Consider the following 50680-nt stretch of genomic DNA (forward strand, 5'->3'; position numbering starts at 1 on the left):
CCATGCTAAAGCCATCCAAGGATCTATGTGGGCAGGCACAGAAAGAAAGATAACCCTCATTCCTTCCAGGAGACCGAACCATGTATCCTGGACATATCTTTTCCAATCTCTTTCCTGGTTCTTCTCTTGATATGTGTGTTGCTTTTCTTCTTTTTGTGACCTCCATGATGGCTTCAGCCACAGCTGCACAGTCCAAACAACACAGCCACCCTTTCTGCTGTACTATCTGTGTGCCTGCCCACACAGATCCTTGGATGGCTTTAGCATGGCCATGAGAGTTACAAGACAGAGGTCAGATGCCCAACTCCTGTCTCTCTCCTGGGCAGAGGAAATATGGTCAGCCTGGCACTGCATCTTTGTCCTTCAAGTTGTCCTTACCTCTCACACCCCAGTCCCTGATTGATATAGGGGCTGCAGGGCTTCCCCTGACCAGTGCAAACAAGCTTCATTGGTTAGGGACACATTTTAGACTTTGTCCCAAGTAAGACGGGAGCCATTTTAGGAAGAGAGTGAGGGTAACGGGGCATGAACACATTGCCAAAGCATCCTCCTGTAGTCCTAGAGGATTCAAGTCACGGAGGACTGGAGAGAAGCAGGGGAGGCCACCTGGAGACTGTCCCAGCCATTCTGGAAGGAGATGATAAGGCTTGGGATAGGGAAATCACCTTAGAGGTGCAGAGACATGACGTGATTTAGGGCCCACAGAAACTGCGCAGGATTAGATACGAGAGCAAGAGGCGTTAAGCTGACGTCAAGCTCACTGCCTCGAGGAGCCAAAATGAGGGTGACAGTGTAACCTAGACTGAGGACAACTGTGGAACAGCAGCTTATGTATAAGCCAGGTTTGGGTGCCAGGAGCTTTGATTTGCTTGTGGCCAGTTTCAAGTGCTCATTGCCTCTGTTTCATGTGGAGAGGCCCAGAGTGTAGCTGAATCTACAGTGCTGGAACCCAGAGCAGATGATTTAAATGTGGAGGTCAACGAGGGACCAATGGCTGCTCTCCAATGCCAGTGCATGCAGAGGGCCAACTGGGCTTGGAACTCGACAGAGAAGACACCAAAGACTGAGCCACAACGTTCTGGGCAAGAAGCTTTAAGAACCCCAAGGGGTTTTAGTGGGAAGTGGTTGGAGACAGATTTTTAACTCATGAAGGTTTTATATTGGGGAAGGGGGGGGAGACTTGTTAATTCTACTTGTATTTAGAACACAGCTTAAACCAATGATCAATAACCCTGGGCAGACTAGCTTCAGTGAAAGATATTTAATAGTCTAATGGAAAGAGAAGAAAAGATGGGGAGGAAGGGAAAGGAAGGGGGAGAGTGAGGTAGAGCGAGAGAAGGAGGAAGAGAGGGAAGGAGAGAGGAAGCAGGGCAGAGGGGAGAGAGAGAGAGAGCTCTCATACAGGTATGTTCTTTCTCTCCTGCTTTAATTTCTCCTATGATGCCTTAAACATAAAGACTGTTAAAGCACCTCCAGGACTCAGGCCCTTGGATTCTAGATGCACCTCAGCCTAAGCTCTGTTTGTCAAGGCCTGGTGTCTGCAGGAAGATGACCAAAGATGGACTAACAGCCCCAGCGATTGCCTTGCATCCCATGGCCTGTGTCACCAAGTGCCACGGTAAGTGGAAATGACGCCTCCCCAGAGACCATGTTAGCTCTGATAATATTGTAGCCTCTTGCCCACTACTTGCCCTCGGGCCACCTGGTGGGCAGGGCACAGAGCTCGAGAGAAGCCACATGGCCCCAATGGCCCTTAGAACCATGGGCAGGGAGTCTGGGCCGGAGATGGAGGAGACATCTTCTCCTTCGGCTCAGCCCCAGCCTGGTGTCCTTACTGAGTTCCCCAGATGTCTTGGAAGCCACAGGGGGAAGTCTGAGGATTTGCCAATCAGCCTTCTGCTAATATCCATGGAGTAGGGGGATGCTTCTCTTCATCCTGTAACAGACACTTCCAGGACCTGGGCTCTGCTCAGACTCTTCTCTGGCAGCAGACACATACACATCCTAGGTCAGACGGAAAACACTGGGAGAGTCGATCACTGGGAACAAATTTCATGGGTGAGCCTTTTAGCTTTCTCCTCCGTGGGCCAGCTCCAAGGCATATGCTGTGCCCCTGAGGTCCTTACAGGATGACACCAGTTGCTGATTTCACGAGATACTCTTTAACCCACCTTCTCCTGGTCTCACGTCCTTTCCTGTCCTGCTTGCTCAACTCTCTCAAGTCTTCCCAGAAGTTCCCTCCCTCACACATTCTGACCTTTGTTTCAAGTTCTGTGTCTGGATGACTCCAACACTAACTATCCCAGGCAAGGAACATGCTCCCAGTCCCTTCTGTTTTATATGAGTTTGTGCAGTCCCAGCCATGTAGGAGGTTAGATCAGATAGCATCCTTATCCGGCATAGAGGAACTGCACACATAACTAGACCAGGCAAACACACAGAGCCCCATAAAAAGTAGGATCTGACTCTGATGAGCATTGCTTGCTGGGGAAGGTTTCGCCCTGGCCTTGGAGGTTTGAGAGGATGAGCAGGGATTCCTCAGCCAAAAGGATGAGAAAAGCGTATTAAAACCTCAGCAGGACATACGACCATAATATTAATTCTTAAGTATAACTAACCCATGTGCTAAAGAAGAAAGTATATTTTGAAGACTTCTTTTCTTTTATTTTTGTGTATGAATGTTTCGTCTGTATGGATGTCTAAGCACCACATCCATGCCTGTATCTGTGGAAGTCAGAAGAGGAAATGGTAGTTACAGACAGATGTGAGGTGCCATGTGGGTGCTGGGAACCAAATCTGAGTCTCCTCCTCCAAGAGCGGCAAGTACTTATAAGCACTGAGCAATCTTGAAGGAGGAGAAAAGACTTGGGGAAAGCAAGGAGAAAATTAATGGTGATAAAATTAATAGTAATCAAATTAATGGCAATCAATGGACAAACAAAATTTTGTCTGCACTGCTGACCCTGTGTGTGTATTGTCTTGGAGAGTCAGGGGCATCATTTGAAACTGGGAGTTATCTTTTTCCGACAGCCCAAGTATCAAATGCTCATGGTAGAAAAGTGACAGATAAACACCAAGCGTCCTAAAGGAGAAAAGGAGACTATTCTGCATCTATGGTTCATTTAGCCATGCTGTAACATCTGTGGGATTTCAGGTAATGATCTTGGGCTTGAGTTTCAAGAATTTCTTTGGCAACTGGGGATGATTGTGTGGCTGGAAAGATCGGGGAAATGAGGTGAGCAGGAAGGGTAATTGGAGGTCCTCTGGGGTTGCAGAGGGATTGGGGGGCTTTGTAGGCATTTAGGAATAAGATTCCCAGAGATCAAATACCAGCTGAACAGGCATGAAACAGAGCAGGGCACAACAGGTTAGCCAGAGGGATTCTGGTGTCTTTATCCATAATAGGTGGAGGGACCAGAAACTGGGGAACCAGGAGAACTCAGCATCCCTTTCAGCTCTGCTCTGACACCTCCCACATATCAGGCCACTTGAACCTCACAGAGGTCCTGAGATGACCACTCTTGATGAGCGGGAACCTATGGTCTTCAGTTCTCATCCTGAATCTTCAGGTCCACCCTTGGCCTAATCTCCTGTTTCCTGTCATCAGTCCCTAAGAGGTCAGGGTGAACCTCCCATCCTCTCTGTCCCCTCCTCTCCTCTCTGTATCTTCTCCATGGGATACCTGTGTTGCTGGCCCTGTCTGTGAAAATTCTTTAAATACCACCCTGTATCATCTATACATTTAGTCACATGTTCATTTTATATAGTGTTTAGTGAGTTCTACTGCCAGAGACACACAGCTAGAAAAGATAGGCAATGCTTTTGTTCTTCTGGGGTTCAACTGCCATTAAAGGGGAGATGGGGGTTAATTAATAATTAAGTAATAATTAATTGATGAGTTAATTAAGTCAGTGATCTGATAGAGAATGGGGGTGAACTTTAAATGCATGAGTCTGAGAAGGAATATCTTCACTAAGACCTGAGCAACTTTAGACAGAAGCAAGAGCTAATAAGTGCCCCGGGGGGGGGGTAGCTTTGAGCTTGGAATGTTGCAAGTGTGGAGTGACACTGTGGCTAGGCTTTACCTGTCTTCCCATACTGCTTTTGTGTCTTCCCTACATTCCTGCCTGCTGACCTTACTGATTTGGCTTCCCCCAATTTCCTCTTCTGAGGTCACTAAGCTCTCTGCACATGGGAATGAGAACACCTGGGAACTGTCTCCATGGCTCTCCTTGCGGGGTGGATTCAGACACAAGAAGAACTCTCAAGTCCACGCTTAAACACTATAGAACGTACTGTTAAAAATCTGCAGCCCTGCTTTTCCCATCCATTTCCTTACTTTGCTTTACCTGCCTTCGGCCCATACCGCACCAATCTTCTCGCCCAGAATAAGTATTTATTTATGTGTTTCCTGTCTTGCTCCTGTTTCCGGAACCAAACAACGGGCTCTTTGAAGATGTTGTCCACTTGTGGGAAGCTGTAAAGGCGTGATTTGGCGTTAGGGAGGTATTTTTGAGAATGATTATTTATCAGTTCTCAGCCTTATAGATCAGGGTCACAGACTCCAAGAACAGGGTCACAGTCTGGCCGCAAATAGAGCCAGGAATAAAATCTCGGGCTATGACCTTTCCATCAGCAGAGTCCGCCAAACAACACTGCCCCAAAGGCCCAGCCTGCAGGCCACCAGTCACAATCCTTATCTGAAGCACCAAGTTTCCCTGTTGCTGGTGGAGAAAACTCTCACCAAGTAGGTTAAGTGGTCTGGGTGTATGACAACGCTGGTGTCACTGGGGTGGTGGGTACTTCCCCTATCCTTACAACCCCCCTTTGACAGACTTAACCCGAATTCTGGGAATCTGTCCCTCTCTTCATCTGTCCAGAGGTCAGAGCCAGGTGTTTGGGGGAGCTGCCTGCGCTACTTTTGCCAAAAAAGAAAAAAAAAAAAAGTCAGAGATGGTGCTAAGCCAGGTCCCCGCGAGTCCCTGGGAGTCCGGCTCCCGCCACCCCGGAGCCCATGGGAGCTGCGCCCCCGCCTCTGCCAGTCCCGGCCACGCTGTCAGTCTGCATTAGCGCTAACAGGCTCCAGACCGAGCGGGCTGGGCGCGGGGCTAATGCAATAGGCGCGTTACCTGGGGCACAGGCTACATTACCAGGTCGGCCTCCTCCTGGCGCGGCCAGAGCCATCCAGCCCGCGTCCTGCCGGCCACCCCGTGCCCGCAGCGCTCCCAGGGCCCCGCCTGAGTGCCACGCGGCGGAGCCCAGCCGGGGCTGGAGCCCGGGATCCCCGTGCTGTCCGCCACGTGAGTGCGCTCTGCGCGCGGGACCGGTAAGTGTGCGGACCGGCTCCGAGGCACATCGTGAGTGGCTGCACCCTCTAGAGTGTCCCTGAAGGTTCCTAGTGCTGTCGGAGGGCGCCCCCCGGAGCTGGGAGGGCCCTTGAGTCAACTCTGGTCCCTCAGGGCCCGCAGGAAACTTGGCATTTAGGGGAGGGGAGAAAGTGAATGATCCAGGTAGACCTCGGTGGGCTCTTTAGCCCGACCCACAGGGCGGCCCGAGGAGGTCCCCACCTATAAATTCTGTCCCAGTCGGACGCGCGTCACAACTCAGTCTCCAAAAATTCCCAACTCAGGCGCTCCTTTTCTTGGAAGCTGGGAGTCCGCTCAGCCCTAAGATCCTGACGTCTGGGCTCCCCTGGGTGGTCTCAGTTTGTGCAAACGGGCGGCAAGCCTTGTTGACTGCTTTTTCTCCTTTCATACAAGCAGAACTTTGGTGTGTCCCCAGAACCTCCGAAGTCCCTCTCTCCAGCCGCACCCATGCTTCTGGCGCGAATGAATCCGCAGGTGCAGCCGGAGCTCGGCGGGGCGGACCCGCTGCCTGAGCAGCCCCTGAGGCCCTGCAAAACCGCCGATCTACTAGTGGTGAAGGAACGCAACGGAGTCCAGTGCCTCTTGGCGTCCCAGGACAGCGACGCTCAGCCCCGGGAGACTTGGGGCAAGAAGATTGATTTCCTGCTGTCCGTGGTGGGCTTCGCTGTGGACCTGGCCAACGTGTGGCGGTTCCCTTATCTCTGCTACAAGAATGGTGGTGGTGAGCACAGGGTTGGCTGAGGCTTTTGGACTTGGGATGCTGCCTGTTCTTGTGGCGTTGGCTGGGGAGGGAGCAGGGATGCACATGGAGGAGAAGAGGAGACGCAGGAACGAATTTAGTGTGCAGGAAAGAACTCTTAAGAGTACCTAGAAATAGGATTGGAGTGTTCTCCGTTAGGGAAATAGAGGCAGGACCTTGAACAGTAGTAGGCACAGGGGCTCAAGGACAGAATAGAGGGCATCCGGTTGGGTGAGGAATTCAGAGTCAATGCTGCGGTACAGAAAAGGGGAGTAGAGATCAGTAAGTTCTTTAAAGGGTTCCAGAAGAGTTTGGGATAGTCCGGCCGGACACAGGATGATGGTAACTCTAGCACTCAGCCTTGGAACTCAGACACTAGGCTAGATAAAACGAGAGCCCTTGGATCACCAGTGGGCTACAGGAGTAAGTGTACACAGCCTTTGCGAGATCAGGACACTAGATGTCGAGCTGAGCTGGGCCTTGAGGCAGGAGTCCTGGGAGACTGGAGTGTCCTGTTCCGCTTTGCAAGCTCTGGTCAAGTTGTGAAGCCCAGCGCATGCGAACCTAGAAAAGACACCCAGCAGACAGCTCTTTTGTCCTCTTCCTGATGAGCTGTCATTTTACCCATCTGCCCTGGAATGGGATCCCAGAGGTCACATCCAGCACAATGGAAGAAACCTCAAACTCCTTTCTGAAGGGCTTGGAGCCTAGCATGGCCAAAGCACCCCAGCCCCACCATCTTTACTCAGATACAAGTTCAAGAGTGCCCTGCACAGAGCCTAGGGGTGTAAGCTTCTAGAGGAAGGTATTGGCCTGCCCTGGGTCACCCTGCCATGTATTAATTCTGTCTCAGAATTTAAGTCAGTTGGAGGCAGGGGTCTAGGGGCGTGGGAGGCTTGTGCCCTTAGAAACCAAGATGCATGGTTCTTTATTTCTGTGTTCTGTCTGGACACTTGCTTTGGGATAAACATGACTCCGTATTTGTAAAGAGGGTGTGGTCACCCAAGAGAACAGGTGGCTCTGAGTTGTGTTGCATATAGAAGCATCAGCTCTCACCAAGGAAGAGGAGCCAGCTGATGAGAAGTCCTGTGAGCCCTTCCCGATATGAGACTGTCACCATTGGGTACTCCAGATAAGACAAAGGTCCCGAGTCTAGGGGGATGCTTCCTGTCTCTACTCTTCTGGCTCAGTGCTCTCATCTGTAGATGCTGGTGGGTGGAGAGAGAAAGCTAAGGAAAGGACACACAACCCAAAGGTGACACGTTTCCTCACTCTGTGGTTGCAGATCCTCCAGAGACTCCGGGCAGATTGGAGCATTCTAGCCCTCGGGGCCCAATAGTAACAAGAGCAAAAGGGTAGAATCTATATTTGTAGCAAGCAGGGAGATGAAGAGTAAATGACAAATTGGGAGACTTTGGGGCAAGTTGTGTGTCCTTAGTGACTGTCTGAGACTGCTTGTCCCTAGACATCAGACAGTCGTTCATTAATCAACAATGTTTCTCTGGGTTAGCTCAGTGTAGGACATAATGCTAGGCTTTGTAGGGGTCACCTGGATGTATGAGCCATCACTCTGTCTGCCTGGGACATTGGTCCCCAGAAGTCCTTGCTACCATGCCACATTAAGTCTTTTCCATTGTTATATGCCGTTGAAATGGAAGCAACACGGGTGGACAACTTGACACATGTGCTAAATAGATATTCTAGGGCTCTCATTGACACTGTCCACTTGGCCACTACTGTGTTTTGGAAAGAGCACTTGCTGTGTGCTGGATGATAAGTTGATAGCCCAGGAACAACGTGCCACAAATTTGTCACAGATGTAAAGTTTTCTTTGGAATTGACTGACATTCCCTTTCGAGAGTATATTCGTCCTAGAGTGGCCTATCCCGAGTTGTACCATAATTTGTCTTTTATGGACCTGTTTCCCAAGCAGTCTGAGAAAAGTTGAGGGCACAGACTGTTGGTGTTTAATCCCCAATAAGATTCAAGTCCTAGGAATGTGGTAGACAATTCCTACCCACTTATATTGAACAAATATATTAACAAAATAACCCAATCTCTCAGAGACTTATGGTCATTTTCACAAACCATGGTAGAAACATTATAGGAACTAGCACAGTAAGGTGCTGGAGATGATCATACATACATACATACATACATACATACATACATACATACACACGTGTGTGTGTGTGTGTGTGTGCGTGCACGCACACGCACACATGCACGTGCATGCATGCAGCCTAGGCATTAAGAATATTGGCTGTGAAGTTACAGGCTCTTTTCTCTAACATGTGTGACTTTGGACAAACTCTCTAGTCTCTTCTCATATATGTAACCATCTTGTTCAGTTACACACATGGATAAGGACTAAATCCTTCAGTGCACATGCAGAGCCTATGTGATGCATGGCTCAGAGTGGGTAGTTGCTGCTTTTTAAGCAGCATCATTAGGGTGCCATAGGAAAGAGATAGGAGAGCAACTGTTGCTATAGAGGTTTAAGGAGGGACTGTTTAGTGGTGACTCAGGGGAAGAGAGCTGTGGTTGGAACTCAGCTGCTCTGGACAGGGAGGGCTTGGATAAACAGCATTTTAGCATCCACCTGGAACAGGCTCCTCTGGAGAGGAACAAGCCAGGAGAGATAAGGGTAAGAGGCAAGTTGAGACTGGCCTGTGGAAATCTTGGCTGAGGGGGAAGAGCTGCTATCAGTGAATTTCCATTGCTGACTAGGAGGTTTGCAGTTGCTCTGGGGAAGGGTAGTATTGTCCAGTTCATCATCTGGAAGAACAGAGGGCTCCCATTTAGTGCTCTCACTCCCTGCTCCGGGGATGTTCAGCTACCTCCTCAGACCTTGATCTCTGCTGAGTCCTCATACTGTTCGTTGTGGGGACCCATTATCCTTCAATAATTCTGAATTCAGCTCCAGAGATGGGTAAGCAGGCAGGTTTTTCTTTAATCTTGGCAGAAGCCAAAGACTTGAGTTTAAATCCCATCCCACCACTCACTGTGACCTCAGGCATTAAAATTCCTGGTATAAAGGGGCATAATTTGAGATAACCCAATAATTCATTGCTCCCCAATGCCCTGAATACTTAATTTATACAAGCCAGGCTTCATCATCCTGTTCTTTGCCAGCCTGGCCCTGGGTCTTTGTGTTCTTTGGTGCCAGTGTTAACATAGAAACCTCCAAGTCTGAGTGTTTATACTGGCCCAGACTGGAGAATGTTTTGAAATGATGAAGTTGCCAATAGTTTATGCCCCTGGCTAATATTTTATGAATGAATTACTGTCAAAGATCAGCCTGTCTGAACATCTTCCTGAAGACCAGCTGCTGGGATGTCAGGCTGTCCGTTCCAGATTGTTCCCTTTGAACCCAAGGTCGGGTCTGTGCTGGTCTCTGGAAAGGAACAAATATGCAGGTGGCTGAGTACGCATGTATGGAAGTGACCTCTGGATTGTCCTCTGTGCATGGACAGAGCTCTGCACTGGATCTTGTGGTGACTGTGAATCCTTTGAGTATACCTGGCTTTGACTCAGAGTATGGTATTTGGTAGGGAAGTGATCATATGGTGTCTCTAAGCCCCAATTTCCTTGTGTAGCATAGGGAGGGTGGTCCTTTCTACAGGACCAGATAACATTAGTCAATATAGATAAAGTATTTGGGATAATGTCACATAATAGAGGCAAAATAAAAATGCTGCCATTTTTATATTTTTGATGATACTGGTTACATACTTAACACAGGTATAGGATGAAGTCTTAATTCTAAGATAAATAGAATTTATTCGGAAGAGAAATTGATGAAGGGGAGGATAAGGTTAAAAAAAAAAAGAACTCCTTCTACAGCCTGAGGCCACAGTGTGGCAGATTTAGGAGGCAAAAGGTGGGACTTGACGTGTCCAGACAGTTTTTTTTTGCAGTGGTTCTCAACCTGTGGGTCACAGCTCCTCTTGGGGTTACATATCAGATATCCTACATGTCAGATATTTACATTACAATTCATAGCAGTAGCAAAATGACAGTTCTGAAGTAACAATGAAATAGTTTTATGGTTGGGGTCAGCACAGGATGAGGAACTGTGTTAAAGGAAGATCGAGGACACTAGGAAGGTTGAAAACAGCTGGTCTACAGCATGTCACTATAGATTGCACACCTGGACAGTGGGCTTAGCAGTCCTGCATGAGATGCTATAACTCTGAGTTCCCAGCATACTTGCCTCACTACGCAAATGTCTGGAATCCTCAATAGCACTAATGAGGCTGATGCCGATACAGACACCTGGGGTTTTCCAACTTGATACCTTTATGTCCAGTTTGGATACAGGTTTTATCCAAGTAAGGAACTTGCTCAGTTGACCCATCATTTGGCTCAGATGCACAAGGAGCCAACCATCATGGTACCCCAGCTGTGGAGTGTGCACACCACTATGAAGGAGTAAGGAACTGATCCAGGCTCATGATGATCGAGTGGCCCATGACCTTCAGCTGGACAAAAGGATCTGAAGGGCTGCTCCCAACCAAGTGGGATTTAACGGGGAGGGAAAAAAATACTCAGAAACAGCTGCTGCCAAGAAGCACACTGCCCCTGTAGAATGAATCAGCTCCTCTCAGAGGTCAGTCGGGGTGGGGCTGAGGGAGATGAGTTTGGAGGCCACTGATCTCTTCGAAACACCCCTTCTTACATGGAGCTGTTCCTGAGTATCTTGCCCCGCAGTCTCAAACCCAATTGCCCAAGTGAGGATTAAATTCTAGGACAACTGGAGAAGGCCCAGGGTTTTCTTTCATTGGTAGTACTCTCAAATATGAGTCACTACAAAGACCTGTTTATTCAAGAGAAACTCATTGGCTAATGCCAGCCCCTAGTACAGAGATGCATGGAAGACAATCCCTGCCTGTAGGGAGCTACGGTCTGCTGCAGATATTCTAAAAGTTCACGCAGTACTATATATCCTTTAAATGCGGGTAATGAGGTGGTGCTCAGTTCTATGTGGGTCACATTTCCTGTAGTAATATAGTTCTGAGCATCCCAAACACTTTCAGATTTATTCCTTTTAAAGAGATTAGAAGAAGGAGACCAGAATCCATGAGGGTAAGTCAAGTTGAGGCATGACCATGTAAGGAGAGGTGCCGCATAGAGAGAAGTGGCTTCTAAACTCATTTCCCTGAGTCCCACCTCCACTGACCTCTGGGAGGAAATGACTCCTTCCACAGGGCAGTGTGCTACTTGACTGGAGCTGTCCCTGAGTATCAAGGCTCAGGCAGGAGGTCAGCTTGAGTCACATAAAAGTGAGAGAGTCACTGTCCCTCTACTCAACGGTGCTGCAGATACTTGGCTCTGGGTTTTCCTGGGCAAATGGCTCCAAGGATCTGTTGAAAAATGTGCAGGTCATGGTGTTGCCTTCAGGGAATAGAAGCCAGGCACAGGACAGGAAGGAGAGCCCACCAGCATATGCTAGAGGCCTCCCATGTGGCCTGAAGTCTAAGAGCTGAGAATTCCAAACTTGGACCTTTTAACAGAACTATTATAAAGGTCTCTTGTCAAAGTAGGAAGGATATTTAACGAACAGTTGTGGCTGGAGTTATTATTTTGAGCCACATCTCCACGAGGACTGTGTCCCAGTTCTGCAAGAGTTCGGGTAGCTTTCTGGACTTAGATACTAGACCCTGAGATGCTCCAGGGACCACATCTGGCCATTTTAGGTATCAGCCTAGGCACTATTGGGCCTGATGGGAGCCTCAGGCAAAAACAGCCCACAGATGAGCTGCAGATATTCAGGAAACCATCCTGTGCGTTCTCACTGCTCAGTTTAGCCAGGACGCTGAAGGAAGTCTGTCCTCAGAAGGCTGTTCTAGATGACCTTACTCTTTCTGCTGCAGCCTCTGGTGACCTCATCCAAGTTCCTCAGAGTTGGGCCCTCCCATTCCTCTCAGTGGCCCTTCCTTCCTTATCACCAATCACCTTTACACAGATTCCCTTACCTTCTCAGGAGGCTATCTAATGATCTCAGTGGCCGGTGGCTTTTTCTCCTGACGAAACAGCATTTACACAGAAAATTCCAGAACCTCTTTGCCAGTGGAGTTCCTCTATCGTGGAGGGATATCTGGAAGCATTAGTGGCTCTGAGAGATGTATGCTTTCAATTTTACCAGATCTACCCAAAGGCCTTTGTCCAGAGTCTCTTTCACAATGGACACTTCTCTTTCTTCTAAGACGATGTGAGTGTGTGCGTGCATGTGTGTCTGTGTGTGTGTGTGTGTGTGTGTGTGTGTGTGTGTGTGTGTGCGTTTGCTCATGCATGTGCATACAGACGATCTAGCTCTACCATTGCATGAGTCTATATGAGCATGTGAGGCTGTGGCATCATATGTTTTGGGGGACCTCCTGGAAGCTGAGTCCTCACAGAGGTATATCCTACGCTGGTTTTCCCAAGTCTGTTCATGTGAGCCCTGCAATTACGAAACAAGGGCACTTCAGAGCCATGACTGGATTCTGAACTTTCAGGCCCTGTGAGAGGCTTACTGCAATGCATAGGAGATATACTGGGATGTTAAGGCATGACAGCGGTGGCCCTTTCAGGCTAGTACATTTGCATGCAGCCTTTAGCTCTAAGATGATGGTGCAGAGTTGGTTATAAAGAGGTGTCCTCAGTCCACCACAAGCTCCTTGAAGCTCCTTCTCAACTGTTCAGCCATACATTGTTATTATTATTATTATATCAAGAAAGCTCACACCAATGTGCTACTTAATGTCCTCTTTTAACAGAGACATTGAACCATGGGTACTTTCTGTTTTTTCATTCATACTTACTGTGTCCCCACTAAATTTTTAAAATACAATTTTTATTTCCTCCTTCCAACCCCTCCTACATCTGTTGTGTCACCATTCTAGTGTCTTCTGAGATTTGTAGTCCACGAAATGCCCATTGGTCCACATCAGAGTCATTCCTATGGAAAACTGTGGCTCACATGGATCCATCCATGTTTGTGCTCCCTCACTTTACTGTGACTTGAAGTCAGCAGCAGGGGAGATGGGCTTCACACTGAGTGACTTGCTGGACTGGTGGCACCATCTGGGAATTTCAAGTTAAGGGCGTGAGCTAAAACAGACCTGTGATGGATTGACCGGGTTTTTTACCTTGGCCATGTTAAAGACAATGTGGACCCCCAGTTGGCGAATCTCAGAACAACCATCCAAGCACCAATATCCGCCTCTTTCCTCCCCCATTCCCCTCGGGGCACTGACTTTAGTCTTCAGACTTACTCGGTTGTTTTAGGACCTAGCCTCCTACTTCAGTGCCAGCTCTGGACCCCCAGAGGATATAGCATGTGACAGCAGAATGGGACCCAGGAAAATCAAGCTTTGAATCTACGCTGTAAATGTTTCCTAATGTGAAGACGGAGCTTGATTTTTTTTCTAGGCCTCAGTTTCCTTGCCTGCACAGTGGTGCTTATCTTTCACGGAGGGTTCTAAATGACTACTGTGCACAACTAGTGTGGCCTGGCATTAATTAACACTGGGTTCCCATTAAGTGGGATGTTACTTTCCCTAAGCCCATGGCCTCCCCCCAGTCAACGCTATACTTATTGCAACTATTTCTGCCAGCTATGTGAGCAGATACCAGAAGGGCCCTTCCTGTGAGAGAGGGACAGAGGCAGAAGTTAAGTGGAAGAAAGGAGACCTTGACATGTGATATTACAAAACATTCCAACTTGGAGCAGAGTGTGGAGTGCTGGGTTAGCCTCTGACAAACAGACCAGATAGCTTGGCTTGTTCACCCTTCCCACATCTTAATCAGATCTATATCCTTTATCTGCACCAGAATGCTTTAGAGTCCTCAGGGTATGTTGGGCCTAGAACTCAGGAGCCAACCAAATCTGGGCCCAAATCCTATACCTATCACTTACCCCACGTATAAGCCTGCTCAGTTCACTTTGATTTGACCCTACGCCCCAGTCTCCTCCTCTGGAAAGTGATCACGGCACTGGTTTGCTACCAGAGGAGTCCTGTGTAGCACAGCTGAACTCACATTCTAGTACCTTGCTTGACGTGCATGATACAAATGTGCAGTCCTTTCTCCTGCTCTCCACCCTTGGCCTAGCTCTGGTTGGGGATGATCTCAGTCTTGCAGCAACAGGACCAGCACACCATGCTTTATGCCCCAGGCTTTCTATGCAGAGGCACATCCTGAGTCACTGGGTGAGCTTGACCCTGGAGACTATGTACCGGAGACTATGTGCCTCTACTCTTTTGTAAGTGAAGAAGAGCTTCGGTCCCCACCCATTAAATGGAGTTAGCAATGATCTGTAGAAATGCAGCTCCGTAGAAATGCTCTAACGAGCTAATGAGGTTGCAGGGAACGTGTCTGGGCCACATCAGGGGCTCAGCCAGAGGAAGCTGCTGATCCCTGTGTTAGAACCATCCATGCTGTCATCTTTACACACTTGGTCATTTTCGAAATGTTTCGAGCACCTCATTCCGAAGTCCAGGAGGAGTTTGATTTTGTGCTGGCTGTCCCAGGAGCTACCATTTTAGTTTGACCCTGCTGACATGCCGTACATACAACCCTGAGTCATAGCATGAGCTTTGGTCATGGCCCATGTTGCTCACTCAAGGTGTCAGGGTTCATGGAGAATTGTTCCTGTCATTGAGACATGTTCCATGTCACCAGAGTTGCCTCTTGTGGCCTAGGACCCCCTTCATATTTTATATATATGAGTACACTGTGACTGTCTTCAGACACACTAGAAGAGGGCATCAGATCCCATTACAGATGGTCAAGAGCCACCATGTGGGAGCTAGGAATTGAACTCGGGACCTCTGGAAGAGCAGGCTGTGCTCTTAACAACTCAGCCATCTCTCACTTCTTATGGGCCCTTTGTAACAGCCTTTTCCTTCACCAGCCTACGGCAGGGTGAGCCCCATGAACTGGATGGAACCCTGAAGGAGAATCCATCTTCTGTCGGAAATGCCATCAGGAAGTGTTGACTTCTCTCTCTGCCTCACAATGTCTTCCAGGGGACGCAATGAACCCAATTACAACAGGGGGACACAATGATCCCGATTTCTCATGGGTTTCTGTGACAATCTGGGGGGAATTCAGTAAAATCAGGCTTGGGGAAGCCATGTGAAGCCTTACAATGATACCAGTGTGAGAAAATGAGACTCCACCTGTCACCTTAGGCACTGTCTCTCCCTGTCTGGTCTCAGTCATCTTGCCTGAGGAAAGGAAAGGCTGGCCTTACATGGGAGTTTTCAGCGTTTTCACCTTCATGGAAGGAAAGGTTCTGGGTTGAGGTGTGTTAGGTGGAAGTTGTATCTGGTGGTGCTTCATGGCATGTAGTGTGCACTGAAGGCTAGGAGAAGCTGTGGGAACACAGCTCTGTCCCTGTGCCTCACGCAAACTTTACTCCTCTGACGACAGATGAGCATTATTATGATTATGAACACTATGACCGCCATGCTTACTGCTATGCCAATCAAGTGTTCTACATAACCATTACCACAGATCATCTCCTGGGAAATGGGCAAGAGGTAGATGAACAAGGATCCACGCAGCTATTGTAGAGAGGTGACTACAGCCCTCTGAGGGGTGTCCATCCTGCAGGTCTGAGGTTGCCTCTATGTCTTGTAGGTGCCTTCCTGATTCCATACACGCTGTTCCTCATCATTGCTGGGATGCCTCTGTTTTACATGGAGCTGGCTCTGGGGCAATACAACCGGGAGGGGGCAGCCACAGTGTGGAAGATCTGCCCTTTCTTCAAAGGTAGGAATGATCTGAGGCAAGGCCAATATTTTCTCCAAAGTCTTCCTTGGTATATCCTGAAGAATCTTCTCCCAAGGTGAGACTTAAGGTAGACCAACTCTTACCTGGGGCTATGGGCACTGGTGATGTCAAGATTGCCCACCATTCAAATTTACACAAAGAAACTAGGATACATGAAGTGTAGCCTGAAATTCGAGCTCCAGCTTAGGCCTCACTATGGGAAATACAAAGATAGCAGGGACTTCAGTACACATTCCTCTGCTCTCACTTCTTTCTCTCATGGCAGGCATGGCAAGTTGATCACAGATGCCTTCAAGTTCAAGCAGAAAGCCGCCTTAGAAATCTTGACCCAACAGCTAGGACTGCTGTAAGGTTAACTTGTACTTGAATTTAGAGCAGGTCTGTGGGAACTAGCCATGACAGCTACCATTCTCCATCCCCTAGACTATTAGGAGAAGGATGAGGAACAAGGCCAGTATCTCCCAAACATTGGTTACAAAAAATGGAGACAGTAAGTACAAGTGTGTCTCCCATGATCCTCTCCTTAAGAGGTGAGAGTCTTTTCAGCACCTTGTATATACTGGCTCAGTGATGAGGAGGGCAGGCTGACATAAAAGTCTTACAAGACACATGGTTAGCATCTTTTCTGTTAAGTCACCTGAGATCCAGCTCATGATGGTTTCATTTTATTTTTTATGTTTTAAAAATTATGACTAATTTATAAAGTTAGTGTACAAAGTGATGGGCTTCATTATGGAATATATATATATATATATATATATGTATGTATACACACATATATAGTGTGTGTGTGTATATGCATATACTTACACACACACACTTTTGATCCAGGGTCTAGAATCTTTCTGTCTCTTGTCTGTTTTCTTCTATGTTAGACTCATTCCCAGGTATATTCTTATCAATGGCTAGTAAAGATGGCTGCGAGCAGCTACAAGGTTGAATTCTACCAAGTTCAACAGTTGGAAACAATAAACACATGTGGTTGGATCGTCCCCTAGACAGGTCCTGGGGAAGGATTTAAGTCTAAGGAGTTACCAGGGAAGCTGAGAGGGTCTTAGGAGCATCAGCTGGAGGTAGAACGCCTATCTCCAGTTCAGGAGCCCATCACTGGCCAGTTGCACCATGGGTAGGGAGAGAGAATGTGAAAACACACCCCTGTGTTATCCTGCCTGAGTGTTGAGGGAGCTGCAGTATTTATACACCAACACCAGATATGGCATTAAGGCCCTGGTACTTTGTTTACCTGGTAAGCGGACCAGGAAAGCTACAGTGTCAAAAGATTATGAATGAGGCTCTGACAATTTGCTCCGGAAAAAAGAGAGGTACAGGAGTGTGCAGTGGCTAGAGCCTACTTCCGGGGTTCAGTGGTGGTAGGGGGACAGCTCTGAGCCTGGGTCTTGGAAAGCCTGATCTCTTTGTCCCCACACAGGAGTGGGCTATGCTGTGATCCTCATTGCCCTCTATGTCGGCTTTTACTACAATGTCATCATCGCCTGGTCACTCTACTACCTCTTTGCATCCTTCACCTTGAACCTGCCCTGGACCAACTGCGGACACTCCTGGAACAGCCCCAACTGTACGGACCCCAAACTCCTCAACGCCTCGGTGCTGGGTGACCATACCAAATACTCCAAATACAAGTTCACACCAGCTGCGGAGTTTTATGAGTAAGTCACGGGTGCTTCTCTGGCACACTCAGGCCTGGGTGGGACTGGAGCCAGGTATTAGGAAATAACACAGACCAAGCTAGGGGCATGGCAGCCAGCACTGGAAAGGTCTTGGCTTAATGCCAAGTTAAGGACAGAGGACATGGTAGTGTGTGGAGCGCCTGGTGAAGCCGCCGGTATAGGATAGGAAAGTGGAGGTTGGGAGCCAGATGGTCAGCATGCAGACAGGAAGCAGGAGAGTGCTAAAGACAGCCTGCAGCCTGCAGCCTGCAGGACACAAAAGGCACTGTGGAGGGAGTAATTGCCTTTAAGAAGCCAAACTAAGAATGTGGGTGAATGGGAGCTTGTGGAAGGAACAGCCTTTCGCGGGAAGTGACTGTACACACTGATGATATTAGCCAAGAGAACGTCCAGAAGCTAGTTGGTAGACGGTGACTACAGAGCTGGAATCTGCATCTGTCTGGTCCTGAAGCTGCTCTTCCTTCTACCCTGTGCTGAGGGCTCCCATACTGGGGGGTCGGGGGGGGGGGAGGCAGAGCAGATGCATGCAGCCTGGTGATGGTGTGTTTATGGTGTGTGGATGAGAGGCACAGGGGCTGGTGGCAGTGGACAGAATATTGTTAAAGATACATACAACATTTCAGTTGGAGTAATTTCAGAGATAGAAAAGCTGTGTGGACAGTACCTGGGATACTCCCTCCCCTGCTTCCAATGTTGACACCTTGGGTAACCCTCTCTGCACTCTTGAAATCAGAAAATTAACATTCACCTGTTATTAGCTAACCTACTATAATCTCCCATTTCCCAACGGACACCATGTTACTCTGTTTAGTTGTTGCGCCTGCTTATTCCCCTCCAATACGGGTGGCTTCTTGGAGCTTTCCTTGAGTTTCATGACCTTGACCCTTCTAGAGGGTGCCGGCCAGGGAGTCTATAAAATATATGTCAAGATGGATTTATTTGTTGCTTTCTCACATTCTGATTGAGGGTGTTCACTTTCCACAAGGGCACTCCATAGAGGCACTGTGGCGCTCTTCTCGGCGAGCCTTGTCTGGGGGACATGATGTCCATCTGTCTTGTGAGGTTAACCTTGAATGTTGAAAAGATGGATGCTGCCAGCTTCTTCCTGGATAGGGATATTTTTACTCTGGTAAATTGTGTCTTTGAGAGAGGTACTTTCAAAGGGTTAGGCGAGCATCTTGTTTCTCCTACCATACCCTCCACTGCCTACTCCTAATGTTTGCAGGTAAGGATTTCTGACTTCGTGTCTAATTGTCCTCTGTTATTTTCATCAGTCCTAGAATAACTGAGTAGTGTCCTGCTGTGAAGACCAGCTCCCCCCCCCTTTCATGGATTTAATCCAATTTATTTACTTAGCTCAGAATGGGCTCTTGAATATTTATTTTGTCTGTGGTTGACTCCTGAGCCACCACTATTCAGTCTGTTGGATTCTCAGTCTCTGATCTGCCTTGCTGGGTCTTAGTGAAGGGAGTTGATGTATTTCCAGTCCTCTAACTCGCATGCATATTTCTACCCTCAGAAGACAGCTTCAACTGCTCCCTCCAGCGTGGTTGACCCTCATTTGAGCGATGCCTTAGTCACATATGAGTGGTAGTCTAGGCCCCAAACATGCATCAGGACAGGTAAAGCCCACCGGAGTCCATCCTCGGGGCTCATGTGATCCACTGTGGAAGCCTCTCACTGTACTAAACAGAAACACAGATGATAGATTCTCAGGCTTCCGGGTCACGGATGTAGATTTATCACCTAGCTTATACATAAGCTCACAAAAGAGAAAGGCACAGATACCACCAAAGTCCAGCTTGCTGAGCCACGAGTTTATTGGAGTTGTTTACATGGAAATGGGTGAAGGGATTACTTACTGGAGCAGAAATGACTCAAAGACAGTTCTATCAGCAAAGCCCACCCCAGCATGGGTGACAGATCACAAAAGCCAGGAGCCTGGAGTTCACTGCCCATTGCCCTTTTCAAGTGAGTCTGCTCAAAACTGGTTCCAGGTATATCAGCTGGTTTCTGCTTTTTCCAGGCAACTGGGCTGCTCTCAGTCTTTGCAGCTTTCCTCCCCCCAGGGGCCGAGTGAATCTGCTCAGTTTCAGGGAATGTGGAAATGATTTTGAGTTGTTTATCTTCCTGCTTAAGAAGATGGGACCTGGTTAATATGAAAATGTTACTTGCTCCATGAATGAAGAAACTGGCATAAATTGGCCAGTGCTTTGTTTCAGGTCTCCTGTTTAGAAGGAGCATCAGAAGGGAGTTTGTTCCAGATGCAAGCTCTTAGCACAGTGGAGTTAAATCTTGGCTACACATCACAGTCTCCTGGGGAGCTTTAGAAGTCACCACTTCCTGGATCTTACCAGCCTGGGTCCAGCCAGGGCACATGGACTTTCTTTATAATTGTCTCTCCAGAATCCTAACATCCAGACATCACTGAAGTCCCCTGGATTAGTCACTGCAGGTCATTGTCTCTGGGTGTGTGTGTGGGGGGGGGCGGGGGGGATGTCTCATATCATAGAAGATTTAGGGTCTCCTTCATTCTTCAGAGCAGCAGAGTTTGTGGGTGAAGGTTCTGGGAGTTTCTTCCTAGTTCATGAGTGTGGTTTGCACACGGAGCCAGTGAAAGATGAGGGATGGGGAGGGCTTGGCTGCTGCTTCCCAGCATGCCTCTCTCTCCTCTCGCAGAGCAAAGAACATGGATTTTCCTTTAGCTCCTGGCAACCGTTGTTCTTATAAATTAAAGTGGTAAATGAAAGCCCCTCATCTTGGTCTGGTTAGGATCTGACTCCTCCCCCTCCCCAGTGGCCAGCACATCTCCCGCAGAGATGCCCAGCAGGAGGGAGATGAGACCTCTTTTGAGTGCTTTTGTTGCAGAGCTGAACTTTTTCCAGACCCAGCCAAGAGCAGAACGTGGTGGAAAGAGAACACATTCTTGTCTAAGATGACACAGGGCCTTGGGGGCCTAGAGTAGAGAGCAGAAGGCAGAGAGACTCTCAGCAGTGTTATTCTCTGGAGACTTCTCTGTCTCCCTGGTCTGTTCCCTCATCTGTTCCTTGCTCCTGAAAGCCTTCATAGCTCCCCTGAACTGGGTTTCTAGCATGTTTTCACATCCAACTCCTGCCTAATCTTCTCTTTCTCCATTTGTGGAGGTGAAAATGAGCTATCATGTCAGATGACAAAGGTGTGGCCTGACTTCAGGTCTGAGGCAGAGCTGGGTCTCCTCATCTGGTCTAGGACTCTCATCTCATAGGTCTGGCTCCTGGTTTCTTTTATGGGACAAGGGTGCAGGGGCCTCTGCAGGTAAATAGGAGCCCTTCTCAGGCTTCTCTTTCTCAGGTTGGCCCTGCCTATGAGCTTCCCAGAACGCAGCACTGCCGTGGGTTGCCTCTGGATTGTGTGCAGCTCATCTCCCTTTTGTTGAAAGGTGTGACGTGCTTTTTAAGACCATTCGACTCCGAAGAGCTAGCAGATGTGAGCCAGTGTCAGCCCTGTGGAGGTTGGGTAATTCCTTCTTTTCCCTGAGGCATCCTGGCCAAGTCTGTTACCATCTTCTGCTCATTTAGGCCGACAGACTGAACATGTCATTCAAGGGAACAAAACTGCTCTCCCCAGGCTCTGGGCCTGAAGCCACGTGGCCCCACCACTGAAGGCCACTAAAGTTCTATCCTTACCTATAAAAGGCATCTTCAGTGAATGCATCGGGATAAATATTTCTACCCAGGACACCTCTGATGAGGAAGGGAACTCTCCCTCCTCCCTAACATTGACTCCTCATGCTTAAATGTCGAGTGGAGCTTTTTTTTGGCTCACAGGCTTTGGAAAACCTGGATGGTGCTCTCTGTGATGATTCATGTCCATTAAGCCGCTGGGGAAGGAATACAAACCCAAGTTACATGAGCCAACCCCAGAGCCTGGGAGGTTGCCCTCAGTCCTCTTCTCCGTGATCGGCTCTGGGGTCTGGCTCTTCAAATGCACATGAGGGTGAGGCAGCCCATTGCATGAGGGTGCTTTAGTTATGTGTCTGGACACTAGGGAATCTTCCCAAGTTTCAGAAAAGCAGAGTTTGGTGGTGATTCCCTGGAGAGAGAAGAGAGAGAGAGAGAGAGAGAGAGAGAGAGAGAGAGAGAGAGAGAGAGAGAGAGAGAGAGAGAGAGAGAGAGAGAGAGATATTGAGAGATTTAACAGTCAAATTAGCCAGATGGCAATTGACATCATTCACATTTTACCCATAAAACAATGAGACAAAGCAGAACTAAGCATCGAGTGAGGCCAGACTCCTCTCTATCCTTGGTCATAATCAGTCGCTCATTCCAAATCTCCGCCCTCATTTTCTCCTTTCTTCTCTTCCCAACTTGTCCCTTTCCCATCCCACCTTCCATTCTTTCTCTCTCTGGAAATAAAAGCTACGAGTCAGGGGACCACTTCTGATTTGAGACTAGTGAGACTCAAAGGTTGTCCAGGCTGACAAGTTGGGTTGGGAAATGTATTCTAGAATGCAGGAACAGAAAGTCCCAAAGGTCCCAAGATTTTCCCCAAGGATCAGGGGACCATCTGAAGACTGTAGACAAGTATCTTGCTGTTGCCAGGAGCAAAAGACTGACGTGGCATGAGAGGCATGAACTTGGCAGTGGTGGGCTCTGAAAGCTCTCTGATGCTGAAAGGCTAGTTTGTATCCTCTGGAGCTGGACTTGACAACTTGACATGCATAATTTATGGAAGGATGAGTCTTTCTGGGAGTGGGGGCAGGGCACTGTTCTATATGTTTGACCTTTACTCAACAGATACAAATACCACCCTTCCCCTCCACATATAAATAATAACCAGAAAGATCCACACACAAGAATCGTCTTGGTGAGAAGTTCTGTCTTATATGATATGAAATCTCTGAGTATTTAGAGGCAAAAGAGTGACAAGGTTAGACCGATGTGTCACATCAGTCTGAGGTTAGGCCAGATTGGATTTAAGAGAGCTAGTGAGAGGCAGGGAAACGAGGACTGGGGGAACCAGTGGCATCTTCTATGGTTCTAGAGGGGTATTGTGTGGGACAGGCTAGTGAGGACCAGAGTCAGGACTAGGAAGAGTCAGACAGAGTCTGTTGTAGGAGGAGGTAAGACTTTGTGAAGTCAAAACAGGTGAGTTGGGGCTTCAGAGACTAGATGTTAGGGAGGATGTGGGTGTCTTTGGGGGATCTTGATCACTCACGAAGCTTCATTCATTCACAAATGCTCACATTCACAAATGCTCATCACTGCACCTGTCTACCTGCTGCCAGCTTGCCCTGTGCTCTACTGGCTCCTAGCAACCTTGTCAGAAGAGTCTGGCCCGCTTGCACTCTTTGTGAAACCTTGTGACTGCTCCTCAGCTTCCTTTGTGAACTACTCCCTGAAGCCTAGAACCAAGATGCAGTGACAGTTCCAGCTGCCCTCTGGGGGGAAGGGATCATTTCCTGTGCTCAGGGTATGGCGCACATTCTGCAACTGAATCCTCATGAGAGGGAGAAAGCTCAGAGGTGGGGATGCTTGCATGAGCCTATTCACATTGCCCCTATCCTGGGAACTTCATTTATGCTGGAGTCACCAGCCTCTATCGCACAACCTGGATCAAAGCTGAGCTAAGAAGGCTTGGTGCTCAGTGTGGGGTTAGGTCACACAGGATCCAAGGACAGGGCCCACTCTGGGAGCCTGGATGACTTTACTTCTGTCTCTGACACTTCAGCATCTCCTTGTGTTCTTACAAATAATAGACACATGACATGAATGAATGAATTACAGAATGGAAGCACACAGGATTAGCAGGGACTATCACACCTTCACAGACCATTCACAAACATTAACTGCTCAGTGACAAGCTGGTGGATCTCCAGACTGGGAGTAGATGCTCTCATGGGCACTGAGTCTGATCTGTCTGTCTGTCTGTCTGTCTGTCTGTCTGTCTGTCTATTTATTTTGAGCTGGTTCAGTAAAGGCAGTTCAACTCCCAATTACCTGTGCTCTCCTTCAAACACCCAGGATTCTAGAAGATTTACAAGCTCATCTCTTAGGAGCCTTCTTAAGCCTCCCCTCTCATGCACAGAAAGCCAATTGTATTTTGCCAGGACAGTAGATAGATTCTGGAAGGCTTGGGTTGGTCTAGAAGAAGCTTGTCATTTGGGTAAGTATCTGACTCTGGGTTCAATCTTTGATGGCCAATCAAAGACCTTATTACCCGAGTGCCAACTCCACAGAGGTTTGACTTAATTGGTTAAGAGTGAGCAGATAGCAGCAGATTGCTTTATGATAATATATCTTTTAAACTTATTTTTGTCTGCTCTGGTGGCTCATGGGAGAATGAAGCAGGAAGAGAGCCCTAGGTTCCAGGGCAGCCTGGGCTACACAGTGAAACAAACAATCAAACAACAAACAGAAAGACTTATTTTGGCAGTAGACAATTAATACTAATATGTGAGTTGAGAATCCTGTTGCTGAAGAGGGAAATTGCTCGGAGATGGGGCTACATGATCAACTGGTGTCTCTGGCAGATTCCAAATTATATTCAAATTAAAGCCCCTATCGCATAATTCTCTTTAGGGCATAGAGGAGAAAGAAGAGGAAGAAAACTGAGGGGAGAGAATGATGAAGAGAAGGGGACATAGAAGGCATATATATGATTTGTGGTTATATATATATATATATATATATATATATAAAATTTGTCTTTCCATCAAAGATGTATACAATTTTTTTTACCATGAGTGTATCTTTTGAATTAATGTTTTATTTTAAGGAAAGGATAGTATATGAATCTGCTGCTTCTTTATAACACATGGTAGGATTTACAACTGTCTGAAGCTGAACATAGACATTTGCAGGCTGACACACAGGCAAGTGAAGCATCTACATGGGAAAATGGGAGGTTTCCTGGGCAGTGTGAAGGACCTGGAGAGTTGAGATTTTACCACAAGTAGAAGGCAGGCTTACTCAGAGAAGCAAACACATGCTTTCTGGAGACTCACCTTTCCCCCCTAGTTCTCCTTGGGGTGACTCTGGGCTCTCATTTCTATATAAATAGAAGACAGATTGTTGGAGTTGGCAAAAAGAAGTTAGGACATTTGTCTGTGCTGAATCCAACGTGCAGCTGCCAGACCTGGGCTGTGCCCTAGCCACCCAGGAGTAATTTATTTACCTCTTTCTGGGAATAGCTTTGTGCAGTGAACCCCCCATATCACACTGTGAAGATGTGTCTATTCTGAACAGGTACAGACAAAAGTTTGTATCTTGCCTTTGTCTCTGCAGTGATACGGAATAGCACGTTTACTGTTACTGTGTTTAAAACAGCCTAGAGATGATCTAGAATGTACAAAAAGGGCTTGCGTAAGAAATATCAAATACAATGCCATTTTATCTAAAGGTCTTGGGTATCCACTGATTATAGTATCCATGGAAGGTCCTGGAACTAATGCCCCAAGGATACTGAGGGGCAACTGTATGGTTAGTCTTGGTGTTCCATGTAGAAGCTCTTCTGCCAGATGATTCAGGAGCCGCAGGAACTGAAAGTGTTAAAGATGTCTATCAAGGATGAGTGGGGAACCCTTCTGGGGGAAAGGATATTGGAAGCAACATCTGTCAGCCAGCTACAGCCTTTGAGTGAGGCAAGAAGGCAGAGACCACTCTGGGGGCTCCTGTAGCTTCCTGACTCCTCCTAACAAAGCCACTCTTTGTGTTAATTTTACACTTAATGCTACTGCTGACATTGGAATATAACCTCACCGAGGCAGGGATTGAATGATAGAGGCATGTGTCTATAGCCCAAATGGGTCAGCCTACAGCACCCTTTGGAGAGGAATGCATGGAATAGATGTTGTCCAAGGCCCCACTACAGTATTCTTTGTTCTACTTGCTTGACTTTCTAGGGTGTGTATTGTTGGTGAGCATCTGCGCCCTGTGGGACACCCCGTTCCAGGGACTTGATCTTCTATTTTTTCTATCCATTTGACTCATTTGACCATGTCACCAGTGGCTTTGGGTTCTAATTAGCAAGTGGTCATTTTCCTTACTGTTCTGTCTTTTATTCCCTCGCTGTACATGGTATGTGGGGTCTTGAAAGCCCCAGGCTTTCAGAGTGCTCATTCTGCTTGATTTTGTTGTTTAAAATGCCCTTTATTGAGGGGTAACATATCTTAAAGGGCCAGCTCAGGGACTGTCACCAACTGAACATAGCCATGTGACTAACACCCAGTCCAGGAATCCTGGTCTCTATAAGTGCCCATGAATCCCTTCCTAGTTGGCCACCCCTCTTCCAGCCCAGAGTGACTTCTAATCATCTGGATCAAGTTTACATATTTCACAGAACTTTATATGAATGGAATCAGAAAGAACATGCTCATTTATTTGTCTGCCACGACTGTAAAATGTGAAAGGCCCATCTCCATGAGGTTAGATGCTGCATAGTACCCTACACCCCATTCTACTAATGGTGGAGTTTTGTTTGGGGGATTGTTCTGTTTGTGTGACATTGATTCCACAGATGGTAGATATTACCATGTTGGGGTTGTTGTGTGTGACCATTAATTCTACTAGTGCTGAATTTTTGTTTTGGGGGTTGTTGTGTTTGTGTGAACATTAATTCTACCAGTGGTAGGCATTACTATGTGGGGTTGGAGCATTTGTGAACATTAATTTTATGAATGGTAGCTATTAACGTGCTAGGGGTGTAGTGTGTGTGAACAGTGTTCTTTCTCCTCCTGAGGACTGGTAGTTTAGAAAATGCAGTCTGGAGAATAGGTGTCTTCCTTCTCTTATCATCATGTTCCCATGGCTGGCCCACACAAGGACTCTAGAATTACGGAGAATGGCAAATCCAGTTACCATCTCTAGGCACTTGGTCATCCTCCCTGATGCTGTCCTCTCTCCTGCTCACAGACGCGGAGTCCTGCACTTGCACGAGAGCAGTGGGATCCATGACATCGGCCTGCCTCAATGGCAGCTGCTGCTCTGTCTGATGGTCGTCATCGTTGTCTTGTATTTCAGCCTCTGGAAAGGAGTGAAGACATCAGGAAAGGTAATGTCTCTGTACTTCCTCAGCTGGGAGGTTGGCCTTGGAAAGACACACAGGAGGTGTAGGTGTGTGTGTGTGTGTGTGTGTGTGTGTGTGTGTGTGTGTGTGTTTTCCTAGCTACAACAACGTGGCTAGTGCAAAGAGGTGGGTCTAGGAACACAAGTTGAGGTTGCATCCTCACCTCTGTCTCTATGTGGACAAATCTGTTACCCAGAGCCTGACTCTGCCCAACAGCAGGCTAAAGGGATGAAAGTAGATCAGGCTCCTCACATTTTCCCTTGATAATTTCCATAAGAGCAGCGATCAGAGCCTGGGGCATCCTCTAATGTTTGAGACCAAGGCTAAAACAACTACTGACTGATCTTTGGCCTTGACTTCTCACCTAAAACTGCATGAAGGCATTATTGCATCTTACTTGGGAAATTGACAATTTGCTTCACTATAGAATCAATAAGTCTATATACGAATGTTTGGGAGAAAATGCTTTGAAAGATAATTAGATGTGTGCTTTGCTTCTAATACAATTCTGGTTTCCCACAAGTGTCTAGACACTTAGGAGAAGAATACAGGCTAGCAGACTAATGAGGTGGCGTTTTGAACTTGGATGTTGCTGCTTTCTGAGGTCACTTCTGTGGGATGGGGTATGTTTAGGAGGTGGCTCCTGATGATTCTCAGCTTGGGGATTGATATGGGAATAACAATCTCCCAGGGACTGTATGCAGCCTAGAAGAACACAACTGCAATTGAAGTGACATAGCTAGGAAGTATTCTTTCTAACGTTTTGCTTAGATACAGCTTTGGAACAAGCCATTCCTAAGAAGAGAGAGTGAAAAATGGCAAACATCTTATCATGATTCAATTCTGAGAAGTGGCTGGGCTCAGATGCATGGTTCTTCTGCTCTGTGTGATATTGCCTGGACCATGTGTCTGGAGACCTGGCTGGACCGGAACATCCTAGGTGGTTGGGGCTGCCTGGGAGCAGAGTTGGAGTTGTTAGTCAATGGGTATGGAATTGTTTCCATGTAGCTTTTATGTGTTTCCTGGACATTGCACATCATGACAGCTGACTTCCCAGAGCACACTTCACACAGAGGAGACCCTCCATGAAGTAGCTCTTCCGGTTTCTGCTTGCATCATGCTTATTCTTTGTCTCAATGCCCAAACCAATCTAGGATCACTGTTATCTAATGCTTGGTACATAATAGGTCTTAGTATGCTTACTGATGGGTTGAAGGATGGATGAATAAGCTTCAGGGACTTTACTAAGTGCTTAGCTCAACTTACTAAGCTTTTATGGACACCTACTCCATGCTGTTTTAGATGCTAAGTCTAGCATTACACAAATAGAGGACAGATTATTTCCTCCATTTCTTTCTTCTGTTTGTGTTCCAGATGTGCAATATTTTGAGTGTCTACACAGAGGCATCTATGTGTAGCCTCCTTTAAATAAGCACTGTGGTCACAAACTACACTTGTTATTATGTAGTTTGCTCTTTTTTGTTTGTTTTAAACTTACCATTACCCTTAGAAATAATTTCACATTAGGTAGTCCAGCTACTCCATAATAAAAATATCAACTGTAAGCTTTCAAGCTGTTATTAAGCTAACTGAGCAGGTAGCTACTTCTCACCAGACATATGCAGCCAACTGTATGTTCATCTGCACTTTGACTTGAGGTAGGCAGTATTTCTTATTATAGGCCATGGTCAGAGAGTCAGAGATGCTGCATTTGTGGGCGATGGATGGTCTGTCAGCTGAGAGAAAGGTGTGTGGAGAAGGGGATACTTGTGCTATCCCTGTCAGGATAGGCACGGGAAGAAGTGAGGAGAAAGGGAAAGAGTCTCTCTGGAAGAACCCGTGAGCACAGTTATCAAGGTGTGGAAGCCCTGGACAAGCCCTGCTTAGGCTCTGTGCTACCCTTGGCACCAGGAGCAGGCCACACAGCTCATCCTATGAGCTGAAGAAGATGGATGTGAGCCATTGGTATTCTAATATGGAGCCCAGCCTGGTTCCTTAAAGTCATGAGCAGGCCAATATAAGCTGCTGGCAGGGAGACTGGTGTTACCAAAGAGCATGAATGTTTGAGCATGCTCTGTTCCTCTTGCTGTATGTACTTTCTGAGTTGAGAAGGAGTGTTTCACCATGGAGGCACCATCCATGTGGAGACATGAAGAGGGATGCGTTGGGCCCTACAGAGTCAACTGAAGCCAGAGCCCCCATTTGTGTAAGTCCCCCCAAGTTTGAGCACATAGAGGCCCCAGGTGGTCCATGAGGAGGTTATTTCTAGAATCGGCTTCACTTGGGGCATTCCAGTACCTTGTCTTTCATTGTTTTTATAAACTGGCTGATGAGGAATCCGAGAGTATTGCTTATTTCTCTCTGGAACAGCACACAAGCTTTTCTTAGTCATCCCCCAGAGTCACAGAGGAGGCCTGGAATGAGTCAGAAATGTGCAAGTGAAGATGATTTGGAAAGATGATTTGTTGACTGCTTGGCTCTTGGGAAGGTGGGAGCAGGGCACAGTCTGAGCTGGGGTGAGGGGGTATCCCAGACCACACACTCAGTGACAGCTGTGTTGGCCCAGTGATCACTTCAAAGTAGAAGGAGGTCAGAAGGGATCAGGGACAGGGCTCGCCTCCCTGTCTCCCACACAATCTGTTTACACACTGCACCACACTTTGAGAAACTTCAGAGGCTCCTCTTCCAGGGAGATGAGGTGGGATGACAGAGCTGGCCAGCCCCAGCCATTCCTCATCACCTGCTTCGCTGCCAGCTTTTGGGCTGCTTGGAAGATGGGAACACATAGACCATTTGAATATGTAGACGATGTCCTGAATTCTAGCAGACACGGTAGAATGGGGAAAGAGAAAAAGCCAGGCAAATTTAGAGATCATTAGAGCTTTAGAATATTTAATTGATGTTTGCTGTTCTTGCTGTTGTTTGCATTTTCATTTATGGTTAAGGCAAAATTCCAGCTGTCTTCCCCCTACTGTGCCAATCCAGGCTGATCCTAGCTTGCCTGCCTGACGTGACCTGATGGAGTTACACAGAACAGAGTCATTTGCACAGGATCCATGCTTACACTAAACTATTTATAGCTCCTTATTTTCTTAAGCAACATTATCTTTATGCCATACCCTATAAATTCTTCTCCATAATAGACTGTCTTCATTGTTAGTGAAAATGGCCTCAAAATTCGGTTCAAAGACTACAAATCCTAAAACTGGAAAAACTAATGCAGTTTTACAGGGATACAGAGTGGATATGACTTTGTTATTTATTTTAGTTCTTGTCTGTGTGCACATGTGTATGTTTGTATGTGAGTGGAGTGCACATACGTATTTGGGTGTGTGTGAACATGCAAGGCCCAAAGGGAAGACTTCAGATTGTCATTCCTGTGCACTGTGCTTGGTTTTGTTTGTTTGTTTGTTTGAGACATGATTTCTCACTAGTCTGGCACTTGCCAAGTAGGTGAGGCTAGCTGGCCACAAACTGTAGGGAGCTTTCTCCTGCGAGTGTGGGTATCTATATTCTTAGTTTTGGAGCATTACCGCCACCAGAGCTTCTTCAATTGCAGGTCTAAGAGGACCCTGAGGGGCACCCTGGTAAAGCACAGATTTCTGATCTTTCCTGCAGAGAGTTTATTTGGTATGGGTGGGGGTAGGAGCTCCCATTTCTGATGAGCTTTTGGACGACATCAGTGCTAGTGGTCCATCCTTGGCCTGATACTTGGATGCATGGCAAGGCTCAAGGCTTGCACCTTTTCAATAATGGAACCTTAGCCTCTTCCCCTGAACAACTTTGAATAGAGAGCCCTGCCATCTGGAGACTTTTCCTTTTATGAGTCACAGGCCACAGTCTTCCTCAGTTTTATGATCAGCCATTAGTTTGAATTTGGTACTGTAGAACTTCAGAAATTATCCACAGACACATACAAGTAGGTAATAATTTATGTTTAGGGATGGGCATGATGGAACATACTTCTAATCCCAGCATCTGGGAAGCAGAGTAAGGCAGATGCTTCTAAGTTTGAAGCCAGCCTGGTCTATGAAAGAGCGGGTTAACCAGGGCTACCTAGTGACACCATGTCTCAAAAAACAAAACAAAACAAAACAAAACAAAACAAAACAAATAAGAACAACAAAAATTTATATTGGAAGTGACAGGAAAGAAAGAAAAAAAAAGAAAAAGGAGTGACTCATTTTGTTTTTTATCTCATGCTAAAAAGGAAGCCTGGGATGGAGATACCAGAGCTCCTAGGTCTCTCCCTTTGCTATGTGTACAGGGGAGCACATGGATGTGAGGAAGATGTCCTCTAGTTTTTGACAAATGCCCTAGATGTCTGAAAATACGCTTGCTGCCCAAAGTTTTAACTTTGAATGTATGAGCATTTCTTGGTACTTGACACACTCATGTCAGCTCCATTATTTCTTTATGCGTTCCTGTGATAAACCAAATCTGTGTTGGAGTTACACTCGTGGCCGGTGCAGGAGCACCCAGGTTCCATGGGAGATTCCTTGGAGTCAGAACCCTGGGTGCTGTTTGCATGGGAGAAGTGTGGTCACACCCAGCCTCCTGGGCAGGACAGTGCATCTGGGCCACAGCTGTTGACACGAGTGGCAGGAAACTGTAACTGTTAGGATAAGGATGGATGACGGCTCCTCTTTGTTCCTGATGCCAAGGGTTGGGATCCACTTTCCCCTGTTTGAGAAACTGAATCATCTGAGACCAGGGTGAGGCTACCCAGATGCAACAACCTCTCTTTCAAGGGCATGGTTTTCTCCCTGTTTTGTTATCAAGTTTGCCCGCCATGTTTCTGCACCCATGACCCCTCAAAGAACACAGAGCCCAAAGCTTATGTTCTCACAGATATTCATAGAACTGGGGAGTGATTGGCTGGATGCCATAAAGTAGGAGAGCCTTCCTGGTTCCCTCTGATCCAGATGTGCTCACCACTGGAGAGCCTACACACTGTGCTTCCTTTCCCATTCCTTTGCCTGTAATTTCATTCTTCTGCTGACCGTCATTCACTAACCTTCTCATTGTAGCTCATCTGCTCTTGCATTCTTCCATCCTACTCAACCATCTGCCCTCTTAGCTACCCATCCATCCATTCATTTAATTAATTAAAACTCATTCTATCTCCCACCATACATCTCATTTTCTACTGCAACCTTTCATCCATGTGACTGTCCATTCACTCACCTAACAAACATTTCAAAGGAACCATATATACTGGGAACAGGAAAATCAGGAAGATAAATTCCAGCCTCTAAAATGAGTATGGAAAAACATGGGAGTTTGTCACTAATATGTCAATTTTTGTTTTGGGCCCATATCTTTCTAGGCTGACAAAGAATATTACTCTCAGTCATGTCCTAAGTTTTCCATGTTCTATCCAGGGCAGTGTATGGGTTCTTTAGGAGACAGAGTTCCTAAGCTGTAGGGGAAAAAAGAGCTTGGTCTTTAAGCTATATGCCCATTCATGTTTCAGCTTTGTCTTCTTTGGGTCTGACTACCCAGCCCTGGCTCAGTTTGGTGCACAGCTTTTCTGCAAAGAAAATGCTACAGCCTGCAGCTTTGTCAAGAGCGAAGACATTAACTTTGGCTACATGTTGACCCTTGCTGGGAAAAAAAATACTGGAGTTGAGGCTGGACCTTAGACCATTTAAACCTCAAATCCCAGGACTGGGAATTGTCTTCCATATCTTTGTATGTAATTCCCTTGGAGTACTTTAATATGTGGCCAAGACCATGAGGGACCAGTGACAATGACAACCCTCCTAGTCACCCTTTTCTCTGTTCTCCCTGTTGGGCAGGGTTTGGCTATCTATTTTGAGTCTGAAGATAATTTCTTCCCTTTTGTGTTTTTGCAAAGATAGCTTGTCTTGATCTAAATCTTCTACTGAGGTGGAGAATTGTTTTGTTTTGTTTTGTTTTCCTGTTTTCTGCCCAGCCACATGTACTAGACTTGAGAGGCTATACTGAAATGTGGATAAAGAAAAAAAATAAAGAAGCTAAGTGTTAGGTATGTGTCTGTAATCCCAGCACTTGGGAGACCGAGGCAGGAGGATCATGAATTTGAGGGAGCCTGGGCTACAAGTGAGCCAGTGTCTCATAAAGGGAAAGAAAGTATGTCAGTGGTAGCATGCTTGCTTGACGTGTGGAAAATTCTGGGTTCTATCCTCTGGGCTCTGTTCTCAACACTGAAGGAAACAAAACACACGGAGGAGGAAGGGATAAAGGAGAAGGGGAGTGGCAAAGGAGAGGAAGGAAATAGAAAGGAGAGAGAGAGGGAGAGAGAGAGAAAGAGAGAGAGAGAGGGGGGGGGAGAAGAAGAAAGAAGAAGAAGAAGAAGAAGAAGAAGAAGAAGAAGAAGAAGAAGAAGAAGAAGAAGAAGAAGAAGAAGAAGAAGAAGAAGAAGAAGAAGAAGAAGAAGAAGAAGAAAGAGGAGGAGGAAGAGTAGCAGGAGGAGGAGCAGGAGGAGGAGCAGGAGGAGAAGGAGGAAGGACAGGTACTTTTAAATACCCTGCCTGTAAGTTGGGTGTTAACAACCCATGCCTGTAGTGTGACAGAGGCAAGGCTGACAGGAGTAACCCTGCCTTACATTTTCTTATATACAGTTCCATATAAGATAGAGTAAAGAGAGGCAGCTCTGTTGAAAACAAGGCATCAAGGGCTTTGAAAAACCTAGTGTTTGCCTTTGGTGACCTCAGCTTTCATCTCATCTCTATTCTCTCAGTGACTGACTTGATCAGTTCCGAGCTTCTCCAAGGGAGCCCTGCATCTGTTTATTTTTATGTCCCTGGGGTCAGGCCGAGGACCTGGTCCTGAAATGATGATGGCACCTCCAACACTAGGAGAAGGGAAGTGGTGGATGGCATGTTTGTGGTCCGAGAAAAGTCCCGGTGTCCTTGTCCTAGTACTTCCCCAGGTCATGGTCAGGGTGGGATTCTCACAGCCATCTTGTGTATTGCTCAGGTTGTCTGGATCACAGCCACCCTGCCTTACTTTGTCTTGTTTGTGCTCCTGGTCCATGGCGTCACACTGCCCGGTGCCTCCAATGGCATCAATGCCTACTTGCACATTGACTTCTACCGCCTCAAGGAGGCCACGGTGAGTGCCCAGGGTTCACCTACCTACCCAATGGCCAGGTGGAGGGAGGCCTCCCAGGGTTGGGAGGTGATGAGTGTAGTAACATAGCATTAAGAGGGTTATATTTAAATATGCGTCTTTCTTAGTTGAGTGTCTAGCTTACCACTGTGAGGTAGATCAAGGCCCAAGAAGCAATCTCTTTCCTGTGTAACTCTTAGGGAGATGATAGACCACAGGCCATGGGTCATCTTGAAACTTTTGAAGCAGAGCAGGTTTCCATGGGTTCTGCACCTGTTTAGCTTCCCCTCATTCAGTCAGCTACACAGGCACTGAGTCCTTAGTGCATTTTCAGTGAATGAATCTGCCATTATAGTAGAAGGTTGGGGAAATCCAGAATAATAGCAAGTAGAGACATGGCAAACACTATCCCACTCGAGTGCCTTAGGTGTACTTATGTAATTATAATAATATTATAATATGTACAATATACACATATGTAATATATAAATATATAATGTATCTCTAAGCTTGTATATTGGAGAGGTGAGATTGACTAGGGCCAAACCATGACATAGAGATTGGAGAAGAGGTTAGAGCTTTAGTGCACCAGCCATCTACTTTTGTCTCCAGGGAGGGTGGATAGAAAAGTAAACTCCATTGTGTCTTAAGGCTCTCATTGGTTGTCACCATCTGCATGGGGAAGTCCCAAAGAAATCATTATCTTCTTAAGATTTATGAGATGGCCAGAACCCTTTGTCTTTCCCTGTCAACATTTCTAGCTTAGATTTTCTAGGTTATTACATTTCTTCAAAATCTGGGCCTTAAATGGATCTGCTGGGCTCCACCAGGACATGATTACTCTGGTGTCTGACTCCAGGAGAATCTAGGGAGATCCCAGGTTGTTACCACATTTCCTAGTCTACAGCACTCTCTGGGCTGTTGTTCAGTCTGTAGGAAGTAGAGATGGTGATGAGTTTTATTTACTGGTTCCAGGTATGGATTGATGCTGCAACCCAGATATTTTTTTCTCTGGGGGCTGGATTTGGAGTCTTGATTGCATTTGCCAGTTACAATAAATTTGACAACAACTGTTACAGGTAAGCACCCTTTTAGTGCTTTCCAGCACTAGGAATCCTGGAGTTGGCCCTTGTAGGAACAGAGAGGGTTTTATCTAGATGGGACTTTCCCCTATGGACCATCCTGGTCATTCTGAGAACCTCGATGTGGTCTATGGGGTCCAAGGAGCAGATTTCACTAGAAGACACCTCTTGGTAAAGTTGAGGTCAGCAGCTATAGGAGCCCATGGGGAAGGATCACTGCCACAGAGGAGCATGGCGTGGCTTCAAGAGACGATGAAGCTATTTGACTCTGTCCATCAGATACTGTCAGGCAGGGACAGAATGAACAGGCTGGTGAGAGCTAGCTGGATCAGAAGTAAGACTTCAGGGCAGACAGGACTCAGAAGAAACCTCCAGTTTGGATCAAGGAAAATGTACTACTACCTCCTGCAGGCCTTGTGCTATGAGGACTTCAGAGCTGGGAGATTTGGGCCTCCCTTTCTCACTCCATTTAACAATTAAGGCAGAATAACTATCTTTGATTCAAGAAAGAACAGGATGAATATTCAGCCAGGAAAGGTGTTAGGGAGGTCAGAAAATGTGGTGGCCACCATCCCTTTAGTAGACTGCCACCATTAAGAGTCTAGAAGTATACCCGAGGCAAGTCTGGGAGATTAGTTGAGATTACAGTAGATAGATGTAGAGCTGTTGGCATAAGTTATGGTAAGGAACAGTATAGACAAAACCAGGGAGGCAGTGTGTCTGTGAATCAATGAGCTGATTTGTTTTGTTTGCTAAGATGAGTATATGCTAAAAGTCATTAGAAATAAGGCAAGAGTGAAGGGTGGTTCATCATAGCAACACTCTGAAATGACCATACAAGGAGCTGGGAGAGAGGAAGACAGAGTTTACTTATGGGAAGAGTAACTCTGATCCCCAAGAGTTGGTTAGCTCTTTGCTATGCACTGCACCAGCAGGTACTTACCCAGTGATGGCAAGGCCTTGGGGTTCCATGTGACAGGAGGGCAATGGAAAGGAGAGATTACCTTTGAGGCTGGATCAGACTGAATGTTCCATAGATGGCTAGCGGTTGTTGAGCAGGGTAGGGATGGAGTCATGTGGACTGTCATTAGTAGCCTCTCTCTCTACCAGGGATGCTCTACTGACCAGCACCATCAACTGTGTTACCAGTTTTATTTCTGGATTTGCCATCTTCTCCATCCTTGGTTATATGGCCCATGAACATAAGGTCAATATTGAGGATGTTGCCACTGAAGGTAGGTGGCCAAACCACTTTGCTTCCAGCTAAATGAAGAAAGACTGAGCTGGCTTCATAACGCCTCTGTAGTTGGAGAAGTCTGGCTATGGAGGTTTCTGGACCCCATCTGTTGGACTTTCCCTTGAGGCCATCATCCTGGCAATTTTAGCTAGATTAAACCTCTGAAAGTCCAGATCGTGAAGACTTGTTATCAGTTAGACTTCTGGTGTAGGTCATATCTGTTTATCTTACTATAGAGAAGTAGTAGAAATGTCTGGGTGTCCAAAGAGTCATGCTTAGAGGGACAGCCCTGATTTATAGCAACCTACTTCCTAAGAGCCCGCTTAACCCTCAGAGAGTAGGAACTCCCCCAAAAAAGAGGGTTAATCTCACTAGCATCTAATTAACTCTTTAAGGTCCTCAACCTTCTTCACATCACTATTTTGGGGAGCAAGCCTGAGCATGAATTTTAGTGGGGACAAACAATGTTCAATATATACCAGCATACTTCCTTCCACTTAGTTCTCACAAAGCTACAAGGCAGGGGTTAACAGATTCTCTTTAAAGATGAGGGATTGGGGATTTAAGCTAAATATGGGCTAGTGAGAGGTGATTTTAGCATTTGGCCCCAGTCAGCCTGATTCTGCAACCTCTGTTCTTCTCTATGGCCTTCTGTGTTCTTAAGGCCATAAGGAAGATGAGACTCAGGGAAGGGCAGCCTTTAATGGATCCTGAGGATCGTGAATTTCTGAGAACCAGAGTAGAATCCCACAAAGTAGAAGGCAGGTTGGCCAAACATGACTTAGAGCTGTTCAGGCAAGGTGCTGCTCTCTCTGCTGCTTGTTTGATACACAGATTGTGTTCATTTGCTTTGTATTACTCTTAACAAAATACCCAAGATAATTGATATATGAAATAACAGAGTTACTCACAATGTCTAATTAACGCTCTTGCTTTGGAGCCTATGGTGGGACCATGTGACAGAGCAATCTGTTCACCTAATGACCAAGGTGTAAAGCAGAGAGAGGGAAAAGGAACTTGGGTCCTAGGATCTCCCTAAAGGGTGCATCCTCAAAGAATGGAAGACTACATTGGGTTTCATCTCTTGAAGTTTGAACCACTACACAATTGCACCAGTTGGAGATCAAGTCTTTGACACAGGGCAGCTTGGGAAACAGAGATCCAGACAATAGCACACTGAATTGTATCTCCATCACTCATTCCAAGATTCCAAGTCTGTGCTGCTGCTGCCTACACATGCCTGACCAAATGTCCTGAGGCTGGGGTAGAGTTCCTTGCTCTGTTCAGCCTTTACTGAGCATGCCAGCCGCTGATCAGGCCCTAATATTTCTTACAGGAGCTGGGCTTGTGTTTATCCTGTATCCAGAAGCCATCTCTACTCTGTCAGGATCCACGTTCTGGGCCGTCCTGTTCTTCTTGATGCTCCTGGCTCTGGGGCTAGATAGTTCAGTAAGTGAACCTTCTCAGAACACCTTTCTCCACCCCTGCAACCCACTCCAGCACTCAGCCTGTAGGGCTGCTGCTGTCTGGTATCTGTTTCCAAGGGCACTATTTTAATCCAAACAATGAAGTGAGTCTCCCTCCCAAATGATAGCCTAGATCAAAGCCAGAACCTACGGGAACTCCAAATTGTACTGGGCCTCTGACACGCCAGCCTAGCACTCTGCCTTTGCAGATGGGGAGCCAGACTTCAGAAAGGACATGAATAGAACATTCTGTGACACAGCACTTTCCCATTCTTTAAATTTTATTACTGACAACCAACTCAAACATTTTGGACCCTGTTTTGTTACTAGATCCCTGTTTTTTATCATCATCATCATCATTATTATTACTATTTAGTCATATGCAAAGTTAAATTCCTGACATCCTTTTATATCTGTTTCCACCCTTCATTCTTAAATGATGTAGGGAGGAGCTAGCCAATGGATCTTACTGTCTTTGAATTTTGTTTGGTGGCTCTGCCAGAGCACTGTGTTGGAAAGGGGTCTGAGACTGATTCTAGATCTCAGGATAGAGTACTGATGTTGATTAACAATGTCTTCCAAAGACAGGGAGAGGAGCAAGGGACATGTGTGATTATTGTCTGTCACAACAGCGGTTCGTAAGGAATAGACTCCAAGAGTCTGTATTTAAAGTAACCACTTTGCTTGGGGATACTTGCTTCCAAGGCAACAAGGAACCCTTGTCATCTACTGTGGGATAAAGTTCCCACTTTGAAGAAGTTCTTTGGTTGATGTTTCCAGAAAGCCCCATTTGCATGGAGGTGTATCATTTGGGAACTATATCCCTTACTTTCTATTTTTCATCAGTACCCACTCAGGCTGAGCTAGTCAGGGGTCAGGGACTTGCTGCTGAGTCAGGAAAGAGTTAGCTCTTCACCATCCTTTATAACTTGAGCTTGGTTGAGTTTGGGGTAGAAAAAAGGGGAAAGATGCTTGGGAGGAAGGCAGGGTCTGTTATTTTCCGGAAAGCCTTATGTAACTGAAGTTATACTGAACCACAAGGGCCCCTTCATCCCCACCCCACCTTCCTGGTTCTCTATAGATGGGAGGCATGGAAGCAGTCATCACTGGACTGGCTGATGACTTCCAGGTCCTGAAGCGACACCGGAAACTCTTCACGTGTGTTGTCACCATCAGCACCTTCCTTCTGGCATTGTTTTGCATAACAAAGGTGAGGCTGGACATGAGATACTCATGGGCTTTCGAGGACTGTGTTTCAAAAATCCAGACATTCTCAGCCTTGGTACTGGGGTGGTACTTGGTACTTGGTACTTGGTACTTGGTACTTGGTACTTGGATGAGGCTGAGCACAACGGCTCTGTTAAACACTATGTCGATAAGACAGCAGATCCCGTTGCCTTCTACTACTTCTGGGGCTGATGATCTCCAAGCATCATTATTTACCACTCATTGACTTAGAGCCAGCAGAAGTTCCCTGGAAGCTTATCATACTGTTTATCAAACAAAACACTTCCTGCTAGAAGCTCCTAGAGCCCTCCACTAGAATACAGACACACTGAGCAATACCTTAGCCCTATTATGCATGTTTGTAAACATGACCCTGAGCAGGTGAGAATAGGGATGGGTGGGATTTGGTAGATGTAGTCAGTGACTATTTATAGCCAAGGATGACCTAAGCCCTTTCTCTCTGTGCCTCAGGGAGGGATTTATGTCCTCACTCTGCTGGACACCTTTGCAGCAGGCACCTCCATTCTGTTTGCGGTGCTTATGGAAGCTATTGGAGTTTCCTGGTTTTATGGTAAGTGAGTGTCACAAGTTCTGATCTCTAGGACTCCTGGAGTCTGTTTTATCTGGAGGGGGAAAGGGTTTTTTTCATGTCCAGTGCAGCCATCTGGATGGATCTCCAGAGGTGAGCAGCCTCTATTAAATATAGGTCTGAGTCTCTTGCAATCCTCAGCTCACTGGGCTGTAAGACCTGGGAGACACCCAGTACCAGCATCTGAAGTAGAATCATTAGAGAGCTACAGATCCCCAAACCAGACAGCTTGAACAAACAAAACAGGATGTCCAGCTAAACTTGAACTTCAGGTGAAAAATGAACACATGGTTTTAGATCTATAGGCCCCAAATATTGCATAGAATCTACTGATACTGATTTTTTTTCTATTATGTGTCTGAACTTAAAATTTAAATAGGTATCCTGGATTTTACTTACTAAACTGTCAAATGTGTTCTAACTGCTCATTTCCCCTTGGTTAATCTTATTCTTACTCTTTCTGAAAGAGATCGCAGTGAGAGTGTCTAACGGTCTCTCTTAGATTCTGATTGAGGGTGTCCATGTGCATGAACATATGGACAGACAAACTGTTTACGAAGAAAGCCTAGGCTAGAAGAAAGAGCCAGGCTGGAATCCAGGCACCTGGCTACTCAGTCTGGCCCTCCCTTCTCTGAGCTCTGGCTTCTGTCTTATAAGATAATCACAATGTCACATGCAAGGTGACTCTGTCAGCTCCCTTGTTTGCCATCATCAAAGTGCCTGCCAGGCTTCCTGCATTCCAAGGTGGCAGTCTCCTGCCACCTGCCCTGCACTCTGACAGCTTCTCATGGAATGGCTTCAGGGGGAGGCCCCAGTCCTGCATCTCTGGGCTCCCTGTGACACGCTTGCCCCATGTGCTCACAGGTGTGGACAGGTTCAGCAATGACATCCAGCAGATGATGGGGTTTAAGCCAGGCCTGTACTGGAGGCTGTGTTGGAAGTTCGTGAGCCCCGCCTTCCTCCTGGTGGGTAGGGTGTGGCTGGGGTGCCTGTTGGTAGGGTGGCTGAGTCCAGGTTGGGGGCAGGGTGTGCATACTTATTTCCTAAGGAAGGAGGTGCTGGGGTCTGGAAGCCCTGGTCATGCAGGCCTTAATGGGTGTGGAGGGTGTTCCATCTTAGTGGGAGTCCGGGCAGGTCCCCCAGCTGCTGTTGTGTGGCTCCAGCCTCACTTGCTCCCTGCATCCTTCTTCCCTCTCTGCCCCTCCCTTCCTGCAGTTTGTGGTGGTGGTCAGCATCATCAACTTCAAGCCGCTTACCTATGATGACTACACCTATCCTCCCTGGGCCAACTGGGTCGGGTGGGGCATCGCCCTCTCATCCATGATCCTGGTCCCTGCCTATGTCATCTACAAGTTCCTCAGCATACGCGGCTCCCTGTGGGAGGTGAGCTCTGGGTGGCTGTTGTGGCATGAGGGTGAACATGGCTGTCCTGTCGAGGTAAGACAGAGATAGAGGATACTTTGATTTAGCGCACCTGCCTCATTTGCTGAGAAGACCCACCCCGAGCCTCAGTGTCTACATCTGTAGCCTGAGAATAATACTGTGTAGCTTGGAAGAGAAGAAGACTTGAGTACTAAGTAAAGAACCTGGCCCACAGGAAGTGCTTCCTGCATGCTTCCTGCCATTTCCATGGCTGTTTCTGCTGTTCACATGAGAAGGCAAAGCTCCGCCATGCCTGCCCCCTTTCAATGTGTGAGATGCCTTCAGATATCCCATTTCTCTTTGTATGAGCCCTGCAACCATTTTTCTAATCATCACAATATGATCAGCTTAAACCAGGGGTTTCTGAAATCATAGACATAGACATAGACATAGACATAGACATAGACATAGACATAGACATAGACATAGACATAGACATAGACATAGACATAGACATAGACATAGACATAGGCATAGGCATAGGCATAGGCATAGGCATAGGCATAGGCATAGGCATAGGCATAGGCATAGGCATAGGCATAGGCATAGGCATAGGCAGACATAGACATAGACATAGACATAGACATAGACATAGACATAGACATAGACATAGACATAGACATAGACATAGACATAGACATAGACATAGGCATAGGCATATCATACCCACACACAGCAGAGGTACCTCTTATTCTGACTTAGTATATTATGACACTTATTTGGCTGCACAAACTATTGTTGGTGGCCTTTTCAAATATCCCTACTTTGTAAGGCAAAGACCTCACCCCTGGGCTGCTTTCCCTGGTCTCCTGAGGCTCCCTCCCTTCTCCCTTCTCACAGAGAGTGGCCTACGGAATCACCCCGGAGAATGAGCACCACCTGGTGGCCCAGAGAGACGTGAGACAGTTCCAGGTAGATGCAGAGCTGAACTTGGGTTGTGTGGGACAGGATATGGTGGGTTCTGGTTGGCTGTTCCCTGCTGGGCGCCCCCAAGAGAGGTCACAGGAAAGTCTGGATGGCAGTCACCTTCATTTTAGGGCCGAAGGTGAAGGGGGCAGGAGATGAGACTGCTGTGAGTCCAGCCAGCCTCCTGCTGTTGCTGTCCTGTTTTTCTTGGCATCCTGAGATGCCAAGTGCTGGACTTTTCTTCTGCCTCTGAGTTGTCATGTTAGTGTCACCACGCTAAGCTGAGTATGTTATACCTTGAAGGCATTAATAGCATGTTGCTGGCCCAAGCAGTGACGAGGATACTTGTTGACCTCCTCCTTTTGGGGTGGTTTCTTTGCATCCAGCCTTAGCACCAATTAGGGAAGGTGTTCTGGGGTCTGGGTCAACAAGGTGGCTATTTGTTTTGTCTGCTCTTTGCTTTGTGTGGCCCCAACCAGCTGACCCCTTCCTCTAAGTGCCCACTGACTCTGTCCTCACTGTAGTGGCCTTGCTGTCCTTTTGCAGTTGCGGCACTGGCTGGCTATCTGAACCTGGCAATGTGGAGGAGGAGGAGGAACCCATGTGCCAACGTCCGGGTCCAGGGCACCCTCTTTGCCCCCATTCGGATACCGCCTTGGGATTCCTCTCCTGGAAGACACCTTCCCCGTCGCTCCCGTTTTCTCATTTACTAATGATTCCGTGACGCTGGTTTTGTTCACCTTCTGTTCATCTGGCCTGGAGGCAAGCGAGAGTGGAGAACTGGTGAGCCTCAAGGAAGAGGCTGGAAGGAGGAAGTGGGACGTGAATTCTGGAACTCTGGCTTGAGGGCAGGTTTACTGCATTTGGAGCACACCTCAGCTGAGGTCCACAGCCCGGGCAGAAACCCCTCCCGGATTTGCTTGTACTTCAGATCATAAACAAAATCTTCCATTCACCCAGGCTGAGAGGAGATTGGCTTCTGGTTAGATATCAAAAGCCCAAGCAAAGCCTGACAGGGTCTGTGTGGGGGCCAAGGTGTGCAGGTTACCCCTCTCTTTCCATTTATCCTGTCACCGCTCCAGCATCTGAGCCTCTGTTTGGGAGTGGGGCTTTATTTGCACTGAAAATGCAGCTGGTAGATACTCTGAGTCTGGGGGCAGGGCGTTAGGCAGAAACTCTTACCTAGCTATCTAGTTAATCAAAGGCTGGTTTTGGTATGTTCTAGAATATTACTCTAACTTCTGATGTTTGGAGAGCCCCCAAACCATGATTTTAGGGGAAGAATGTAGCTGCATCACCAGTGAGGGAGTTCCCCAAAGTCAGATCCTTTAGAAAGGTGGTAACCGCTAGACAAATTGTGCCTGCCAAGGCCACCTGCCAGTCTTGTTCTGTCAGACATATGGGTAGTTCCCAAGACCTTCCTAGGGATTGAGACAGGGTCCCTCTAAAGCCAGATATGTATGCCCATCACAGGGATTTCTGTCCTGGGAGGCCAGGTGGGTGTTGTAGGACAACTTGATAGGCTGCCATGGTTCTTTGTGGTCTTCCCCTGGGAACCTCAGCAGACAGGGGTCCTGAGCAGTAGAGTCCATTGGCTCTGAAAATGGCCTGTTTCCTTATTTACTTGACTTGGCACCTTGGAGGGCACGATGGGGCTTACCACAGCCCAGCCCAGCCCAGCCTCTCAAGTCCAGGGATGGTATTCTGACTGGAGGGGACAGTCAGATGGCTTCAGGAAGTTTCTAAGTTTCACATGTGACACAAACTTGCAACTACTGCCCTCTGGTGGTTAGGTTTGGTTCATTGAGGGAAAGAATGGTTTGGTAAATTGATGGCATCTCCTTGAGCTTTATGTTTCTGGTTTGAGTCTCTTACGCCCTTTCTTGAAATCTAGAATCATAGGTTGCCATTGTGATAGTAGGATTCCCTTCCTAGGTTGTGTGTGTGTGTGCGCGCGCGCATGTCTATAAGTGCACATTTGTGTGTGTCTGTGTATGTGTATATATGTTTGTTTATATGTGTGTGTATGTCTGTGTGTGTCCTTGTGTATGTGTGCATGTCTATGTGTGTATGTGTGTGTTGGTGTGCACGTGTGCATGTGTGAGTGTGTGTGTGTGATTGGAGTCATGTAGGAGGCACATGGAGAAACTAGGATGTTCCCATGTCCCATGGAGGCTGTAAAAATAGGCCAGGTGAGGCCAGCTGGGGATGGGGAGATAGTTTACTCTGAGGACCACCAAAATTTCCCCCGAATCAGAGTCCTTGAGTTATTCCTTAGAGGAAATTTTGTCTTTCCATGTAAGAAGGCCATGTCAGCTCAAGGCATCCCGCATTGGCAAATGTCTTGGAGCACTGGGGAAGAGAAAGCTCTTCCACCCCATTTCAAGGTAGGTGCAAGCCAGGACCCTGCTAGCAACAACCTCAACACTTCTCATGAGTAGTAATTCCTTTCTAGTTGTTACCTTTAAAATATTGGCACACACCTTTACTCCCAGCACTTGGGAGGCAGAGGCAGGTGAATTTCTGAGTTCAAGGCCAGCCTGGTCTACAGAGTGAGTTCAAGGACAGCCAGGGCTACACAGAGAAACCCTGTCTCGAAAAAACCAAAACCAAATATATATTGTACTATTTAAACAATCCATGCTTACCCTCCCTGCCTCCAAGCTGCCCCATAGAAAGGAAGACTGCTTCCTGTCTCCCCACTTCCCTGGTGAGAAGATGAGAAATCTCGCTTGGTCAACATCTCATCTCCCTAGGGATCTGGGTGGAGCCTCCATCCTCATCTTGTCGTCACAGTCCAGAGCACCAGGGGACTCCTTGTTTACCCTTCTGTGGGCTGACACCAAACAGAATGCACAGAGTCACACTTAAGGGGGAAGAGTGTTTCTTAGCAGAACAAAGTGTTGGGAGGGGGGCAGAAGGATGTTACTCATCTCCCCACACTGGCTCCCTGAGAGGCATTGTCCTCGCCTTTGATGACAAGTCACCCTTTGAATAGTGGGGCCTGAGAAGCAAGCGTCCACCTGACTGTCTTGAGAGCACATGCTCACAAAACCTGGGTGCCTTGGATCAGCACAGGGCCACCATTTTCTCGTTGCCATCTGAGTGGCCTCTTCACCTGCAGACACTGCTCCCTCCCAGGGGTTGAAGTTGAAAATGTGGTGCTAGCCGAATGAGCCCCAGACTAAAGCAATGGTGCTGCTTTGTGGCAAAGTTGGCTCCTGAGACTGGGACAAAGTGCTTTGTGTTTGTACGCCCAGGTGCTCTAGTGGGGGAGCGGGGAGACACCCAGAAAGCTCCTGGAGGGTCTCACGAAGGTGCTAGGAGGTCACCTGTACCCACCTTTCCACCCACGCTTGCCAGATGGGGGCTACTCTGTCATCATAAGTAATGCTTGCCCTCTGTGTTCTGACTGATTTTTTTATTTTAGTAGTATGGCTCATCCAGGGCCAGCATTCTCCCAAGTACCGAATGTGACACTCGACGCTTTTGATAATTAATCTGATTTTTAGAGAATTGTTTTCTATGATATGTGAGACCTTTGTTTAAGACTTTAGCATTACTTAGTCTCTGCCTGCCAGTCTCCATTCTAGAGTCAAGTGAGACAGGAGAGAAAGTGGATACTAACTCACTGCAGATATCCTACACAACAAAGGTCCCAAAACTGCCTTAATTCCTGCCCAGGTGGAAGCCAGTCCCCTGCTGCACAGTCATCCAGTCTAGGTTTTCTAGATTTGGTAATGTAAGATTGACACGTTCTTACCAAAGAAATCATTTCTACCCCATTAAGCTCACTCACTTCATGTGTTTATTTCTTTTGAAAACTATGGTGAGGAAGTGATCAGAGTCAGTGTCTGGTGTAGTGGAAGCAGCTCGGCATTTAGAGTTGATTAGCAGTGGCTCTGCAGCCAATTAGCTATATCTTGAGAGAGGAACTTTATATCTTTAGATTTTGGGAGGGGGGCACATCTCTATAAAACAGAGATTTGATCATGTCATCAAAGGACACATCCTATTGAAAACATAAACCAGAATAAAGTATAATAACATCCTTGTGCTAAAGTCACAATGAAGAAAGCAGATCAGCTCAGAAGCTTCCAGAAGTGACCCCATAACTGACCATCTATTGGGCTTAGAAATAGAGGTTTCTGCCTGCAGAGCTTTGATATTCCTGTAATGTCCAGTAGATCCTCTTTTTCAGAGTTTTCTTTTCATCTCATGCCAGAAAGCCTTGATGTTTGAGAAGAAGTCAAGTCTAGCCCAGTCGATTTGATGCTTGGGTAGCATTGAGAAGGCAGAGGGTATCGCTCTGCCCTGTGTTTGCTGGCCTGGGCACCCACAGCTCTGCCCACAGGCAGGGTCCCTGGCCCTGGTTGGTGAATGTGAAGTCAGGGGCACCTGTCCTTGCTCTACTGTCTCTACGTCTGTGTAAATAGGATTGTTTCATTCACATCTTCTCCGTGTCACGGACCGTCCAAGTATCGTGCGGATCTCTGCGTCTGCTTTGGATTTATTTTGAAAGTTCTCTTTGTGGAAAAAAAAACAAATAAATGTACAGTCTAATAAAGGATATTTCCTGTGCCGTGTATTGGGTTGTACAGTTCTGAGTGCTTTTTTCACGAATGTAAGAGCTGTGAGTTACACAAAGCAAGTGCCCCTGTCTCTGATGGGTCACTGACTGGCAAAGAACAGATTTTGATCACAGTAACCCACCTTTCACCCAAAGGGCTGCTTTGAGACGCCAAGAAAGAGATGGGAGACAGAGGAGATTGAGAATGTGATGATAACTCAAGGGTTGGCAGTCCTCTCCACTCCCCTCCTCACCCTTCCCCTCTCCTCTCCCCTACCCTCTCCCCTCCTCTGCCCTCCCCTTTCTCTCCCCTCCTTCTCTTCTCCTTCCTTCTCCTCTCCTCTCCTCTCCTCTCCTCTCCTCTCCTCTCCTCTCCTCTCCTCTCCTCTCCTCTCCTCTCCCCTCCCCTCCTCTCCTCTCCTCTCCTCAACCCTCCCCTCCCCTCCCCTCCCCTCCCCTCCCCTCCCCTCCCCTCTCCTCTCCTCTCCTCCCCTCCCCTCCCCTCCCCTCCCCTCCTATCCTTTTCTCCTCTTCCCTCTCCTCTCCTTTCTGCTCCTCTCCCCTCCCATCTTCTCTCCTCTCCTCTCCCCTCCCCTCCTCTCCCCTCCCCTCCCCTCCCCTCCTCTACCATCCTCCCTGTTTTGTTCCTTTCCTCCTGATTTGTACTCTGTTCTTCTCTGGTACTTGGAATCAAACCCAGGCCCTCAAACCCAGGCCCTCAAGTGTGCTGAGCACACGTTCCGCTCCCCCCCCCGTCCCCTGCTGAGCTATGCCCTTGGCTCCCACACATTTTTGTTTAAATACAAAGTGAACGTCATGGGACAACATGTCTGCTGTCTAATTTTGTTTTGGTTTGTCATTCCTAGGCCTGGCTTTCAAAGACATCAGAATCTCTGCTGGATTGAATTGGATGCACAATTTAGTGTAGATTTTTTTGTGGGCACACTTAGGCCCTTGGAGCTCATGGTTGGCTCTGCTTGAGTGAAGTTGTGAGGTCAATATAGGTTTTTGTCTTCTTTAATTTTTTCCTCACACAATATATCCAGATTACAGTTTCCCCTCCCTGTTCCCTCATGTTCTCTCATCTGGATCTACCCTCTGCCTGTCTCTATGGGATAATAATAAAATATAGCATAATAATATAGAACAAGAACGAACACTGGGAATGAACAAAACAATCAAACATAAGGAAGAGAGACCAAGAGCAAGCACAAGAAGCAGATACAGGCCCAGAGCCTCACTCATCCATGAACTTAGGTAAACACACTGACCTGGAGCCCATAATGTATACACAAAGGACTGTAGGGTGAAAGAAGAGGAAACATGACTAAAATATAAAACATCCCTGGCACGACATTGTGAGATCTCCAGTGCTGTTTTCTGTTGGCCTTCTACTGCTGGGCACACAGCCTACTTTTAAGATAGCTGGGCAGTGATGATGCATGCCTTTAATCCTGGCACTTGGGAGGCAGAGGCAGGCAGATTTCTGAGTACGAGGCCAGCCTGGTCTACAGAGTGAGTTCCAGGACAGCCAGGGCTACACAGAGAAACTCTGTCTTGAAACAAACAAACAAACAAACAAACAAACAAACAAACAAGAATGGTTTAGTTCCCCAGTTAGACTTCACTGGAGAAAACCAGCTTATCATTTGCAGATAGTTATCAGTTGCAGAGAGCATATGGGTTAGGGATAGGCCATGAGTTCCCTTCTCCTTTCAGCTCTAGCACACCATCTGGTGCAGGCCCTGTGCAGGATGAAGTTATCTGATGATGAAAGAGCAAGGAGAGATCTATGAGTATAGCAGAATGTCATTAGGAGTCATTTTGCTGCTCTTTTTTGAGCTATCTCAGGTTCTTGGTCACCAAGCAGGGTCAGATATGGGTTCTAGCTCATGGAATTGGCCTTCAGTCAAATCAGATATTGGTTGGCTAATCCCACAGTGGTGGAGTACCTCCATTGTAATAGTAGATCTTGTAGGCAGAAGACCATTGTAGATCAAAGGTTTTGTGGCAGGCTTGGTGTTTGTTTCACCTTTGGTAGTGTGCAGAGATCTTGATCAACCCAATGACTTATTGCAATGAACATTTGCAAGTGAAGATGTGTGAACAGAGGGATACAGTGTGGGACACTCTGACACACTACAGCTTCCATGATGAGATGTTTTCTATTGTTTGTGTGTGTTTAGTCATGTGTGTTTTATTTTGTGGGGGAGGTTGCTAGGGAGAGAGGCGGATATGAAAGGATGGGAGATGAGCAGGACTGGGTTACATGATGTGAAACCCACAAGAATCAATAAAAAATTAAAAGGAGGAGGAAGAGGAAGAGGAGGAAGAGGAGGAAGAAGAGGAGGAGGAGGAAAAGGAAGAGGAGGTTACATAGTTCCACCATAAATAGTGGGGCAGGGCAAACATTTCCATCCCCAAAGGACAGGATGTGGGTTTCAGATGCTGGGCATCCCAGTCCCCATGATTTAACCAGTTGGTGCTCACATAGCCTCTTTTGGACTGACTCTGCTGAATGCCCTTCTTCTTCTTCTTCTTCTTCTTCTTCTTCTTCTTCTTCTTCTTCTTCTTCTTCTTCTTCTTCTTCTTCTTCTTCTTCTTCTTCTTCTTCTTCTTCTTCCTCTTTAGATTTTTTATTAGATATTTTCTTTATTTACATTTCAAATGTTATACCCTTTCTTGGTTTCCCCTCCAAAAATCTCCTATCCTCTCACCCCTCCCCCTGCTCCCCAATCAACCCACTCCTGCTTCTTGGCCCTGGCATTCCCTTATACTGGGGCATAGAACTTCACAGGACCAAGGGCCTCTCCTCCCATTGATGACCAACTAGGCCATCTCTGCTACATATGCAGCTAGAGCCATGAGTTCCACCATGTCTTTTCTTTGATTGGTGGTTTAGTCCCAGGGAGCTTGGGGGTACTGGTTAGTTCAGATTGTTGTTCCTCCTATGGGGCTGCAAACTCCTTCAGCTCCTTGGGTACTTTCTCTAGCTCTAGCCTGTTTCGTGACAAATTATATGGTCAGTTTTGGAGAAGGTACCATGAGGTGCTGAGAAGAAGGTAGGATATACAAGAGGATATTTTGTTTTAGGATAAAATGTTCTATAGATATCTTTTAAATCCATTTGTTTCATAACTTCTGTTAGTTTCACTGTCTCTGTTTAGTTTCTCTTTCCATTGATGAGAGTGGGGTATTGAAGTCTCCCACTATTATTTTGTGTGGTGCAATGTATGCTTTGAGCTTTACTAAAGTTTCTCTAATGAATGTGGGTGCCCTTACATTTGGAGCATAGATATTTAGAATTGAGAATTCATCTTGGTAGATTTTTACCTTTGATGAGTATGAAGTGTTCCTCCTTGTCTTTTTTGATAACTTTAGGTTGAAAGTCGATTTTATTCGATATTATAACGGCTACTCTAGCTTGTTTCTTGGGACCATTTGCTTGGAAAATTGTTTTCTAGCCTTTTACTCTGAGGAAGGGTCTGTCGTTGTCCCTGAGGTGGGTTTCCTGTATGCAGCAAAATGTTGGGTCCTGTTGTATGTATGTAGCCAGTCTGTTAGTCTATGTCTTTTTATTGGGGAATTGAGTCCATTTTTTTTTGTTGTTGTTGTCTTGTGTTTTTGTTTTTGTTTTTGTTTTTGTTTTTTTTGAGACAGGGTTTCTCTGTATAGCCCTGGCTGTCCTGGAACTCATTTTGTAGACCAGGCTGGTCTCAAACTCAGAAATCTGCCTGCCTCTGCCTCCCAAGTGCTGGGATTAAAGGCATGTGCCACCACTGCCCGGCTTCTTTTAAGTTTTTTGAAAGATTACTTTATTGCTTTTACTAGGTGTAGTTTCCCTCCTTGTGTTGGAGTTTTCCCTCTATTATACTTTGAAGTATTGGATTCATGGAAAGATATTGTGTAAATTTGGTTCTGTCTTGGAATACTTCGGTTTCTCCATCTATGGAGAGTAATTGAGAGTTTTGCTGGGTATAGTAGCCTGGGCTGGCACTTGTGTTCTCTTAGGGTCTGTATGACATCTGTCCAGGATCTTCTGACTTTCATAGTCTCTGGTGAGAAGTCTGGTGCAATTCTAATAGGTCTGCCTTTATATGTTACTTGACCAATTTCCCTTACTGCTTTTAGAATTCTGTCTTTGTTTAGTGCATTTAGTGTTCTGATTATTATGTGATAGGAGGAATTTCTTTTCTGGTCCAGTCTATTTGGAGTTCTGTAGGCTTCTTGTATATTCATGGGCATCTCTTTCTTTAGGTTAGGGAAGTTTACTTCTATAATTTTGTTGAAGATATTTACTGGCCTTTTAAGTTGAAAATCTTCATTCTCATCTATACCTATTATCCTTAGGTTTGGTCTTCTCATTGTGTCCTGGATTTCCTGGATGTTTTGAGTTAGGATCTTTTTTGAATTTTGCATTTTCTTTGATTGTTGTGTCCATGTTTTCTATGGAATCTTCTGCACC

At 46.8% G+C, this 50680-nt stretch overlaps 1 protein-coding gene across 3 annotated transcripts; it reads left to right on the forward strand.

The window, feature by feature from the left end:
- The first annotated feature begins 5035 nt into the window (after window positions 1–5035).
- Window positions 5036–46233, forward strand: Slc6a2 (solute carrier family 6 (neurotransmitter transporter, noradrenalin), member 2). 3 transcript variants are annotated; one of them, XM_006530793.4, is made up of 15 exons: window positions 5036–5326; window positions 5760–6087; window positions 15736–15867; window positions 17318–17555; window positions 26468–26606; window positions 33585–33719; window positions 34692–34795; window positions 35909–36033; window positions 37372–37484; window positions 38583–38711; window positions 39200–39299; window positions 40182–40282; window positions 40533–40700; window positions 41580–41651; window positions 42192–46233. In XM_006530793.4, exons 2-15 carry the CDS (start codon window positions 5814–5816, stop codon window positions 42213–42215), a joined length of 1854 nt encoding a protein of 617 aa, XP_006530856.2. In that variant the 5' UTR covers window positions 5036–5326; window positions 5760–5813; the 3' UTR covers window positions 42216–46233. The 3 variants fall into 3 exon arrangements, with proteins under 3 accessions (XP_006530856.2, XP_006530857.2, NP_033235.3); XM_006530794.4 differs by having other exon boundaries at window positions 5763–6087; NM_009209.3 differs by lacking the exon at window positions 5036–5326 and having other exon boundaries at window positions 5613–6087.
- The last annotated feature ends 4447 nt before the right edge of the window (window positions 46234–50680 follow it).

The sequence above is a fragment of the Mus musculus genome, chromosome 8 (assembly GCF_000001635.26).
Source record: "Mus musculus strain C57BL/6J chromosome 8, GRCm38.p6 C57BL/6J".
Taxonomy (NCBI): domain Eukaryota; kingdom Metazoa; phylum Chordata; class Mammalia; order Rodentia; family Muridae; genus Mus; species Mus musculus.

Coding starts and splice junctions, on each gene's coding strand:
- Slc6a2 (XM_006530793.4), top strand. CDS start 5,814: ATGCTTCTGGCGCGAATGAATCCGCAGGTGCAGCCGGAGCTCGGCGGG. Junction 36,034..37,371: donor TGAGGATGTTGCCACTGAAG/GTAGGTGGCCAA, acceptor TATTTCTTACAG/GAGCTGGGCTTGTGTTTATC. Junction 40,283..40,532: donor TGAGCCCCGCCTTCCTCCTG/GTGGGTAGGGTG, acceptor CCCTTCCTGCAG/TTTGTGGTGGTGGTCAGCAT.